General features: G+C 40.3%; 2 protein-coding genes across 4 annotated transcripts; one reads left to right on the top strand and one right to left on the bottom strand.

The window, feature by feature from the left end:
* Window positions 1-5,884: 5,884 nt before the first annotated feature.
* Window positions 5,885-20,411, bottom strand: LOC135480639 (glycogen synthase kinase-3 beta-like). Of its 2 annotated transcripts, none has more exons than XM_064760536.1 (9): window positions 20,015-20,411; window positions 17,032-17,228; window positions 15,859-15,942; window positions 14,548-14,658; window positions 14,108-14,238; window positions 13,712-13,818; window positions 12,656-12,855; window positions 9,873-10,059; window positions 5,885-9,073 (listed from the first exon to the last, which is right to left on the bottom strand). In XM_064760536.1, exons 1-9 carry the CDS (start codon window positions 20,097-20,099, stop codon window positions 8,907-8,909), a joined length of 1,269 nt encoding a protein of 422 aa, XP_064616606.1. In that variant the 5' UTR covers window positions 20,100-20,411; the 3' UTR covers window positions 5,885-8,906. The 2 variants fall into 2 exon arrangements, with proteins under 2 accessions (XP_064616606.1, XP_064616614.1); XM_064760544.1 differs by having other exon boundaries at window positions 12,662-12,855.
* A 150-nt stretch (window positions 20,412-20,561) lies between these two features.
* Window positions 20,562-35,661, top strand: LOC135482345 (uncharacterized). 2 transcript variants are annotated; one of them, XM_064762276.1, is made up of 9 exons: window positions 20,562-20,685; window positions 24,442-24,602; window positions 26,970-27,030; window positions 31,124-31,163; window positions 31,638-31,675; window positions 32,624-32,692; window positions 33,715-33,862; window positions 34,515-34,694; window positions 35,035-35,661. In XM_064762276.1, exons 2-9 carry the CDS (start codon window positions 24,478-24,480, stop codon window positions 35,526-35,528), a joined length of 1,155 nt encoding a protein of 384 aa, XP_064618346.1. In that variant the 5' UTR covers window positions 20,562-20,685; window positions 24,442-24,477; the 3' UTR covers window positions 35,529-35,661. The 2 variants fall into 2 exon arrangements, with proteins under 2 accessions (XP_064618346.1, XP_064618347.1); XM_064762277.1 differs by having other exon boundaries at window positions 20,565-20,650.
* The last annotated feature ends 15,896 nt before the right edge of the window (window positions 35,662-51,557 follow it).

The following is a 51,557-nucleotide window of genomic DNA, read 5'->3' as shown; positions in this document are numbered from 1 at the left end:
CATTGATATATGGACGACATATACGTTGATACGGATCTCCACAAATTTCCCTACAAAAGTTTGTCCTGTAATACAAAATAAATAATCAATCTAGCATTAATGCTGCTGCCATTAGTCATTAGGACATTCTTGAACGATTTTACTCTCGAACGATTTGACCGGTAAACTGACAGGAACCCTGATTTCACCGGTTACGTATGTAAGTTTCCAGCAATCACACTGTCGTAGCTGAGCTGGTTTTTCTCGGTGTTTAATGTACGATAACACAACATTTGGAATTATTCCAGAACAGTGACTAATATATAAATTGCTATTGACATTTAATTGTTGTGTAAGTTGCTACTATTTAACCATTTATATGAAGAGTTAGAATAAAACGGTGGACACCACCTGACGTACATTGACAAGGGGATGGATTTCAACGGTTACGTATGACAAACTGTACGTCTTCTATTGCTCTGGTTTTACTCGCTATGCTGAGGTCTTTTATATTGCATGCCTCCATAAACCTACGCCTTTCCCATCGGAATTCTTTTCATGTTTAGAGTTTGACAAATGAGACGCCAACATAACATTTTGAATTATTCTAGGCCATGCAGTGACTAATATCAGAGGCCAACGGACTTCTGCTAATATTTAATTGGTTTTTAACATCAAAGCATATTTAAAGCTAATTCTACTTAAGCCAGGGCGGTAGAGGTCGTATAAGCTGCCACTCTTAAGCATTACATGAGGTTAGAAATATAGACGCTAAAGCAGCTATGCCAGGGCTCAAACTGGCATTTTTCGGTTTAAAAGTATATTTACAGTCAGCGTCCAAAACTGCATGAGTTAGGGCTTTTGATTTGCCAAAATCTCTATGTAGAAATAAATGGTAGAAAGCGAAGTTTCGGATTACATGACAATTCCGCCTAATAACGTACATCTACAATCTTCGATCCAGGAAGACTGTATGTCCAAATTAAATATACCCAAGCTCCGTGCAACTGCAGTTTAAATTTTAGAGAAGATTTTTAAAGGGGTTTTCACATAAACCCAATACGGCGACCACACCAATAGACACAAGACACTCAAAAGCTTTCACGCTTCCATTATATGGCGTTCTGTATCATAGCAGTACACAAGTTCCACATATCTCTCAAGTTTTTTGCTGCAGGCGTGATACAACTTTACCTCATTAGTCTATAATAACGAATAGGCCAAAACTTCTACTTCCAAATTAGAATATTTTAAGACTTATCATGGAAAACTAATCGTCATAGCTAAATTTATTTAGCTTTAATAGTTTTCGATTTACAAGTCATTGTAGGCCTAATTACGTAACAAGAATCACTTTTTTCGGAAGTTACATCTGGTCAAAAGTATTTTAATTTTAAGAGCGTATAACGTATAGTATGCAAACAAAGCTATACGTTCGAAACATGCACACACCTGTCTTGACTTGCAAAGGGAAAGGAGGGGGTTTGCTCAGAACAGTTTCATTCGAAAGCGTACATTCTTCCAAGCCATTAATATGTTGCGTTATGCTCTATAGCCAGGACAATTATTGAAGGGTTGCAAGTCCGTTGTCTTTAAACAAAGCTCAATGGTTTTAAACCTACGAACATTACATATGTGTAGCCCTTTTCACTCAGCGATTTTCAGCTTTACAGTTGTAGCATTTTTCTATCATGTGACCCGCAAGTATGAAGGATATTACGCTTTTTCGCACTTTAACGTCTAGTATACACATCAGATAAATCTAGCAAAGAAAGGCGCTTGAAGTCAGATTGCTCGTCTTTACGTTATCCTTTTACCCGTGTTTAACTACATCGTCGGGATTTTTACAGTCTTCGTACTGACGGAAACTAAGTAAACCATTCTACGACGCAAACTGAAACTTGTGTTTTCGGGTACCTTTCCATACTTCTTGGGATCCTATTTCTGAAGGCTACCATTCAGTTCTAAAACACAGGCCTATAACCATCATACCCTATGTTTTCAGGAAATTATCCATTCTTATTGTTACTCATTTTCCGTAGGATACCTCCCAAATCGAAGGCACAGACCTACATGTATAAATATCAGTATTTGTGCTTTCAGGGAATCATATATACTTCTTGGGACCCTACTTCTGTATGATACCACCCGATTCTGTAATATAGACTTATAAAAATCTTTACCCATGTTTTCAGGCAATCATCCATTCTTCTTGGTATTCACTTTTCTGTAGGATACCGCCCAATTAAAAACACAGAGATCTATAAATATCCTTATTTATGTTTTCAGGTAACCATCCATCCTTCTCCCAACCCTATTTCTGTAGGATACCACTCCATTCTGTGACACTGACTTATGAGCGATGCTATCTGTACATCAGACAAATCATCTGTTGTTGTTGGAACTATCCTTCTGAAGTAATACTGGCATTACAGCTGTTTTAGGTAAAGCATTCGTCCTGCACCGGGACATCCTTACTGACAGATACAAGACAGAACGATGAAAGAGCTGGACTTCATTCTCTATGTACTCAGGTAGATGACACCTTCTGCGGTACTCACCAAAACCGGCTTCGTGGTGGAAGAGGATATCTTATTCGCTCTTCACGCTCGTCTTTCACCGGCGGCTATAGAGGAGACCATCTCATAAATATTTACACCCCCATCCCTGTTGGATGACAGGTGTGGCTTACAAAGACGGCGTGTTGCCTGATACGGGTATGTTTAATTGATCTATTGACATGGTGGAGATGTACGAGTAACGGTGTCAACACATTTGCCTGGGTATAGACCACGATCCAAGTAGAACACCGTATACACGGTAAGCTTCGGTCAAGCACTTTGATATGCCTGCATGGACGTATTTCATCTGAATGAATGAATGAATAAATGATTGGGGTTGACGCCGCATTGACTATCTGACTTTTGCATTGACTTGATTCGAGATTGTTTCACATTGTTGCTGACAGATGATACGGCCAAATTCACAGACATGAAGATAAAGATTCGATTCAACTAGTCCAGTTACTTGATAGTTCCATCATATTTATGACAGAGACACACTTATCTTCTCTAAAGAAAATAGAGACCTGACATGTGATAAGGCAAGGAATCTGCCCCAGAGCACCGAGTGTTGAAAATAACTATACCTTTCAGCTCAATTATTTCCCTACACTTTCCCTGCACATTGTACCATGACAAGTTAGTGACAGGCAACTGTATGTGGTCTTAAATCACGCCTGATTTCGACATAATTGCAGTATGTTACGTATAACTTAACAATCATCGCTTCTAAAGTCTTTGGACACTTCTTAGGCCTGAATACAAGTCGGCCCATACCCTTAACAGTCACGCATCAGTATGTTTCTTACATAATTGTTTTACATAGGAAGACATTCGTTAATCAAATCAAACTTTTTATTGATGACTGCTGATTGAATAACTCCGCACCACGACAGCAGTGATCAGGCTAAACCTAAAGATGTCAACCTCTGTAACACATCAGTGATCAGGCTAAACCTAAAGATGTCAACCTGCGCAACACAGCAGTGATCAGGCTAAACCTAAAGATGCCAACCTGTGTAACACAGCAGTGATCAGGCTAAACTTAAAGATGTCATCCTGCGCAACACAGTGATCAGGTTAAACCTAAAGATGTCAACCTCTGTAACACATCAGTGATCAGGCTAAACCTAAAGATGTCAACCTCTGTAACACAGCAGTGATCAGGCTAAACCTAAAGATGCCAACCTGTGTAACACAGCAGTGATCAGGCTAAACCTAAAGATGTCATCCTGCGCAACACAGTGATCAGGTTAAACCTAAAAATGTCAACCTCTGTAACACATCAGTGATCAGGCTAAACCTAAAGATGTCAACCTCTGTAACACAGCAGTGATCAGGCTAAACCTAAAGATGTCAACCTCTGTAACACAGCAGTGATCAGGCTAAACCTAAAGATGCCAACCTGCGTAACACAGCAGTGATGAGGATAACTGAGAGTTAAACTTGTCTATTGGTGGAAGTGATGTAAACGAGCGTAGAAAAAGGAACATGCGCTCTACGGAATATGGGGGCTTCCTATCAAAATGCACATGCCTTGCCAGAGACGTCGGTTTCGGAAGTATCAACAGTTACAAGACAGGTTTTGACATCTTTTAAACTCGAATCACTTGTGAATTCATTATCAACAGTCCATCAAAAGTAAGATGCCTCTAATATTGTTCACCAAGATATTTGCCCAATCGTTGTGAAATTTTGCGCACAATGTTTCAGTAATCAAGTCAACACACTGTAGCAGGGATTACCCTGTAGATACAGATGTGATACAATGAGCATGCGCACATGCATTATCAGCCGGATTTTGAACATTGTACAAATAGATTCAAGATGGCAATGGATTTTTTTTTATGGACGAAAATGCTCGTCCACATCGTGCCAGAGTTATAAATATCTTCTTTAAACATGAAGGCATTAAACATAATCAATGGCTCGCCAATTCCCCGACCTCAATCCCATTTAAAATTTGTGGAACCAGTTGAAACAAGTGGTGTATGGCTGTGTTACGACGGTGTCCGATCTTGATGACGTTAGGCATCTGCTTCAGAAGTGGTTAGTCATCCCTCAAAACCCGACCACGCGCTTCATTTACACGATGCAAGCTCGCTTTCCCAATGTGATACAAAAGAGTGGTAGTTATACCAGATTTTAACATTATCTGGTCGTACAGGTAGTCAAGATTATCTTCATTCTGTTTGTAAAATTGTCAAAATCCGACCAATAATGCGTTTGCGCGTGCTCATTGGAGCACATCTGTGTCTACAAGGTAATCCTTGCTACAGCTTTTTGACTTGACTATTGAGATATGTGCAAAATTTCACAACTGGGCAAATATCTTGGTAAATGTCAAGCATTGTTTTGTGGGGAAATTACTTTTGATGCACTGTATATATCAAACATCAGAATGGACTCCAGTCGTGAAGGTTACAGATAATTCTCTCTGTTGGTCAACATATGACCACGGGCCGGGCTATGCGTTATGTACCAAACGTATGAAAGTGAAATGTGGGAGATTGCGCTTATTCCAGTTTTAACTTCACCGTTATACCACAGTTAGATTATTTTAAAGAGCGTTAAAGGCATTTAAATGCTTGAATTCAATGGTGGGTTTTATGGGCCGTACTGATGGTGTGTATATATGGGAACTCCGACTCGTCGTCATTTTTTCCTTGTGCTTATTAAATAACAGAATGAAGAAATTTGTGAGAAAATTATTTCAGTAATCCTTTATTCGTAGGTAAAATGGAGCTACTCCAACATCCTGAGTTCCTGAACAGAACAGAATGATCAGCACAGGCCAGCTTAGAATTCAATTATTTGAATGCCTTTAACTCTCATCAGTGTTTTTATGTTTCAAATCTAGTCTATCTAGTAATGCCTACTTAGATCTGGAGCGCTCTTTTCCTTTTAAGGCCTCTAATAAGGCCGATTGCAATACTGTAGTTCACGGTGCCATCAAATTGCATCATGTTGAAGTAAGTGCAGGAAACCAGAGTGTCAGCAGTTAACCTTCGATTGTTCGCTGACAAACTATTCCGTGGGCCTACGTTGCCGATGTGGTCAACGTGCTAGCGCGGCGCAGTAATCCAGGTCTCTCACTAATGCGGTCGCTGTGAGTTCAAGTCCAGCTCATGCTGGCTTCCTCTCCGGCCGTATGTGGGAAGGTCTGCAGGCAGTAACCTGCGGATGGGTCTGGTCATTCGTTTAATAACTATAATACGGCTCGAAGGGCTAGTTTACAGACTGAAAAAAGCAAGACAGTCTGGTGGAAACCAGCCGCAGGTACGTGTAGGCGACAACCTCCAGAGACAGCTGCTGTAAAACACATGGAGAGTAGGATTCATGACTGGGTATATATATATCATACAAGCATACATATATCACTTGAAATTATACAGAGAGACGAACCAATTCTGTGAAGAAATACCCTTTAATTACAGTTCGGGATAAAATATCTCTGGACAAAAAATGACAACTTAAAATACAAATGCATCAACAAAATTAAGATGATTTTCAAATAAAAACTCTATCAGTAAGACGAAGACGCGCAGCCTTACTGTAACTGGATGAGTAGAGGGTATCCGGGTTACAGTTGTGATCATCGTTAGGTACATGTAGTGGAGGCTGAATAGGATACCCTGTCCGAACCTCCTGCTTACAGGTGTACCACCAGATGACCTTCAGCTGCACAACCACATCGAATCTTGCAAAAAGAAATGAAATACAGTTCCTTTCTCCTGAACAACTGCGTGCGATGGATCAACCCGTTGGATTAATTTTCTAACGTGTGTTTCCAAATCACAAAGATTTGAAGACAACTACTGAAGACATCGCTAAAAACGTGTTAAGGGAGGTAACTATGACTACCGTGAGATCACAGGCAGCGAGAACCTGAAATTCCTGCAGCAGCTGGACAGGAAAGACTAACACAGGTTCCAAGACAATTCGGTATACGACGCGAAATGAGGTAAAGATGATAAACTCTTACTTCTTGGTTCCATGCTATACAATAAACACTAATCACCTCTCTAACACAAGAGAACCGGTACATCTACAGTACTGACAAGGAAAATGGAATTTTGAGGGAGAGACTGAGGTTTCCAATGGAAAACGGCATACCCTTCCAGGTAATAAATATACATACACTATGACATATACTCTTTGTTTTGAGAGTCCAGCCAAGGGCCATACTGCCTCTGAAGAAATGTCTAAAGTATGCTTAATAAACAACTGAAAATACCATTATCTTTAATGTACCAAAACATATTTAAATGACTTCATTTATAAATTTAATAGGGGTGGGGGAGAGGGTGTGTCTTACAGAAGTCAATTTTGCACTGTTCTATATATCATGCAAATGATTATATTGGCCTATATACAGGATTGGGACAGCTTCAAAGAGCATACAACCAGACACCTTCATGTTTATTACAGCATTTGGGATGAACGGGTCTGGTCAGCTTATGATGCAAAGGTGAGACAAATAACTTAAGTCGGGGAACTGTCAAGAGCAGTTTACTTTTTATAAAAGGACGAAAAATCAACAGAACATTAACACGGATAAAATGTGGGGTTGGTAACACACCCATGCACACTGATTGTAGCTAGCATGACCTTTCAACCACAGACATACACACACACACATATATATATATAGATATACGACAGCACTGTACCTTTGAGTAATATGAAAAAGGGAGAAAACTCTGTAATACAGTCCTGGACCTGTCCAAATAATACAAGTCTGGAGAAGCTTATCCTGTGTAGAGCGGAGTGTTTATTACTGCTCCGTGGTTTGTACACCTGTGGGTGTTTCAAAAAACATCCCCAGTTACTGCTCCATGGCGAGTAGACCTGTGGGTGGTTTTGGAAAACATCCCCAGTTACTGATCTATGGTGTGCAAACCTGTGGCTGTTTAGGAAAACATCCCTACTTACTGCTCCATGGTGTGTGAAAAGAATGTTCCACCTGATTAGTGCTCTATGTTCCCGAGGCCCCCTCCAACTTTCCATTACTGATCATTATCCAATTATGATCTACACTCATTTAGCAACAGCTGATATTTGCAGATGATCTGCTACATAAGAGATCAGAGTCTTGAAGGGAAATCAAATCGCTGTCTTTGTTATCAAATTTGTTTAAATATTGCAATATAGATTCATCCTGCGCTGACATGACAGTGATATTCATTAACGTTGATGAATTCCCCAGAGCTGTAGCCGCGGGGCTCAGGGTGACACAAATGGCTCAGACAATCTACTGTGGTACTCTCATAATGAGGTATATTACCTAGTTTATGAAGGCTTTAGCATCTGGTTTATAACATGTCCCAAAATAAAAAAATCCTACTGGAACACCAATTGGCTTGAATGTCTAGAGGTGACAAAGTGCTGGGGGATGACACATTGTGCTAGGACAGAGACACAGGTAAGTACAAGTGATTAGAGGTGAGCACAGTCTGGCAGTTCTCCAACTTCTGGATCTCTACACATACAATGACCAGGAGAGGTTTATAAGTTATCCAAGCTAAGACTAAGACACAACTACAACAGGCACATAAAACAACTGTACATTTATAAAATATCTCATTTCTTTAACTACAACAAGTAATTTTCGCTCACAAACATGCCAGTTTATTGAAGGCCAGCTATCCCAGGAAAGTCTGCTGTGTAGGCTAGTGCGAGTCCGGGATGGGGCCTCTGGCACTGATGGGACAACCTAACCTTTTCTTCAGCCATGTCAATTGGTAGTCTATGTACATTGTGATATCAATCAATAATTATATATGAGACACAGTTATTTAAAATCTCACACACACATACTGGCTGACTTCTGAACCACTCGTCTTAACAAAACAGTAGTAGCCTTCTCTCTTCTTGAAGACGCTACTGTACAATAAAACTTCAGGCCTAAAACTGTCCAGTGTATTTGCCAGTGTGGAGTCTGACGGAGGTCAGCACAAATCTCCAGGTTGTATCACCACACTGGCACATACAAGAGCCCGAGCGCCATGCACATATACCACACACACTCCCCCGGTTAAGTCTACTCTGCTGGCGGGGGGTCAAGGCATGCATCAACAAGTCAAGTGAAATCCGTCCTTTAAGGGGAGTCAGCCAGGGAACATAGATTGTCCTGTAATGAGAGCCCATGATAGTCACCATATAGCCTGTGTCACACAGTTAAAATTTTAGGGGGTATATTGGGCGAGCTTTGTAGGAGTATGCTAATTCTGTTGTCTGTACAAGATATGGGAGTATTTGTGACATGGCTAGTCCCTCATACATTACACCTGAGTTATGTCCCCTTCTCTCAGACTCTACACCACAGCTAGAATGTTCATGACTCTATGTGTGTGGTGCTCGAGGTCAAGCGGTACTGCCCGCAGCTGTGGCCCCCTGGGGCGGGACCTCCGTGCTGGGTGCTGGGTTGTCTGGGGTTGACTGTTGACTGGTAGCTGCGGGATCTTCTGCCGTCTGGGGCCGGGCATGAGACGGAATTAGTACCGTGTTGAGAGAGGGCTGGATCAACAGCTCTGAAAAAATACACGCATTTGATGGAAATCTGAACTATGTGAAGACAAGTGCGGTCAGTATAAGATAATGGCTAAGCGAGTGTTTCTGACCCTTCATACATGCATGTCAACAGCATAAATAAGACCCAGACAATACATGTACATGCACTTACATGCAACTGCCAATAACAAATAACGTGAAGGGCTTGAGGCACAGACCGTGGTCTTTAGCAGTACTTAATTGTAGGGATTTTTGATTCAAATTTCTGCATATTTCTGGTACTGCCAGGACAGAACTTACCATGATGTGACCGTGAAAGATTGCCAAAACGTTACAACGCATTCCAAAGCGCAGTGCATGCATTTGTTCAGCGTACTTCAGAGCAAACATGCATACATGGATGTGTCTTGAACAGAGGCAAACCATGCCGTGAGGGATTTTAGCATGTGACTTCATTGTCCATGGGCAAATTGGCTGTGGCGAGACCAATGTCATGGTGAGCCAGAGAGGTTATTTTATCTCAGATGTTGAGAAGTCAAACGAAACCACACTTCTTCCATGGATAGCAACATCTGTGTTTATATAGTACTTGAGTAACGAAAGACAGAGAATACTATGTCACATTGTAGATGTCACTCGTTTGATAATGTTGTGAGAGTCTACACAGAGAAAATATTTCCTCTGACATCAGTACTTACATCAAGTACAAAAATGTATTGTCAATCACACTATTGAAGAGACAGTAAAAAGACACAACGACATAAAACTCATGTTGAAAGATCCAATAATGCTGTGACAAAAGGTCTGGGAAGGACTCACCTTGTGGGGTAAAGTTGAATAAAGGTGGCAATTCTCGTGCATTAGGTAGCCTGGTACTAGCCTCCCTTAGTTCATCAAAGAAGGGATGGGCACAGGCCTCCAGGGGTGATATGCGGGCGACTGGTGTGTACTCCAGGAGACGACTCACAAGCTGGATAGCCTCTGGAGGGGTGCGGGGCCGGAACACCTGTACAACAACAACAACCAGCCATCGTACAGGGGGAGGGACAGAGTTCACCGACAGGACAGTGTTATAATAATATGCTGACTGGTAAGTTTACAACAGTTTATACTGGAAATCCATGAATCCATTTGAATAGAGCTGGATTCTTGTGGCATTGTGTAATGCTGAGATTATACGAGCCTATTGTGTCCTCTTTAAGAGTGTGTCATGTTCAAATGTCTCCCCTCAATATAACATGTACTTAAAGGCAGAATACAAAACTAATGCCTCTAAGTGTATTTGTGTTGTTTGCTGATATTACATATAAAGCAGGTAAAAGAAATGGAGTAATCAATTAACAGCCTAAGTGCAGGTGGATGGTTATTTAGGAATCACGGGATACATCCCCAATGCAAAAAAGTTATTATGTCAGGCTTTCAGTAACTTTTACACTGATGTTGTTGATGTTCACTAATCTATTGTGATGTAAATAGTCATGGTTTATTTGTCCATCATAATGTGCATGCTGACAGACATACAGGCGTGACTGTCACTGCTGTGTGGATTAACTCAAACAGAATAGATGCAACATCAACAAACAATGCCAAATAAGTACACCAGTCTTGTGTCAAGGTTACATACATGTCAAAAAAACAGCCAATAACACGAGTAAGAACAAAGGTCTGTTTACTGTGAGATCATGTGTATATATCAGAATATGAAAACATAAATCATCTCATGCTCAAAATATAAGCAGATCAACCTTTCCATGCTGCCAACTTCCGAAAGAGAAACATCGAAGTGTAGCATGCACATATCCTAAGGCAAAAACATCAGAGAGACCATGTGTAAGATGACTGGGTCTTATAATTACACACAAATAAGCCTCTCTAACACCTCACTGTCAAATATCCAGCCCTCTTAATTAGGAAATTTACCTTAATTTACAATGCTGATCTAAATTCACAGCGGCAGCAACAACGGCACTTTACTTGCAATAAACTACTAATTGTGATTTAAGTTTAATAAAGTTTCAGTGGCTGTTTCCTAATGCCATATGGTCAAATTATGACGTTCCATATACTGTAAAGTACTTAATTTTCGTGTGCAACTAATTTTCGTGGATTTTGCGGTCAATAATTTACCATGAAAAATAATTCCAGCGAAAAAGATATCCAATATTGAATCACATACTACAGGTAGTAGTAATAAAGAAGTGAAATCTTTGCAGGGTCATGGGATTTGCGCTAAGAAAGCCCGACGGGCCAGCTAAATTTTTTAACAGCAGGGAAGGGAAATTATGGTTTAAAATATATACAAACTCTGGTGCTAAGGCTTGATGTGTATGAACAAAGTGGGAGTTTATTCGTCTTCAGTTTGATCAATCTTCGCTACGCCCATAAATTTGAAAGAAAAATAGCATCATGTGCTGGCTTCTAATGAATGTCGCTCTGACACATGCTATCCCATTGGCTGTGTCTCACAGTGGCGAAAGCAATGGATGCCTTTCAACTTCAGTTGTTTAGGTTTAAAGTTCGTAAATTTACTCAAATTTAATGTTGGATTTGGAATCAAGAAGGAATATTTGACATCAGTGTGAAAGAACTTGGTTATGAAAACAACAAAGCTTTTAAAGAGCATATAAAATCGGAAACCCATGCCCTGAAGCAGGTGACGAAAATTGGACCCTCGATAATTCAATTAGCATTCAGGTTATACGAGCCAGGAATTACTTTCAATTTACTTTCAAAAAAAAAAGAAAAAAAAAAAAATGCCGACTGACACACTCAACTTCAAAATACAAGGTTTGTTACCCGCAACAAACAACTTTATAATGATGGCCTGGGGTAGCTATAATACAGTGTATGATCAGATGCACATGTCATCCAGGATGGCAGAGTTCTTCACACATCAAATAAATACAAGCCGGCCTTAGACTGAATTTTCAGGCTAGGTATGTGTTGTGGTGTGCACATGGGGTGGAGGTCAACCGTAAGAACGGAGGCCCTTAAAAATGTATCAAAATATTTAACAATGAAGTGCCCTTCATTGGGTCCACCCATGCCCTTCTGAGGCCAGATTAGGCCCTGAATAGGTCAGATATTGAAGTATACGGTCACTAATTACTAGGTCTGCATATGCTAACAAAACCATGCAATAAACCAAATCATTTTCAACACATTTTATAATGCCTGGTCATTGCAGAGGTTCACCCTTCCACTTGAAAATTTTACTAATATCATTCCAACATCCTTGTTTTAACCATTTATACATTTGTCAATGCCATTTTCAAAACACCTGCCATCTTGTAAATGATGAACCACAAAAGCAAACCTATGCAATGACCATAGCACTATGGTTAGTATACTTGTACAACCCTCTTCCTCTACAACATTATGCAGCATACATGCCTTACATACATTTTTTAAGACAGAATCAGCACATTACACAAACTGACTCAAATAAAAGATTATCTAATACTTAGTGGCAGTTGTTCATTTAAACAGTGATTGTGCTTTCTCCTGTGTAATTTGACATGTAAAGGTCCATTGGCCTAGGCCTGTGTGCTGCAGTAGAGAAGGAGAGGTGCACGGATGGAACTATACCATGGAATACAGACACGTGCCTTAGTCCAGGGGTGCGCCTTTATCTGGGGGAATTTAAACTCAGTATAGTTGGGATTCATCTCTCGAATCTGCTCCCTTGACGGTGTGCCCAGGACTTTGATGATCTCCACTAGCTGGTCCACGCCACTATCACCCGGGAAAATTGGCTGACCGAGAAGTAGCTCTGCTAACACACAGCCTGCTGACCAGACATCTATGGAGAAGATGAACAGCATTACTAACCACTCTTACATGTACACGACCAGCCATACCAGGGTCAACTCAAGGGAGATAATTCTGTCCCTGTTGCGTTTTTCTAATGGTACATTCCAAGTGACAGGACTTACACCCTGACTAATAACCGATGGCAAAAGATACAAAGCCATGGTAATTGACCTACATTACATGTATGATTGTTCTGAGGGACAAATCTATACCAAAGATTAGTTTCGTACATAATATCATTCTAGTTTGAACACGTGTCTTAAATAAACATATATTTACAGAATCTTTATAATAAGCTGAGTTTGTACTTCAGGCAAAATCGACATTTCTTGGCATCACTTACAGAAGGGCATAGTGGGGCACTAAATGGTGTGAATCCCTCCGGCTAATAAACTTACATGTGCAAGAAAGTACCAAAGCCGAAAACACACCTTGTGGATTTTTTCGCTCATCGGGACAAAGTCAATTGCCCCCAAAATATGCTGTCGATATTCACAAGAAATGTTGCAGACACACTCGGCAGATTTTCCCGTTGATCATGGTCATTAAATTATGTCATGTGCCCAGTAAACCGTCTTGATTGCCGAAATTTGCTGGAGTGGACACACTATACTGACCAGGTGAAATCGCTAGTGTATTTCTTTGCTAGTATGTGACATGTCTGAGACAAGCGAATTTCGCGGCGGACAAGATTGCCTGTCAAATACGCCGTCACCAGTGCTGACACACTAGACACATTTTCAGAAAGCCACAAAATACTTCTGTACAAGCGAAAAAAAAATCGATCGGTCTAGTGTGTCCTTGGCTTAAGACACCTTTACACCTGAACAACAGAAGGAACTCACCTATTTGGGATGTATAATCTGTAGCACCAAATATCAACTCCGGAGCACGATAATAACGTGAACATATGTAAGACACATTAGGCTCCCCTTTCACTAAAGTTTTTGCACTGAAACAAAGCAAGTATTGGTCAATAAATGTACATCTGTGTTTCTGTGAAACTTGCAATCAATGAATTACCTACACGCAACTTAGGATCAAACTGTATCTGATTGATCCAGAGTAAAAATCACTAATAATGTCGCATAACAGAATATCAACACAATGAAAACAGCGCCAGAGAACGCAGCATAGCAGAGCAAAAAACAGAAGATGTATATCAAGTTTTGAGGAGTAGCTGTAAAGGCCAGAAGCTGTTCAACAATTACGTAAAAGAGAGAAAACTTTAAGTGACTTACCTGCCAAAGTCACATAATTTAAGGACTCCAGTTTCGGGATCAAGCAGGAGGTTTTGTGGTTTAATATCTCTATGGCATACGCCTTGTGAATGAATATAGGCTAGACTCCGGAATAACTGGTACATGTAAAGCTGAGAAAACAAAGTCAATATTAATATTATATAAATACTTTATTTATTTATTTGAATGGTTCTTAATGACATGCTCAAGAATTTGTAACATACTGCAGCAGTCAGAATTATGAGGAAAGCTTATTCCTTTCATGTGAAGTGTTAAGTGAGGTAGTCCCAAGATTAGCAATGTTTAGAGTCTTAGGGATGACTCAATTTGGTGTTGAACCTTGCATCTACCGTTCATGGGGCCTATCCACTACAGAAGGTACAACACACAATTCACATGATTACTTTCATTACAATCTGTTTGAAGACATAGAGACTTACCTTTATGTATAGTATGGGTATTGTTTGTTTAGACTTGCTATAATGCCGAGCTACTCTGTAAACTGTTTCTGGTACATATTCCAGTACAAGATTCAGGTAAACCTCATCTTTCTGCAAAAACGAAGGGTACAAAGTTACTTCTCAAACGCAAAAAGTCATGCATCTGATCACTTCCTAAATAATTGAAGGATGTGAGATTATTGTGAGCTCAGTCTCAGTCTGACGTTTTTTTTTTTTTCACAATCACATCAATGTGGCATGACAGTGTGACACTATCACAGGATCATAAACTGTGTTACCACAACAACGCCTCATGTCAGCTTTTGAGTTATGACAGACTGATGCATGTACACACATTCCAACATGTAACCAAATGTTTCTGCTCCTTAACTTCAATTTTTTGAACGAGTGAAGTTTCTACAAAATCTTAAATTATACAGAGTTACACTGCTCGAAAGTAGGGAAAGTACAGAACATTTATACATTACTAACAGGGTAAAAAATAGTTTTTAGAATGTGTGAAAAAGTGGTAAAAATTGGGTCGCTCTGCTCAGCACTACAAAAAAAAAACAACAAAAAATAAAAACTAACTTCAAGAGCTGAATACACAAGTAGGGATCCATGTCTATTGATAAGTGAATGTGTTTAGTAAAGATCAGCATACACAAGGGCGTAAGATGCGACCCAACTCAATTGGTCATATGACGTTGCTGATGGCCTTACAACTTGAAAACTGATTTATAGATTTATTTGACTGGTGTTTTACTGAAAAATATTTCACTTATGTGACGGCGGCCAGCATTATGTTGGGAGGAAACCGGACAGAGTCAAGGGCAAACCCACGACCATCTGCAGGTTGCTAGCAGATCTTTCCACGTAGAGCCAGAGAGGAAGCCAGCATGAGCTGGACTTGAACTCACAGAGATCACATAGGTGGGAGGCTCCTGGGTCATTGCGACGTGCTGGTGCAAGAATCCCCTTGGCTTTAAGATTGACTGTCATGCAACAAATGACTGGAGCACAAATCCAGTTCATTATTTTATTTTTTTGACTGGTGTTTTACGTCGTACTCAAGAACATTTCACTTATACGACTGCGGTGAGCATTATGGTGAGACGAAACTGGACAGAGCCTAGGGACAAATCCAGTTGAGTTTCGAAAACACAAGCACTTAGGGCCCAACGCACCAGTCTTGTCATGTTCGGTATTAAGCTCCTGCGTATATTGAGCTTAAATATAAATATGTTAAATGTATTAGCATGTTACTGTATAAAATTAAAGTAACTTTAATGTATAAAGAAAACAACTCACCTTTTCTCCTGCAGAATAAAAGAAATACTTTAGCTTTACAATATTCTGATGTTCTAACTTCCTCATGATTTGTAATTCCCGATTCTGAAAATAAACAGAGACCACCTGCCAATATCACTAAGCAAAATTTTGCATGAATCAAACCACCACAATACAAAACACATTAGTCTTAGCACCTTCTTTACAAGATAACTCCTGGAAACCCACTCACAACACATCACTGATCATAACTATCACTGGACTAAAGTTAACAATGTTGTGATGAATTGGTCATCCAAAATTCACCCACAAAATTCACCCTGCTGAGTTGGTTAAAGACTCTGATTGCTGGTGATAGTATAACTCCCATAACCATTGTGTAGGGTTAGGCGGTGGGTAATTTGTTACAAACTCAATTCTGTGATCATTTCAAGGTGTAGAAGGCAGAATAACATTTGCTCACTACATCCTACATTGTTTTCATGAACAGAACAGAGCACTCCACAGTTGACTTCAATCCTCCAATCATTATAATACATGCAATAATAAGAAAAAAAAAAGCCTCCAGATGATTACTGAAGATTCGAAATTAATGTCAAAAAGTGCTGATAATATTTCAGCACTTTTTGCCATCAATCTTGAATCTTCACTGAACTGGCATATACACAAGTGTGCGTGATCATGGAATGATGGAAATAACCATCATGTTTTCTCTTAGAATAGCTGGTTGTGAATGTAAACAGCTGGTCACAAGGGGATTCACAGTACCACTGGTAAGTCAATCTAACAGAGTAATTAGACCTGAAGACAACTGCACCACAAGCACCACTTTTGACTACAACTAATGGACAGCAGTATGATTTATACCATGTACTGCCTGTAATGTAGGTTATCACAAACATGACAAGTTTAAATCTACACTCATGGACAAAAAATATATCATTTTTAACAATTGCACAAGATGGTATGGCCAACAGCATAAGCAGATTACTTTTAGGTTATAGACCATTCCAAGGATACCCTTTACTGGGCACTTATACCGAGATGCACGACAATGATAGCCTGCTCACCGCCTACCTTCTCAGACTTTGCCATATTAGTTACATGTACCACATTACAGGTTACAGAAATGCAGTGCACTGGTTGCTACCCGAACATTGCTACAACCAAAGGCCCTGTCTCATGGGAACTTACCTTAAAACGTTTGTCTTGCAGGACCTTTTTGATTGCAACATGTTCCCCAGATTCTATAAGCTTGGCCTGGTAGACCACCCCGAAGGACCCATTCCCGATGACTTTTGTGTCTGTGTAGGAGACCTCCTGAGGCTGATCAGGTCCCTGGCCTGCATTGGCTACCACAGTGGTCACCTTACTGCCATCCTTCCCCTGATCTGAAAAACAGGAAATCAGGCCATGATTACACTAGGCCACCATGGAGAACAATTTACATGTATCTTGATGGACTTCACATGCTTTCTTGTACTCAAGTCTCAAAATGTACGTAACATGTATTAACTGGAAAATTTAACATGCATCAGGCCACTACACCATGTATGTTCATCTCTACCAACCAACCTAATTTCACAGTGACTGTGTACCTGTACTAGTGTCCGTACACTTGAAGAGACAGAGCAGACCTGTATATACATGTACATGTACATACTAACTTGAACCTAAGGCATGTAATTAACTGTTAACAAGCCAACCCACATAAACTGCTGTACAGTGAGCCAGGCTCTGAATGCAGAGCATCTGAAGCCTATTAATTATATCTACCTTGATGTAGATGTTTGAACTTTCATACTAGCGGCATACATGTAGGAAAAAACGGTAACCCACATGCAAGACCACACCTGGCAATTCTATACGTTTAGGCCCTTACGCAGAGATATCGCTCAATACCAGTATGAGCTAATACATTTTTGAACAACTGGTCCCAGAGCTTTAATCCAGAAGCACTCCAACCAGATTTCACTAGATTTATTATGTGTAAATGAGACTAGTTTATTAGCTAGATGTATAACTACTAGTACATGTTATTGTACATATGTATCTAACACACCGCAATGCTGCTCCACCATCCACCTAGTCCACCATCTGTTCTGGCCCGAATAGCTCTTTTCACTACATGTACACTGTAGGTGGATCTCTGTGGACACTACACACTCATCAACTACATTAACATAATTAAGTAATCTTCCATAATGGACACATTTACAATGCTACCAGAAGCATTATCTGTGCACATTTGCAGAGTCAGAGGTCATGTGTGTCAAACTGTGACCAAAAAAAAAAGGACAGTTAGTACATGTATGAGATTAATGTTTCGAAATGAAATACCCTGAAATTGAAATCAAAACTTCAACATTGCATCCCTCATCCAAAATACACTTTAATAGTTGTTTTATATATCATGCCAATACACCACAATTTTATTTTACTTTCGTCTATTTTATTGGTGACTTACGTTGTACTCGAGTACATTTCACTTATAATAGGACGGCGACCAGCATTACGGTGGGATAAAATCAGGCAGGGCCCGGGAGAAACCCATAATCATCCCAATTTGCTGGCAGACCTTCCCATGTATGGCCGGAGAGAACGCCAGCATGAGCTTGACTTGAACTTGCAGCAACCACATTGGTGAGCGGTTCGTGGGTCATTTCACCATGCTGGTGCACATATTATCCCACATGATCATAAATGATCCAGCATACAGTACTGTGAACGAGCATTTCTTAGTCACATTGTTTGGCTGGATGAGGATAGCCAACAGCACACCTTAAAAGTTAATGATAAGATAGTATTACATGGGTCGAGGAAACCCAGGATAAAACTGAGCATCTGATTGCCCACTCGAAGTCAGATATGTGTTGGTAGATGACTGAAAGTCTTAACTTATAAAAATGATATTTATAATTGCATGATTTTTTTGCTGTTGTCAATATGTTCCTTTAACAACCACTGAAACAAGTGCAGGTAACACATGTATATTTATTCCAAAAAACACTTAGAAGCACTTTTAATACTTGCAATTGTCTTTTCTTTTGCCACAGTATCATACCACGTATAACGCATAAGGCTGCACGCTCTGAAAGTTGTGCAGTATATCACAGCAGGGCATATATGCATGTACTCCCCTGAAAGGTACTTTAGCCCTTCTACAGGGGCAAGGTACATGTTGAGACGAATAGGGATCAGCAGCAGCACATCTTCCATTTATGCATGTCATGGGAAAATACTTTAAACTGACATTGTCTTAGAAAGGCTGAAGCATTGTGAGTTAACTAGAGTTAATGTGGCTTACTGTGATCAACTTTGTTAGCGTGCAACAAAGACAATATTTAGTCTGTGACCATGTATGTCAGGATGTTTGACATTTGCCATTTTCACTTACATCAACAAGTTTTATGTGCACACACAATGATGAAAACATTGTTCAAAAATCGGTTTTATTGTCTAACATACTAAAATTGTAGCCAAATGAAATAGGCGTATGCTAACAATACAACATCTAACATAGGCTATACCCAGCATTTAGGGAATGGGTCTCCGTCAAATGTTGTATTGTTAGAATACATCTTATTCATTTAGCTATTATCATTCCTTACCATTATGAGGTATAGTTCTTGGAACGTCATCCGCTGTTGTTCATTCCCTATAGCTTCCCATGTTATCCTTTACCTAATTGTCTGCTGGCTACTGCCACAGGCAAGTAAAATGCCTAGATAAGCGCAGTTTCAAATAAAAATCCTGTGCGACAAGTGTAGTGACACTGTAACAGTGTTTATTATCTTTCAATGACTGAACTGTACACTTAGCATTTGTAATATGAGAAACAAATTACACAACAAGATTTCTTTATTGGCACATGCAGTTTTATTCACTGTGAGGCTGCCCTGCTAATCTGTGATTGATAAGTGTCATTTTCCAAGCTCCTGTCAACATTCTTTCACTGCACATACATCTCTCACCATGCAGGTCCATTCCATCTTCACAGCAACGAAAATGTTTATAATGTATATTGTTTAAATTCTTAGCCATAGATACAGGTTGTGCTTAAATGTCATTAAATCATTTATCAATATGACATTGGTCGCCATATTGAGATACCACAGGTAACCAGGCCTGCATGTAACTACCCTTACAAATCCCTTGCTGCACACACGATACTTACTTATGGTTCTCATGCCTCCAAATGACGATGAATTCCCAGCTTTACTCCCTTCGGCGAACGACGTTGTCCTTGGCCTACCGCTCATGATTTTGTATCCAAATAAAAAAGTTATTTATCTGAAAGTCCTCGATTTCGCTTACATTTCATTGATCTATCTCTGGTCTCACACAAAAATTATTTATTCTGTCAAGACAGCAATAGCTTCGCCTATTTTTTCCCACCAAAAATTACCCATAGAACCTGAAACCGACGTAGTAGCTGTAGATGGATAAATCGGCTATCGTCTTAGGTTCAGCGGATCGTCAATCGGTGCCTTTGTGTGGTATTTTCAACGATATACAGGCCAAGATTTGCCCCTGTTTGATAAATTTTCGTTTCTAATGGCCGTTCGTGTCGTACAATGACTTCTCTTGGCTTTCGGGTATGATCGGGCGTGAAATTCAACCAATCAGCTTGTTAGAATCGCCATCCGAGTTCCGCCGGAGACCAGAACCCAGAGATTGATGACGTCACTTTTGAGTTGCTCGTCACGAGTTTTGTACACAGGAAAAGGAAGCCACGACATAGCGCGCTAAATCATCTCAACGCACCTAACCATGTGATGACCTCTGCAAGTGACTGAGCCTTGTAACAAAGGTGTGGAGGGCGGTTTTAGATCTCCTACGCTGCAGGTGACCTTTTTGGTGAAGATGCGTTGGCCCGTTGTCAGGCACAACTCACCTTTGCCACACAGTCACGTCTGAGTCAGTTGGTCTTTTCACTCCTCAGTGTGAACGGAGTAGTGGCAGGAGAATCTGAAATGGTGACTTTAACGTTAAACGCTAAGTTATATGTCTGCTGTCCTGCCTTATGGCAGACAGCATGTGGCTTGAACTAACTTTAGATTCGAACTGTCACTGAGGAGACAAAGTATTACGTGTTATCATGACCACGTAATGACATACTCAACTTGCAGTTGTGATAGGCCCCATATAGCCCAGAGCTAGCGTCTGCCATGATTGGATTTTTTTTTTGTTCATTTTCATGAGCTGCGAAAATTTAATCCCACCCAACATTCTGTTTACAGAGCATGCACTTCTTAAAGAGAATATGTTGGGTAGTATAAAATTTTCGCGACCATTCACCTTGCCCGAAGTTGGAAAAAAAAAACCCCAAACATGTTGATGTTGATTTGAGTTGTCCAATTCGAAAGTTTAAATGGCAGGATTACTGTTGAAAGATGGTTTTCCAGTGCTGGCTTTGACGTATTACATTTCGGCATTATAGGGAATCGGTGAAGAGCAAAAATAAAGTGGGGTACGAGCTGTATTTTGATTGAAATTGTCCGCGTGGAAGTCATGTGACCGAAGCTGAGCCTTATGTTAGAAATGTCCGGTTAACTTTGGGCTAGGCCCATGTATGATGTAAAAATAAATAAATAAATAGTTTGCGCTATAAATTAAGAGAGTGACAAAGAAAAGTGATGTTATATTAATAACATCAAAGTTAGATCATGACTAATAGATCTAAGATGACGGCTCATCGATCTAAATTACATGTAATCTCAGAGGCTGCTAATCAAGGCTATCTGTAACTACCAATAGCCTACTGTCCAGGTGTGTTTAGCCATGTAACAATGCATTCTGCAACTTAACACATTTTGAACGACTAAAAGTATTTGTTATAAGGTATCTTTCAATTTTTCAAAATGTATGGTTGAAAAGGTATTGAGCTATGAAGTGAAGTCCATATTTGTACTGTATTTGTCCAGGTTAGACAAACTACATATATCTTGATTCTTGATGTGTACAAAATATTTTAATATCATTGGTATATATAAAGAATATGAAAAACATTTCTCAGTTGAAAATAACTTAATTTGCATCCAGAATCACATTGCTGGTGCATAATGTAATTTTAAATATGGTCAGTATGCTGAGTGGAAAGTTAACTTTAGATTATTGAACAAACTTTACTTCGTCCTGCAAAAACCAGTGGTTACAGTTACTCAATGCTTACCAATATTTTGGCATATGTCCTGGCTAATAATTTGAGGATAATTGAGTTCGTTAGGGGCGAGGTATTTATGAAAGAGTTTCATTCACCAGCAGTCTTTATTATAATATATGACATGGTAATATAAGAAGTTAATCCTTTCATGTAGCAACTCGAATGATCAGAGGGTCCCATAATCACACTTGACACACTTCACTGAGCATGTCAACAATGGGAACTACTTTTAAAATGTTAATTGGGGATTAGGTTTATGCCCATTTTTTATGTTTCAGTAGACTTTGAAAAAGAAGTTTGTCTGGACAAAGTTTTACCCTAACAGTAACGATATGTGACAATAACATTGATTTTTCCCCCATTACCAGTCAATATGATAAACAACATAACGTTGATTTTTTCCCATTACGGATATATATGATTAACAAAATAACATTGATTTTTTCCCCATTACCAGTGATTTTTTCCCCATTACCAGTGAATATGATAAACAACGTAACATTGATTTTTCCCCATTACCAGTCAATATGATAAACAACATAACATTGATATTTCCTCATTACCAGTATAAATGATTAACAAAATAACATTAATTTTTACACCATTACCAGTATATATGATCAACAAAATAACATTGATTTTTCCCCCATTACCAGTGAATATGATAAACAACCTAACCTGCCTTGATATATCTACATGTACACGTCCATATGTGTGATGAACCTGTCCATTCATACATCATACCAGTAAATACAAACCACAAAATTAGTCTGTCCATACATATGTGTGATGAACCTGTCCATTCATACATCATACCAGTAAATACAAACCACAAAGTCCACCACACGTGTGATGAACCCATCCATTCATACATCGTACCAGTAAATACAAACCACAAAATTAGTCTATCCATACATATGTGTGATGAACCCATCCATTCATACATCTTACCAGTAAATACAAAGCACAAAGTCCACCATACATATGTGTGATGAACCAATCTATTCATACATCTTACCAGTAAATACAAACCATGAAATTAGAGCCCACCATACATATGTGTGATGAACCAATCCATTCATACATCTTACCAGTAAATAAAAACCATGAAATTAGAGCCCACCATACATATGTGTGATGAACCCATCCATTCATACATCTTGCCAGTAAATACAAAACACGAAGTCCACCATACATATGTGTGATGAACCCATCCATTCATACATCTTGCCAGTAAATACAAAGCACAAAGTCCACCATACATGTATGTAATAGTTGTGTTTGTCTTCACATTAACAGAAACATACTTTAGGTCAGTGTGGTTTTTCCTCTTTTTGTTTAATGACTGAAATAAAAATAAGCAGATAAAAAATAAGCCTGACAGATGAATTCATGACTTCCTGTGGGAAGTCTGTACAAGCCTGAATATTATAAGTATACGTGTGAAAATGTCTTGTATACTTTTGTTATTCAAAATGACGGGAGGGGGGTGGAAATGTCCTATAGGTCTGTGCTAATTAACCTGTGGGTTTTCGCTAAATGATGGGTAAAAATGTCCTGTAGGCCGTGGCTAAATGACTGGTAAAACCTCCTGTACGCTTTCAAGAGCCCCTGACATGGCTGACCAGTGACGTAGACAACTTTGTACATGTGCGTGGACTGATCCTTTACTTCCATATATGTGAAGTCTAGTCATTGTACATGTGTAAGGCCCCGACCAGACTATCCAACACCACTCAACTTCTGTTGACTCAAGACTATTTCATGGATACAGGAGTATGAAAAATACCCTTGTCTGTACAACACACTCTGTAAAGATCACAAATCACAAGGGACAAAAGAAAATCATTGTGTCTCATGCATTGGAGAGAAAGATGGAAATTTTCTCCAATTTATTGAAAGTTTGGTTAAAACAATACAGCTCAACACACGACAACAGTAGTGGGCAATGTAGACCTAACTGATTGGTAGTGTGGGAGGGACACTCAACTTTCCTCAATCCCGGCCTTGTACACAGACTTTGTAGGTTCCCCCGCTTTCACTGGTCATCAGTCCTTGATGACAGTATTAATAAAGCAGTGAAGGCATTTCACGTGGAAAAATTCATCAGAAAATGACCATAGGTTGGTGCTTTGCCTGGCCCCAGGATCGGCAAGCAATGCCTTATATCAAAAGTTCAACCATTAAATCTGGCATGCTCCTTTCCATTATTTTAGCTGAAATATGTTGTACAGTAACTTACCCAGAATTTACAGGGTCAAGCAATATTTGTATCGTGTTTTGCCAGACAAAGCAATTTTGGTATGATTTGAAATTTTGACCTACTACTGTCAGATCACTGCATGATCCCGGGGCCTGGCCACTCTACTTTCCTGATCTTGACTTCCAGGCAGATGCTCAAACCATTGACAATTTGTGATGTCTCTTCTTTTCTGTAGACGTTCCACATATTTCTGCTGTAAATTGTGGACAAGATGAGCAAGTCTGCTCCACAACGAAAGAGTCGACAAATCAAAAGTTCATTGCCCTACCAGTGTCCAAATGAGAGAGAAAGATGGACCATTGGGGAGAAGAAATCTCTGTTAGATGCCATAGAGAGGTATGTACATGTAAGCAGCTGAAACTTCTCACCTTCACACTTTGGCATCAACAGTCTGCAAATAAAAGGCCCTGAAAGTTAAAGTGAAAGTTAAGTGCACCTGACTAATATTTATGTCCATTGGAAGACTAAGTTTTTAGATTTGTTCAACACAGTAAAATTTTAATGATATTTTGTCTTGACACAGCTTCAGTGCATCTCCATTATCGACAGCACGTTGACTTCGCGTTTACTCTAGCTCTCCAAGTTATTTTCTGTGTTAGGGTGAAAGCAGTAGCCTATGGCAGATAAAACTTGTACACTTTGGCAATGAAGGTCCAGGTGATAGATAGCTTTCTCAGAAATTGGACATACTGGAAGGATATTTCTTCCACTGCTTGAACTATTGATACAGTAAGCCTGCTATATCATTTACAGTTTAAGTGGCCTGTAGACGTACGGCCATGGGCATACTGGTTCAGGTTGTAGCCTCCGGAGGGGTTTACTGGTGTTTTGGACCCCTGTTAAATAATTACAAAATTGCATTAGGATTGTTGTACAACTAGATTCATGATAAGTTCTGAAACAAATGGAAATAAATCTAAGCACCACTTACGCTGAATTTTATATTTCATTTGCTGACCTAGTTATCGTGGATGTTGGAGAAAACATGTTGACATGAACATGTTTCAATACTTTTAACGTATTTTATGAAAAAAAAGTATATTGTTTCTTACTTTATTGATTTTTTTAATTTTAAGCATTTTCCAGTGGGATACCATATTCTCACCCCCATTAACCTTCGGCATCCCTAATGAATTTTTCACTGTCTAACATATGTTGGGTAGAGACTGCTGACTAAATGCTAAAATGAACGACAAAACATGTATTTGTGGAGATGAATGTGGTTTTGGGCGAGACAGTATACTACTGTCTGACAGGATTTGTAATACGGTCTTGGAATATTACACGGCTTGTAAATGAACTGAGTTAATGTCTGTGGCGGTCCGTAAATGATACAGACCCGCCCTGCAACATTTTCTGAATTGGCCCTTCGTCTACACGTAATTAAATCGTTTTAAACAGTCTCAAAATGATGTCTTTGACAGTAGTTCTGTTGCAAAAGTTACTAAAGCTGGATTTTAGTAATTCTGACTTTACATTACTTTGTTAAAATCAGTTTCTCGTTGTGACTTCGTCCTGACAAGAACTTGGGAAATTGTCTTATATTCACGTAAAAAATAGTGATTTTCAAATTGATATTTTACTGCAATAGAATATACATATACATTTCATACAATCAAAGTTATGAGCACGGAATTGTCAAAATGAATTTTCACTCTCGTGTGCTTTAAAACCTTCACTGGGACAAATGGCTTTTGGACTAGACGACTCATAAAGCCCACAGTAGAATTCAAACATTTGAATGCATTTAAATCTCTGAAAAAATTGTAGCTGTTCATTCGCGCAGAGAAAATTACCCCAGCGAGCTGTATTACCCAAGTTGGCAGTCCTATACTGATAGACGATAAAACTCACAAGACTGGTCACAGAAACACTGAACTGCAACTGTTCACTGTGATGCCATAGTGAAGTCCTGTAATGTGGGCGTGAACTCGATCTGTCAAGCCAGCCTGTCATCAGTTTTCCTTGTTGATACTGTACTGTAGCAGACTCCAAAGAAGAGAGATAAGTTAAACACATGTGAAGATACATAGCTGCATCAAATTGAAACACGTATTATGCATGTTAATGAGGGCCAGTTTAATAGCGAAGGCTGGCCTCTAGGGTGCCATTGGTGGAACTGGATTAAAAATTGAAAAAGTAAGAGAAAAGAGTAGGTTTTATGCATCAGTCACAGTACAACTTTTAGTACCACCCAAGTCATTGTACCATTACTTCAACTTGAATGTATATGTGCCTTCAAAATGAACATGGCAATAGTGGCCTTGTCGAAGACGATTTACACACAGATGAGTTTACATATGCTCATTGGATTGGACTTTGCACAGTATAGTTCAGACTACCGGCACAAATGACGATAATAATATTTGTATAGTAGTACCATTATTCAAATTACACCGTAGATGCAAAGTCCAGATGACGAATGCAGCTGTTATTAGCACAGACCCATCGTTCATTTTATTTTTTATTATAGTTTTTGTTTCAGTGTCCAGACGGATCAACAGTAACTGGTCTGTAGCCTTTAGTGCGCATGGTGGGTTATGTGGGTGTCTTGAAGCATGAACGTACGACGGGTACGAAGTTCATGCCAACGCCACATCATTCTCACAAAGTTTTCAAAAACTAAGGCCTCCTTTCACTCAAATTGTGATGGAAAGGTCTCATTATTTATGGTTTTATTTTCTGACTTTGTATGGTTTGTAGGCATGGTTATGAGGACGTGGCTGTACTACAGACCTGTGTGCCCTCTCGGAGCTGTAAGGAGGTTGGTAACTCTTATCTACATGCACATGGTTATTCGGAGCTGACGACCATGTTCATATTCCTTCTAATATCGTGATATTAAATACTCGGACAAGTTATTTACCAGCTAAATACAGTAGACTCTTTGTAAACCGACCATACTCGGTACCGGTCAAAAAAGTTGGTTAAGACAAGATGTCTTTGCATTAAACATGGGTAAATAGCCTACAACAACAACATGAGCATTGTCTATACATATAAACGTTTACTTAAACTTGGTAAAGAGCATAGTGATGTATAGCAACAAACTATGGAAGGAAGCTCATCTGAACTTTAGTACATATGCATGATTACTTTACAAAAATGCTACTGTACATGGTAGATTGTTGCTTCTTCATGCGCTGGCGGACTGTCATCTCTTCTGTGATGGAGGTCATGATTTGGGTGTGATCCAACAATGGCCGGTCTTTTGCTGCAGAGAAATTCCTTAGCATTCGTAAATTTGCCAAGACTTCATACTAACCCGTCTCACCCCACATCGTTGTGTTGTCGGGATTCTCCTCAAAATCTCCCTGTCCCGTATCATCCATTGCATCCGTCAGCGAATGAGCCTCGCATTGTGGCCCAAAAGTAGCCTCAATGTCGGTTGTCTGGTCGATGTCTATGACGTCCTCAGTGGTGATGTCAGCTGGCAGCTCGAGCTATCTGATGAGCTGGGCTAGAGGAAGGTCATCATCATCGTCGTCATCGTCCTGTGCCAGGCAGTCAAAATGAATCCAGCTTTGGTGAAACACTTCATGATTTTTCCCGCTGTGGTCTCATTCCACACTAAGCCTATCCACTTCACGGCATATAGGATGTCAACCTCCTTACACAAGCTGCTGACAGAGTCACAACTGTCAATCTTGGCCAGAAGACTTTGTCATCGGGTGTTTTAAGGCAAGATGCCTTTAAGGCAAGATATCTGGTCGAGGTGCTGGAGCACTGACGTTGTGTTGGCCGGCAGGAATTTCAGTGTCACGTTGCTCAGCTCTGTCTTGTCTTGGGAAGTGGCATTATCAAGAAAAAGAAGAATCTTCCTCTTTTGTTTCCTGATTTCAGAGTTTAGCGATGTTAACCATTCCTTGAAAAGGCCCCCATGCCTTCTTATTGGCACGACAGGTCAAAGGGAACTTTGATAAGTCAGTGTTCTTAAAACACTGTGGCTTTAGAAATTTTCCAGTCACGAATGGCTTAAGTTTTTCCCAGTTACACTCCAGGCGAACATAATGGTTAATCGTTGCTTGCAGACTTTGGTCCCTTTCACTACGTCACCCGTACACAGGCAAGGGTTTTATCAGGCAGGGCACAGTAGAACAACCCGGACTCGCCGCAATTAAAGATGTCGGCTGGAGAAAAATAGGTAACAAGTAAGGGGATGCGCTTACGGTAGTCATCTACGTCTGTTTCATTTACTTCTCCACTCTCTCCACTCACTTCAAAGTTCTTCGCGGAAAAACAGCGTTTCCAGCTTTCCAACCATCCTGGCGAAGTCTTGAAATCATCAATCTTTGGATGCTGCTCAAACATTAAGGCTTTCTCCTGGATTAATGTACCGGATGTAGGAATGGATTTTGATCTGGCTTAATCAAACCGACGCCATACAGGGTCGTCAATTTGATCCAATTTACAAGTATTCTTATCACCTTTTCTTATCACCTTTTCCATTGGAATTGTTCTTGTATTCGTCCAAATAAAACTGTTTTCTTTTTAGGATGTGACTCACAGTTGAACGGCCAACTGAAAACTTTAGCCAACTGAGCTAATTCAGTTTGTGTGGGCTTAGGGAATGTTTCGTAAGCTTGAATATCAAGCTTTTGGAACTTTATCATTCAAGTTCATTTCCACACTGCGACGCTTCACTGGTCTGTTGGCCACGGTCAGATGTTGTCAGGACAATAGCAGGGGAAATTGTGACGGCAACTGATGTTTGAGGCATTTTTATTCAATCACTGAGCTACTCAGTGTCAGACTCATGTTTCACTCTCAGTAACTTAACTCTGATCTCCGTAGGCGGTATGGCACAGTATCAAGACAGGAAATCACCACCTGCTGAAATAGACAGAGTTCATGTAAGCAGATTATCTCTCTTCCCACTGATCTTCAGTCACGTGGCAAGCAGGCAAATTGAATCCAAACTCGGACTCGGTCGGAGGTCATGCGACACGCTGCGTCGGATTAGACAAGACAGATTAACACTCACTGGAAATATTTGCACTGCAAACCACTGTCAGAGTTCAGAATAGACAAGAGTCGGTTTATTGAAGGCAATTAACATTACTGTCAAATCAAGCAGAAAACGGACCACGAAATGTTGTCGGTTTTGACAAGATGCCGGTTAATTAGGGTGTCAGTGTTGAGAGAGTCCACTGTAATGCAAAAATACAGTGCAGGTTTGCCGTGATGCAAAAACATCAGATTTGAAATGATGAATGTAAAGTCTCTGCAAACAACAGCTAAATATCTATATGAAAGTGTTGATAATGTAAATAGTATGAACTAAAACTGAACATCACTGGCACCAAACAGCCCATCTGCTGAAAGTTGGCCATATTAATAATAAATTCAAATGGATGATCTACAATCACGGGACCATCTTGGTGGCCTAATGGTTAGAGCGTCTGCCTCGAAGTCGGGATCAAACCTTTGTGGGGTCATACCAAAGTCTTTAAAAAATGGAAGTTGTAGCTGACTCGCTTGGCACTCAGCATTGAGAGGTTAGAGTAAGGAAAGATGACAGATCGGCCTGTTGTCAGAATATTGCAACTGGGTGGGGTGTCATGTCTGATGTCTTCGGCATGATACTTCAGTGGCGGCAGTACTTTGGTGACATGGACTTACCCTGCCTCAAGAAGACACAGTATATGTACACACATCTAATGACTCCTCATTGTCATATGACTGAAAAATTGTAAAGTATGACGGTAGACCCCAAACATTCATTCTTCACAGTCTGTTACAGCCCAGTGGGTATTAGTGACAAATGTATATTTGTTTATTTAAATACATGTAGTTTGTTTTAAGGTTCATTTCGGGAATGCATTCATAACTCTACATGTCATGTGTGTGCATTTTCAAATGTCGCAGTTTAGCATTCTGTGTGCTAAGTGGGAAATACTTTGATGTCACAAGCTACAATATGGTCTTAAAATACCATGGCAGAATCAAGTGTTGCAAAACATCTAAGAAGAAATTAAGTCAAACTATTTCCTTGAACTTTGTGTTTAATAGTCTTTCATCTGGCATGGACATAGTGTTTTTTTTTTTTAAAAAGATGGAATTACATGTGATGAATTATTCCACAGATTATGTGAACATTCTCTAAGTCTATAGTTAATCATACATAAACTACTGTACTGAAAAGCATATATTTCAAAACAACTTTCATGGGGGAAATGTCAGAGAGGTCAGCATGATGAATTAGATTTACCAATTTATTTGAGTTTATTGTTGTCCTGTTACTATGCAACTCCAAGTCTCCTTACAACATAAACATACATACTTCAACATTTTCATATACTGGCAAAGTGTATTTACAGACATACTGTGAAGGCATTATTCTTTGTAGACTAATAAGCCCTGAAATTGGCCAATCCATCCTATGTAGTCTTCAAAATTAAACTATAAATGTAAATAAATTGCACTGAAACTTGCTCTTTCATCTGGGAAAAGGTTGAAGAATTTAAATGGGGTACATCTGAAAGTTACATACTTGATAGTGCCATATTGTACATACTTGATAGTGCCAAATTGTACATGTACATACTTGATAGTGCCATATTGTAGATACTTGATAGTGCCATATTGTACATTTGTGTATTATACATGCATGTATCTAAGTGTACAAGATACACTTGTAACCATATTTTGAATTTGTTTTAGGATGTACACTGTTAGAATTATGAAGTTTAAGACAATTCATCAAACGTAAAAATGAAAAAAAAATATACTGCTGTCCTGAAAAACTGGCTGCGTGAGAGCATGTTGTGTGTTAAGCTATATTGTTATCATATATGTTGAATCCTGTTTGTGTCAACGTAAAATGGATTCTGTTTATTTCTGCTTTTTGATATCAGATTGAGTGGATTATCAGATCGCTCCTGCAAAGTCTGAAAAGTAAGTACTTCCCTGACTTACCAGGATTTCTGCACTCTCCAAGTAATGTATTTGAACATTTATGCTGTCAATATCATGTGAAAAAAAAACAGATTTTACTATCAGCATAGGTTTGTGCTGTTTTACAAAGTTTGCTATTAAGGAAAGGTATACCAGTGTGTACAACTGAACGGGAATTCTCCATTTATTAATATCATTTTTACAGAAATGAGTACTTACTGCTTTTTGTATGTCACATGAGAATGCTTTTTGCTGGTTTGCACATGTACGTAGACATAACATTGGCACTGTTAGAGAAGTAAGTGGACTTCAGTTAGTATTAAATATGGCATTAAATACCTGAATATGTGTGTAACAGAAGAACAGTTTTGGCCTATCTTTTTATTTATCAGTTTTCATTTGATGGAGGCACTCATGTTTTCTGAGTATCTGGTGTTTGAAATGTTTAACTGATGTAGTTTCTGTGCATTACAGCGGTAGATGAGAAGAGGAAGAGCATATCACCCTTTGATGTAAGTAGCATAGCTACAGTTTTGATGTAAGTACCACCTCCTTTAACATGACTACTCTGCAGATTAAGGGGCATGGTGTGCAAGCCTGGAAATAATGTATGACATGACTGTCAACCCCAAAGTCTACCCAAATTACTAAAATTGTTCTGTTGTTATTGATGTGGCACTTCGTCCCCTTCCCACGCAGCTGGTCCAAGCTGTCAAAATACTATTGGGTGTAGGATTTTGTCCAGGTCCTGCAGCCTTGTTCCAGACTTGGTTATGCTCGTTGGGAGTGAGGTGATCTAAAGTGAAGTAGCATGTAAAAGATCATTATTGTTGTCCAAGGCGATTTCTGTAGTAAAGTTGTTTCTTTAGTTTGCATATACAGTACCTCATCCTGCTCATATCAGAACACTGGGATGACAGAGAGAGTTAAGAGTTCATATCATAAGACAGAAGTACTTGGACTAAATGTCTGTCATGTCACACTTTAGAGTTCCACAATCTTGGCACATGTACCTGTGTGACCTATTACTGATTATCGTGATCAACATGAGTACTGTGAGGGTGTTGGGCACCATGTCTGGGTCGTCAGCATTTCTTCATAGGGAATAAATGAACGATCACAGCTTAATGACATTACAGTAAGGCATCACTGTAGATATGCTGGCACGTTGACTGGCAAAATACACATTGTTGACATGACTGAATTAGGGGAGGGAGCTCTGGCCTAGTGATCAAAAGTACTTGTCTTTCATTTGTTGTGACACAGTAGGTGCAGATTGCAAACCAGCATTGGGCAGAGAATGTGCAGTCTGTTACACATGCATGTATCAGTACAGGTTTGTATACATATATATGTAACGGTAGTTTATTATCAGGGGAATTTAGTCCCAAAACTTATACAGTAACATGTATGTTAAATTGTGTAAAGATTCTACAGGTGACTTTGTCTTGTGTTGACAGAAGTGGGTGAACTTAGTATCAGATTTGGTCGCTGATGAGGAAAAAGACTTCTCGTCTTTGCTGGCTGACGTGAGTATATCAGAAATGTGGATAGTACTTTGATGGAAGGATGTTATGTCATGATCTGTATATAACTAATGTGCATGCCTGGATCTGCATCATGCTTGCATAGCCAACTGCCCACATGAAAGTTTGTTTGGGTTTATAATCTTGCTGACAATGGAGTGGGGTTGGCTGGGGGGGGGGGTAGTGTTGGAGGTGGTGGTTTCCTTCCCATAAAACCTGACTGACATTTGTAAGTGTGAGTTTTCTCCAATCTAGTTTGTAACACCAGTCAAATAACTCTAGATACAGTAATGGTATACTGTATAACATCAGCTAATAACGACTATATTGTGTTACAAGGACTTATTGAAGAACCTGTTTGGCAACAAGGCTGTTTTAATGCACACAAAGTTGTACAGATATCTTCTTTTTGTCTGCTTTTGTCTGTGCACTGTCTGGTCCCCTTGGGCAATATCTGGTTTTTCCCTTACACTATTTGGTTTTCTACTAGCACTGGTTTTCTCTTGGCATTGTCTAGTTCCTTGTTGGCACTATCTGCTTTTCTCTGTGGATTGTCTGGTTTTTGTAGGCCATAGTCTGGTTTTGTCTGGGCACAGTCTTGTTTTCTCCTTTCACTCTCTGGATTCCTTCATTTGCTGTCTGATATTTCTCTAGCACTGTCTGGTTTTCTTCTTGCACTGTCTGCTTTTCTGCTGACACTGTCTGCTTTCCTCTTAGATACTGCCCGGTTCTCTCTGTGCATATGAACACCATACCATGTAATTGAAAGATTCTTGAGAATGGGGTAAAACTAATGGATAAATCTGTACTAAGATATACTTTTGCATGTTTATGACATGCATCCCTTCAATAGCCAATTCCTATCTCACACACGTGTACATGTATGTTGGATTTCCATTGATTATGATGTCCACATGTAATCCAAGTTTTGGACAAGGTCTGTCAGTGCTGTTGATCCTGGTGTACATAATAGTGAGATTATCTGTACAGAGAACTAGCAAGGGTGCTTGTTCTGTGTGTTGCAGGTAATGGCTGTGGTGTCCCACCATGAGTCTGTCAAGACAGGCCGTGAGAAGAAGGGAGACAACTCTAAGCAGCCAAACTACAGTAGAATCTATCAATACATTGAGTCAATTTTGCTGAATAAGAATGCCACAGATTTATCTCCCTTAGGTGAGAGAACCTTGTTTGTTTGATGGACTAATCAAGAACAGGTGAAGTGTGTATACAGAATATATGACGCTGAAAACTCAGGCTACACGTAAGATGTATCAGATTTTTTAACCTAACAATATAATTGATAAGGGAAGAAATTATAAGGCATGGAAAAATTCTTGATGAAACATTTATATGAACCACTGGATTATATAAGTGTCATTGTAAGTAGCTTGTCTGTTTTGTATGGAAATATGAACTGGTAAGTAATTTCATCTCATATACTAGCTTTCAGGTGACAAAATATGTTACTGTAAAGGTCATTTAAAACAGTAGTTCTCTGGGCTCATTCGTGGAGGGAGTCATACCTAAGAGCTGAACGTAGATTATCTTAGTCTGCCTTACTTGAGGATCAGCCTAAGAGTAATAGGCCAAGCACTAGTCGATCCGGTGTGAGTATGAAGTGACTGGGTCGGGTGTCGTACCTGATGTCTTCAGCATGGTGTTCCAGTCAGGCAGCACTATGAAGATGTCGGCATTGGGTCCGGGCTACTAGGAGACACTGTCGTGATGTGACTGATATAATGTTGGAAGGGATATTAAACCTTAATCAAACAAACACATCAAATTTGTGGATATGGTCAGAGAGTGATCATTTTTTGTTGTACAGACGCAGCAGTGGTGTTGGACCTGTTACATGGCCTGACCAATCAAATCCAGCAGTTGCATGGCCCTGAGGTGAACGGAGTTAAAGCCTTACTGCTGTGGAAGTACCAGCTGTTAACTGCACCAGTTATCCCTGGACAGGCAAAGAAGCAACAAGAAAGAACCAAAATGGCCTTAGAAAATGGTGAGATTGAGAATTTACACAAAATACATATCAATAATGTGAGTAGCCAAAATGGTCCAGTGGCGAAATTTGTAACATTCAAGCTAAATATAGCATAAAAGTGTGATTTTTCTGATTTGCAAAAGTGATAGAATTTAAAAAATAAACTGAACCATGGTAAACTTTCTACATGGAACTATAGGCTTGTGACATGTCTTGGGAAAGAAACATTTGTCAATGGTTCATTAAAAGTGAGGATACTTGTATTTGCACATTTAGATTTTGAGGTCACCTTGCTCTTTCCATAGTTTAAATTGCTTGCTGATTGATACTCATGTGTTGTTGGTGTTTTTGTTGACAGCCTGGACAGGTAACACTGGTGGTGACACAGCTGATGAGACAAGGTCCCCTGAACCCAGACCAGGCCCCTCTCACTTCCCTGTTTCTGGCTCCTCTATCTCAGCTGGCACACAGACTGAGGAATCCCCAAACAATAAAATGTGTCAAACTAGTGACTCAGAGAATGAAGAATTTGTAACTCAAGTTCAGCACTCAACACGGTCTCCTAGGAAACGCAAATGTGGCGCCAATGATTCCAAGAAACCTTATAGTCAGGTGCCCCCGGCTGTGATGCTTACTGCGACAGCTGACTCTGGCAATGCAGAGTTACATCCCCTGACTGAGGCAGAGGTGAATAACCCACCAGATGAAGAGGAGGTTGAGACCCCGAAGAAAGTTGATCGCCGGAGGCGAACTGAACCAAGAACAGTGTTCAAGAAGCCAGTTCTGTTCACTTTGAACCCACTCTGTGTGCCTGTTAGCATGCTGAACCTGAGGCCTAACACTGGGTCATGATACTGGTTAACAGTGCTGTACATGATGAACGGAGGCCTAACACTGGCTCATGACCCAGATTACCTGTGTTGTACATGCTGAACCTGAGGCCTAACACTGGCTCATGACCCAGACTACCTGTGCTGTACATGCTGAACCGGAGACCTAACACTGGCTCATGACCCAGACTACCTGTGTTGTACATTCTGAACTGGAAGCCTAACACTGGGTCATGACTCAGACTACCTGTGTTGTACATGCTGAACCTGAGGCCTAACACTGGCTCATGACCCAGACTACCTGTGTTGTACATGCTGAACCAGGGGCCTAACACTGGGCCATGACCCAGACTACCTGTGTTGTACATGCTGAACCGGAGGCCTAACACTGGGCCATGACCCAGACTACCTGTGTTGTACATGCTGAACCGGAGGCCTAACACTGGGCCATGACCCAGACTACCTGTGTTGTACATGCTGAACCTGAGGCCTAACACTGGCTCATGACCCAGACTACCTGTGTTGTACATTCTGAACTGGAAGCCTAACACTGGGTCATGACTCAGACTACCTGTGTTGTACATGCTGAACCTGAGGCCTAACACTGGCTCATGACCCAGACTACCTGTGTTGTACATGCTGAACCTGAGGCCTAACACTGGGCCATGACCCAGACTACCTGTGTTGTACATGCTGAACCGGAGGCCTAACACTGGGCCATGACCCAGACTACCTGTGTTGTACATGCTGAACCTGAGGCCTAACACTGGCTCATGACCCAGACTACCTGTGCTGTACATGCTGAACCGGAGACCTAACACTGGCTCATGACCCAGACTACCTGTGTTGTACATGCTGAACCGGAGGCCTAACACTGGGCCATGACCCAGACTACCTGTGTTGTACATGCTGAACCTGAGGCCTAACACTGGGCCATGACCCAGACTACCTGTGTTGTACATGCTGAACCTGAGGCCTAACACTGGGTCATGACACAGGCTACCTGTGCTGTACATGTGAACCTGACGCCTAACACTGGCTCATGACCCAGACTACCTGTGCTGTACATGCTGAACCTGAGGCCTAACACTGGCTCATGACCCAGACTACCTGTGCTGTACATGCTGAACCTGAGGCCTAACACTGGCTCATGACCCAGACCACCTGTGCTGTACATGCTGATCCTGGGGCCTAACACTGGGTCATGATCCAGACTGCCTGTGTTGTACATGCTGAACCTGAGGCCTAACACTGGCTCTTGGCACAGACTACCTGTGCTGTACATGCTGAACCTGAGGCCTAACACTGGCTCATGACCCAGACTACCTGTGTTGTACATGCTGAACCAGGGGCCTAACACTGGCTCATGACACAGGCTACCTGTGCTGTACATGTGAACCTGAGGCCTAACACTGGCTCATGATCCAGACTACCTGTGTTGTACATGCTGAACCGGAGGCCTAACACTGGCTCATGACCCAGACTACCTGTGTTGTACATGCTGAACCTGAGGCCTAACACTGGGTCATGACACAGGCTACCTGTGCTGTACATGTGAACCTGAGGCCTAACACTGGCTCATGACCCAGACTACCTGTGCTGTATATGTTGAACCTGGGGCCTAACACTGGGTCATGACACAGGCTACCTGTGCTGTACATGCTGAACCTGGGGCCTAACACTGGCTCATGACCCGGACTACCTGTGTTGTACATGCTGAACCGGAGGCCTAACACTGGGTCATGACACAGGCTACCTGTGCTGTACATGAGGCCTAACACCAGCTGTTGATACAGGCTGCATCTGCTGTACATGATGCTTAACAGTGGCTTTTTATTCTGGCTACATCTGCTTTTCCTGAGGCCTAACACTGGCTCTTGGCACAGACTACATCTGCTGTACATGAGGCGTAACAGTGGCTAGTGACACAGACTACCTGCTCTGTAGACGAGGCCTAACACTGGCTCTTGGCACACACTACATCTGCTGTACATGCTGAACCTGAGGCCTAACACGGGCTATTGACACACTCTACCTGTACTGTAGACGGGGCCTAACACTGGCTGTTGGCACAGACTACCAGTGCTGTGCATGAGACCTAACACTGGCTCTTGACACAGGGCTACCTGTGTTGTATTAAAGGGAAGTGTCATTTGTGCAAAAAGAATTGTAACAATATGTTTGATAGGAAAGAAGTACATGTACTACATTAGCTCAACTTTTTCTTGTAATGTAATCCAATGTAATTAAGACCCTACTAGAAAAAAAACCCCATTGCCTCAGGCCCGTAATTTCCGCAAAAGGCTGGTTGTAATACACATACAAGGCCATTTGGCTAGTATGGCCTCTACATGGCTGCAATATTCCTGTGTGCATCTGAGCCATGAACGTTTATTCCTTAGTTTGTCCATTGTCCTCTTCCCATCTTCTGCTGTTTGGTATTGGTGCACTTTACATCACGTGTCCATGACATGGCGCAGTAGACTTGTGCTTAGCTGTTGGCCTAACACGTAAGCCACCGTACTGGTTTAGCCTAAGTAAAGTATTCTAAGTTGCGTGGAACAGTGATAACACGCATAAATGTAGGCTTACTCTTGCTATATTTGCTTTATTGCTCATGCATGGAACATTTTTTAACCATCGACCACCCAGATGTGTTTGTTTACAGAGTGTTCATGATGGCTGAGGTAAATAAGATGATTAGTGAGAATTGGCATCGGGTAAAACAGTTCAGCAACATCATGTTCTCGTCAGTGAACGACCAGGTGTGAGCAAGACACGAAAGCGTAAGATGGGTTAATCAAAACACTGACGACGGTGCGATAATTGGTGTGTGGTTCAGTCATTGCTAGTGAAATACTGCTATCCTTCAGGGTTGTGTTATATCTGGTGATGAATTTGCGTAGATTAGCCTTACGCCTTAAAACATGGCTTGGACTAAATTGTATAAAAAGCAAAGCGCTTAAGGTGAAACCTATACCATATCGGATAAATTTCTGGGGGGAATTACAAATACACAGAGTTCAGTAGTATATTTAACAACGAAACTTGTTAAGCCTGTGCTTCCGTGACGCATCAGAGGGCTGGGACACCTCTCTAATTTGGAACAGATTGTTCATATTGTATTGATGTATCCTGTTTTTCATTAGTATAAATTAACCTCCTGACTAAAGGCCGCCGCGGTATCAGCTGGAGCCGGAATCGAACACTTCACCTCACTTTTAGCCTACGCATTAACTGAATGAACGATCGAGTGTCTACATGTTTTAACTGAGCGTGTGGATAATTCTAGGTTTAACATACGACATCTATCCAGATACGGTTCGAAACGAAATTTTACGTACAGCTAGCTCATGAAACCTCGGACTTAGGCCTACTGTTGTTTTCCTGTAGCAACGCGTCACAAATGCTTTTTTGTTTTTTATGAAGCCATCAATCTTTCAAAGCCGTTTCATCACATGAGCCTTATAAAAGTTTTGTGTGCTATAGCTGGTCTCGATTCCTCACGATGTAGCTGGCACGGTTAAAAAAGACAGGACATGTGAAACAAATTAGAGAGACAAAAATACGCCCTATGGAATGTGAAAATTGCCCGAGAGAGGAATGAAAACTGACAGGAACTGGAAAGTGGGTTCTGTTTTAGATGGGAAGATATCAATAGTGTATGAGGTAGCTGGGACTGTTGGCTTCTGTATAGGTTGGCATGTGCATGGTGATGATGTAAGACGGCTATACCGCACCTGGGCTCATCGCTGGCGCTTCAATCGGCGTTTGGATCTTCTCTTCTCTCCCAATATTTGTTCTTCCAGTACAGTTGTGTTAAACACTGCATATCGGCTGAAAGAGCGTTGTGCCAAAATCTGTACACCCGAACAGGCTCGGAAAAGATGATCATATGTCGGGGAATGGTGGCACTCCCTTGACATTTGTTCAGCGATGTACATCCCGCTGGCTTACTCTTCAGATTTAAGACCAGGTTGGATATGAGAGTTTGAGGCGCCAAAATAACAAGTTAGTCTGACACATTCTTTCTAACATGATAGCTTACTTAGCAACATTATGAGATAAACCGAGTTTTCAGATGCGTCATTACTTGGCAACGTTTAATGACATTCACAGAATCTGTTTTTACCACTTCAGAATAAATATGTTTTCAAGATTGTATAATATAAACAAAACTATTTCTGCCACTGATGACTAAGCCTTCAAACAAACCCTGTTAGTGTTGAAATACGCGAACCTGTGTGCATCCTGGCGACAAAACAGACAATTGTAGGCCACCCGTCAACAAAAATAAGCCTTCCTCTTCCACAAGTTGCCAAAGGTAAGTCTCGTGTTTGATCTCCGCTTAATAGAGGCAGTTATCCCATTTGCCTATAATGGAAGCACATTTGGGTTTTTAACTTAGGCCTACACATCAAGTGTGAACTGATAGAAACAAGACTGATTCTTCAAAACATATATTTATAAACGATATTGGTTACATGTATATAACAGAATTTATTTTTAGAAATGATTTACGATGTAAATTTACACAATGTACATTTTGTATACCCTAGGCGTACTTAGAAACAATATCTTCCCGTCGTATGGCCTGGATATATGCCTGAATGACGTTGACTTAAGCCGCAAAGCAATTTCTGACATAAGCCAAAATTTCAAATTACGACTTTAAAGCTTATTTTCAGCTATAGACATGAGAATTTTTGGCAACCTCATCAGATAAATATGTCAAAATTTCAACTTCCAGTACCAAAAACTAAGCATTGTAACGAAGTTTTAAATTTTGATTTAAGTCAGAAATGCCTTTGTTTAATGGGCCCCTAATCTCATCCATCACGTCACAAATCTGAGAACATGGACATTATTGGTTATAAGTGTCGTAATGTGTTCGAAAGAGAGGTGGAGGGGGGATGTGAGTTCCATGGCCAAGTTGTTAGAGTGCTGATGCAGCACAATGACCTGGGAAAGTCTGCCAGATACCTGCTGATGGTCTAGGCTTAATTAATACTCTCTAAAGACGAAAATGCTTTGGAACTGTACCGACTCCATGGCCCCACGCATGTGCAAGAGATCACACGCATTTTAGTGTAAGCCGTCACCATGCATTACACACGTATATAGTCCTGTGTCAAAACCCGTTGTAAGGAAAACTTCAAAGTTGGTTTTCTCTTTCAAGATCTGTTTTCTACAGCAGATTAGTTGAGATTTTCTTCCCCATCTTCTCTTCCAGGTGGCAGTTGACTTTGATGTCTGAATTTTTTATACTAATCCGAAATAATTGTACGAGGTCTCATGGTACAAAAGCTAAGTCAGTTCGTGATAAAGCTCCTCGGACATACTCTTAGATTTATGGCAGTGTCTTGTAGCTAATCAATGCTGCTCAGTGTCTTGGGGGAAACCATTCTCAGCGTAAACTAACCCATACCTTTGTAGCATCCTTCACAGGTTTTTATGGGAATTTTCCCGGCCATAACTGTTGGCAGGGAGGGTGGCTAGAAGGGGACATTTTGCAAAGCCGGATGTGTTGCAGAGATGGTCAAAGGCAATTAATAATGTCAGCTTATGACGTCAAAGGGTATATCCCAAGTGTCCACATTGATAGCAAATACTGTAAATTATACGATATTTTACCTTAAATTTTATGGTGATGAGCCGTTCTGTCAATATACAGTTGGCTGCCGTACGAAGTCTGTAACTTACGGTCGTCTGACGTTAACGGTTTAAGTCGTTCTGAAAAAGGGAGATGTCCATATAGCCGCAGACCTAGACAGGAAGGCGCGTTTGATTACCTAATTAATTACTTACCTGATATAAATACAGGTACACGGCTGGAGAACCTGTATCCCCACAACCCGTATAATGCACAGTTCCAATTTATTTTAATTATTTTCTTATTTATTTTTTTGAGCGTTGTTTTACGTCATACTCAAGAATATTCCATTTAGCATTCATTTTATGCTCTGTTTTGAGACAAACAGTGTATGTACATGAGATATCAGACGCCTTTCAGTGCGTTTCACGTGCAAGTCTCTTGGGTATGGTCAAGTAAGAAAAGTTGAGTATCCAGACAACAAGGGAAGAGCTGGGTTTTAGCAAGATAGTTCTTGTTCCGGTGTTTACGGATTAATCTGTCGCCGTTCCTTTCTCCGACATAAATCTGTTAAATAGAGCCTTCAGGAACCGGATGTAGGCTAAGACAATAGTAATATTTATGTGCGTCTGCTTTCCAGCTTGTTTTTTTTTCTGTAATATGATTGCTTACCCTTTAACTATCCCTGCGACCCGTGCCCCTCTCACAAAACTTCACGTCATAAATGACATGGTGGGCTTACATCATAATTCCGAAACATTATAACCGGAAGTTCACCGTGTACACGTATGTGCTTAAGTTTCAGACACACCGAGGCAACACTGAAAATAGTCGTCGGTCAACCGAACATTTTACATAGGTTCATCTTTTTCCTATATAATGAGTCCTCTACAACTGTGAGCATCATCATATTATCAAGTTCGAATCTTCCATCTTGTATTCCACCACCGTTAAGACAATTTTGACCAAGATGACCGGCAAGACACCATCAGTAAAGCGATACCCTGTTCCAGCACATGAAGCTATGGCTGTAGTCGTTACAAACAGCACAATAATGGAAACAAGTGACGGCTGACAAGCTTGACCCAGTATGTTTTCTGAGCATACTGTCTAAAGAATAAGGATATGATATTTGAGATTAAGAGTAGAAAGGTGGCTGGTTAACTATACGATACCTTTGATGTGGCCACCTCTGGAGCATCTCTTCAACATTCACATTATTATCAGCGTGAAAAAAGCTTACACCATTTTTCGGTCTCTTAAACTTAATTTTTGCTAAGATTAACCTGCATTTATATTTTGCTGTCATTTTTGTCATACCATGTTTGTTCCAGTTATTGCGAAAGAGTGCACAGGGGATTACACATATAGAAACATGGTTAAAACTAGATAAAACAATTGCTTCGATAAGCTGTCCCACGCATAAAGTGTACTGTGTTGTACCTAGATACGGTGGAACGTAAAGGATACATGAAACGCTTTAGTTTTATTCATTAACACAGAGTATATAATGTGGCCCAACGTTTAAAAGTACAAGACAGCTTCTCAGCGTTCTTCTTGCAGCGTAACAGTGAATTTAGACTACAGTTTTCCTAGGGTCCCATGCAGCGATCATTCCGGAAATTAAGTAGCCAGGTATCATGAAGTGCACTTAGTTAAGTAAGCCCTTAACTACCATGACAACGTACGTTTTAGAGATATAAAATCCACTTAGCGAAGGGATACTTAACACTATGTACGCTTCACGAAACCGGCCTCTACTTTGGGCCGTCACCGGTGACAGCTGTCCCATGTTCCCAGTATGTTCATCGATGACGTCATTTCCGATCATTGACGGAACATAGGCCTATGCATAAAACAGGGCGGCTATTAAGAAACATAAATTATGCCCCAAAGATGAATTTTCTTCTCTCATTTTCTTTGACGTATCTTTCTTCATTTCTTGCCATACTATTGGGTTTATAACGCCTTTTCACATATCCTTTGAGCATCTCCGGTATGTATATCATATCATTTTAACTAAAGGCTGAGAAGTAAATGACTGTGATTTCTCTTTTGGGGTTTTACCCTCACAAACCACAACTTTGTTCATGTTTGCATCGGAACTGAAACATTTTAAGATGAAACATACTGTGAACTTTAGAAAACGAACATGTTTAGAAATCACGTTCCTCATTAGCTCATCTTCCTGCCAGCAAGGTTGATTCTGCGCTATAATAGACTTCGTGATGGCGGTGATACTGGCCATCGCTAGCTTAATTAAATGAAGAGGTGTTATACCTGTGTGTTATTTATTTTCTATGAGAAAAGTTTGAACTCTCGGGAAAGTGATCGATTGGTCTGTATTCTCTGTAGCCCTTTTGAATACGTTAAAAGGAGAGAAACTTATTTTACTTATTTTTTAGATTAAAAATTCAAATATTTTGATTGCATGTTGTGTGCTATAGGGACCAAATAGGCCTACTAGGCTCGCGGACGAGCTACACAAAAGGTTCCACACCGCAGACGAACACATTTTGTTCTGTCGCGCTTCTGTACTACCTAGCACACTCCGTTAGGCCGCGTGTACCACCCCTTCTGCTGGTTCACATCACTGCCACTAATAGACAAACTTAACCTTTGGTGCCTCTATGACCCATGTAGACTTGTTTAGGCTTAACCTGGCCTTAGTGCACTTGCGCGAAGCTATAATCAGCATTCATCAATAAAATTGTTTCAGATGTCAGATAACGATGCTGTGTTTACTTTAGATGAAGAGAATGTTTATGTGTATAAATAAAAACACGAATGTGGGAAGGCCTTCCAGCAACCTGCGGATGGTCGTGGGTTTCCCCCGGGCTCTGCCCGGTTTCCACCCACTATAATGCTGGCCGCCATCGTATAAGTGAAATATTCTTGAGTACGGCGTAAAACACCAATCAAATAAATAAATATGAATAAAAACGAAGGTTTTGGCAGATTGTTCGTGTTTCATGACATGACTTCCTGCCTAATCACCGTGATTCCAGTGACCTCTGCGTTGTTCAGGGTTTCTGAGCAAAATTTGCTTATGACGGCATGATGTAAATCGAACGCAAGAGTGCGACGTATGCGCTGTAGGGAGTATGGCTAGCAAGGTGCTTTTTATGAACAAGCATACACTTGTTTTTCGAGTTTCCCGTCGAAAGATATGTCGTCAGTGACGTCACAGAACTTATTCTACACATTTACGATTAGTTCTGAATCATTTCTTCCGAAATGTTCACCTGTGATGTGTGGCTGTGCGTAGAAAAGCAAAGATGATGTTAAATACAGGTAATAATGAGAAGTCGCTATGATTCATATTGATAACATAAATTATCATTATGGTCCATAAAGCCCATTATACAAACAAAACAATTGCATTTAACTTGGTAAAATATTTAAAAGCCAGTGAAGATATTTTCAGATACAATTACTAATCTTTTTTTTTCTTTCAAAAACAAATCCAAAAATAAAATGTAAATATAGTTCATGGGACTGCGACAGTGATCTTTTAAAGAAAGTTTAGTTTATCCGTTCAAACTGTCTATTCTCCGTCAGACAGCCTCCATATTCCAGCCATTTCCTGGTTCATTAAGCCCGGCTCTGTCAGCGGGGTAATTGCCCCGATCGGTCTGGAGGGGAAAGCTCTCGGGGAAGAGCTGCGCATGATAGACAATTACTGCACGTTCATCGGCATGGGTGTTGTCCTAACTCTTGGACAGGTTATTGTCTGAAGTGGTCTGTAAAGCGGGTATCGTTGGTTATCCACATACTGGACCCTGACAGGCCGTATAATACAGCAGGATTAGGTAACCTGCCTCAACACACCGTTAATCCGAACGTTTGATTGAGCGCGGCTTCGATTTCCTGGTTAGTTAATGATTGGTTCAGTTTACTTCTCCATATTCCTGATTGCTCCTGTCAACCTCGCTCTCTTTACTTCTCCAGAGAAGAGAGAAGAGCCTTGTATGGAAGCCAGCAGATACAGACTGGTTTGGAGTGCTGACCAGTTTGTCACTCTCAACAAGTGAGTTCAGTTACCTCGAGAAGCCATTATACATCAGTAATATGGGGGGAGGGAGATTACGGTCAGTATATCGGGCATGTGGTTAGTTTTCCAATAATATATCATCCCTCAGTTGGAGAAATGTCTGTTTCATCTTGAAGGCATCTCCCTATATTGGGATGACTTAGCTATATTAGCCCACATGTAACTTACATGATGCTTTGAGGACAGTTTGTATTGAACACGCGAGCTTCTTGATAGCTGCATGTCAATGTGGGACTCCAAAACGTGTAACACATACATTTATCTACATTATAATTCAGACCATTTAAGGAAAAGCTGGGCATAATGGATCAGAACTAATTCCGAAAAATACATTTTGACGACCTTAAAATCATTTGGATTGTAACAAAGCCATCATGTTGTTAAGTCTAAATACGGGTGTTGTAAAAAACATTTCTTCATAATTTTTTGCCTGTCGCTACGTTAACTGTGCACAAAGTGATATGACTCAACAGCTCGGAGTATACCTGTATATGTATAGTGTCTGTCATGGATTGATGTAAGTAACAGGTTCAGTCGCAGCAAGTTATTACATAGCAAAAAGAGATACATGTAACCATCATTATTATAGTTTCTTCTTAACTGACTCTTCTCTGACGATTTTTCCCTTTTGGAATTAAACAAAGCAATTTACCGTTCCAACATTATCTTCGCTAAGCCTACGTGTACCAACTAACCGTTTGCTTGTTTCTGTCTATTTAAAGAAAAATCGAAAAACATTATTTCGTTCATACCATGCAGGACGGTATCTCGTGGTTTGAAGCCAGAATTTGTATATACATACATGGTAATGTTTTCTCCTTCACGGAGCTGTAAAAAGTATCGTCAGGGAATAATACACTTAGCGATAAGTGACAGAAAAAGGATTATACCGCATACGTTGCAAGTAGCCAATTTTCAAACGTTGCCATAACCTTTTTGTTGACCATTGTAGTCATGCGCAGTTCGACCCAGTTTTTCTCGCACAAGACCATCTTCTTCAGTACATATCATCACTGTTTCCTATATCTCTAACTCTTCGCTTCTTTTCGCGAAGTTCAAACTTGTTTGTTCTCAGCCGCACTCATCAATAAATAATTATTGGATTTAGTCCATTTGGGTTTTCCCGCGGTTATAGTTTTTGCGTTTGACAAACTTCTAACAAGAAGGCTGGCCAGGAATCTTCAGGACTTCATCTTGTTTTTGTCGTCGGTTTTTGCCAATTCGCAAACCCGTTCGTGTTTACGGGTCAACGTTTTCGCTTGGCAGATGTAACAAGACTATTGATTTGTTGATTAGGAAATCACAAGACACGTTATGCTCCAGCTAGGGTATGAAAGCCCTTGGTGTTACTGAGAAATCTCGATAGTTTGGCATAATGGGATAGAAGATGTTTTTATCAGGTGTTTTTTCTTCATTGATAATGCAGAACGTCTCCATTTCCATTTAAAATTGAAAACATGTTGTGTGATGTCGTTGATTGATTTGTGTCCGGTGAAACCTAAACAGCTCCCCATGGATCAACTCAGTGTGAAGTTAAACCATGCAGGCCACACGTCAGTGGCCAGGTTAGTTTAGCTGACTCCACGATGGCTCACTTTTCGTATTTATTGATTAGTTAAATCAGCTAGATCTTGTTTAACGCTTGGAAATGAAGGGTGTGATGAATTAGTGGTATATATGCATGTGTTAAAGTTGGCTTTATGTGGTTAATTGTGCGTTCTGATACCGCGTGCAGGGGTTGCTAAGTAATTTATTGAGACCAAATTTTGATTTTGACCAAAATCCCATGATTACAATTAATGCTCTGATGAGATGGTGCCGGGAACATACAAATAAACCACTTCGGTGCATGAACTAACGGTTATATCTTCCGCCTCAAGGTTGGATCCTTGGGTTCAAAAAAGGGTCGGGTTATACCAACGATTTTAAAACTGGCACTTGTCACTGCTTCGCTTGGCACTCAGCATTAAGAGGAAAGAGCAAGAAAACCTTGTTAGCCCGGTGCCAGTACAATTTGACTGGGTCGGGTGTCATGTCTGGTGTCCTCGTCATGATACTTCATTGGCAGTAGAACTTTTGCGATATACTTTTGCTCTGCCAGAATAAGACACAGTATACGAACACACAACTAATGACCCCTCATTGTCTCATGATTGAAAAGTTGTTAATCACGACGTAAAACCGTAAGCATACAAATAAACCGTAAACACCATAACAGCATATCACTGTTTCATGTTAATGGCACAGGCGTCATATTTGTTCATGTATCTTCTTGACAGAATTAAGCAGTTTTGTTTCCATTCAGGTACACGAAATTTTGCTCGCATTTTGAAGTTGGAAACAAGTCGAATACCCAGTGATATGTACCATAAATTTCTCAATTCATCAATCATCCTTGGATGAAATTTGGAGAAAGAATCAGTTGTTCACTGTAACAGTTAAACAAATGTTCTTCCATCGGCTGTTACAGCGTGCAGCTTAGCTATAAAGCTGTTCATCTCACAGAAGTGCTAAAGCGTTTGTTTATTCCAAGCCAAACTCTAATTCCTCTTGATTAATAATATTATAACCCACGATATCGATTAGTTAACAAGATTATGCCTCTGTACCAATAAGTATAAAGTTTCAGATATTACATTCTGACTATACACATCCGGCCTAATATCAATTGTTTTAACCTTTATGTTATTGTAAACTTCCAGGTTGTTACACTTCGCTTTGCACTTCTATCTCAATGTCACTTAACGTCACCTTGAGGGTTGATGGAAAGCGTTTCGTTTTCCCCCAAAGCTCTCCATTTATACCCTTTTTAGGCAGTTCCCTAAATGGAATCTAGCGTCAGAGTATGATGTATTGATTTCCTGATGAATTCCTTAGTGTAAGTTCCAGTGTTGAGGCTTCATCTCGTGTCGGAGATCACGTCTCGGTACCTAAGGTCGCCAATTCAGTTTTTTGCTTCTCTTATGAAGGCTTTTTTTGGTCAAACTCTAAACGCCTTTCACGCTTTTCACCAGGACTGTAGTTAAGATCAAAATCATTTCTTCCTCTTATTATGAATCCTCTTGTAACCAGACTGTATTGCCTGGAGTTACACTTCATGTCAACTTGTGGATGCCTCTGTGTAAACAGGCGGGCAGTATTTATGTACAGGATGGGAAATGCCGCATGCACAAGCGAGTGTCACATGATGCCATTAATTAGGCACCCTGTATTGTAGTATACAGGTCTTAGTTATTTCTCTATCTATCATACCCGTCGTCTCTTATCTCCAGAGGGAGTTCTGTGTAAACTATGAAAGCCTCTCCGGTACAATTGGTATTGGATTTATTCATGAAGGTATTGAACATTCTTATGAAAATTCCTTTTCCGATCTTATTGCACAATGAATGCAAATTTTAATCGATACCTCACGGGAATCATCGAAATTTTCTTTCTTTTTTTTTTTTTGCTTGGAAGTTTAATCTTTAACTGAGAAATACCCACCATTTCACCCGTAAACTGAAGTCATTAATTATCTTGTAACAGCCGATGGAAATTTTACTGAAGAACTGTCCGTGAACGCGTTAATTCGGCTGAAATGGCCGATAGCACTTGTTCACTCGTGTACGCCCCACCTCCCGTAAAAAAACCCACCCACTCCTTCGTGTATCTCCCTCCCCGTTAACCCCAGTGTATCCCCCCTACACACGTGGAACCGTGATGTAAATCTTTGCATAATTAGGCCTCTAGTGGTCCCTGATCAAATCATCACTGACCGCCTGATCCACCTAAGCAGAGCGCACCACACGTATTGTTAATAGTTAAGGTTAATTCGTATCCACGCCTCTGGCTTCTATCTAACGCCTGATGATTTCACTTAGGGGACTTGTATTAGGGTTGACCTATCTTAGCCCTTGTAAGCGAGAGAATTGTGTCTGATATCGCCGAATATAAACTGATTATAAATGGATAACACAGCACATGGTTACTAGCACTTTGTGGTGAGGCCAAACACGTAATTGAGGATATTAAACAAAAGGCACAAATCTCAGGTGAAGCCAATCCTTATAACTGTTACAACTCTTACGTAGACTATACATTTTCACATTCCTGCAAATACTCAGTGCTTACTAGTTACCATAGGTACTAGTTTTACCAGTGAAACGAATAACGCATGCGGTAAATTATTTACCTGTATCCAACGTGTGGTACACCAGGTGGAAACCGTGACCCTCAGGTGATATGTTTGGTAAGGACTTAACAAACAATCAACAGGTACATTGGCCAGCTGTAAACTGCAAACCGAAAGCGAAAACTTTGGCGAACAGTTGTATTGTGAACAGTTGTATTGTGAACAGCATGTAAAACATATATATATAACGATCAATACCAAAGGTTGGATACACTAAGCCGTGAACCCACAATTTGTCCATTGGTACATTGTTTAATTTTCGAAGCAGTTGTCTGACTACCTTGAAGTTGTCCTGATTGTTTTTGGTATTTTCTTTGTTCCGATGACAGTGAGAGTGTAGTCAAATGTACATGTAATTCACGGAAATACTAATAAAGTTTTAAAACATGAAAATGTTGATTCGCGCAATAGCTAACATCAGTAAGCTTGGTCGAACCACGCCGTCTAAGGTTGTGATAGATACCGCTGCGGTACATATAGTAATATATGATCAATAGTAATAAATAGATAAATCAGTATTTTATGAAGTTGTATTATTTTGGTCGTTTTTACCAAATTACACTTATTTGAGACAAACAGCGAGAAAAAACGACGACCGCGTTAGTGCTTAGCAAGGGAGAGAAGGCTAACTTATAGACCAGTCTGATGCCTGGGGAAAACTGAGGAAAACTGGGGGAAAATGGGGAAAACTGAGGAAAACTGGCGAAAACTGACGAAAACTGTAACAAGATTGAGACAAACACCTTTTGCCCCCGATCCGTTATTAATCTGTTTATCAGCGGTATTTTGGACTCGCTCGTGAAGCGTGCCGTGTGCAGAGGTGAGTCAAACACTCCACTTCCGCTTCACCGACTGGTTAATCCGCCTTGATACCGGCGTAATTAAGGATATTTTCAAGATGCAAGATGATAAAAAAAAAAAAAAAAAAAAAAATTTGCATGAGCAAAACCTTTCTTTTTTACTTCAGTCGTTGGAATCCTTATGTGCCAGTGTTAAAGTAAGCTCTGAATGCCCGTTCAGTATTCACGGTGATAAACCTAATTTGTAGATGGAGCCTTGGCTGTCGGTATGAGTTTGGCCTCCGGGTATGAACTGGTGATCTCAGGAGGTCGGCATTCGGTCAGATCCCAGAGACTCAGCCGCAGCGAATAATGACTTCAGTAAAGGGATTACCATCAGTTTGATCAATCCAACAGCTTCCTCAGCGAATCTCGTCCGCACAAAGAATCATAATGCTACACACGACCGATGCCGTAGGTTTTTTTTCTTCAGATAGGCTGACATAAGAGGCCAGGTGTTGTGAAACAGATATCTTCTTTCCACAGAGCAATGTACTTCCGCTCTGAGACTGAATACACCAGCTCTGCAGCCTCATGTTACCAAGGCTTGTTCCTGATTAAAGTCGTTACATTGTTGTGATAGAATTCTCACGCTCGCTGAAAGTGATTTTTATTTTAATGACTTCGGAGTCTCCAGTCGTGCTAAACACCACAGCTTGAGTAATAGCTACTGTTGGAGGAATTTGAAGGCTATGGTACAAAAGTATACCTGTTTCTCTTGGGTCGCGTGACACGTACATGCCAACAGCTTGCTGGCTTTTTTTATTCTCGCGGACTTTTCAGAGCTAAGTCGTTATTATCATGAGCAACAGTCTTCGGATTGAATCGACTTTCCCTTGCAACTGTAACGTTTTTCATTGCCCGTTACCAGTAATGTTTTATTAATCCAAAGATTCTCAAAGTTTTTATTGAATTCACAAAAATGTCACAGGCATTAACAAACCAACGAGGCCAAACCAGTTTAAGTTTTCTGTTACTAGAGTTTCCGACACATTATTTGTCTTTGGTGATTTTATTTGTAGCCAGAGTTTTTGTCAGTCTGCAAACCTGTCCTTGTTTAGCGGTAAACAGTTTGACTCAACACATGTGTAAGAACTGTATTGATTTTTGGTGAATCCAAACACACCTTCTACCGAAGGAAGCTGTCGATGTACTGGAAAATCTCGGATGAAAGATATAATTGAATAGAAACATCTCTGATCCAATTTTTTCTGAAATAACTTGACGAAACCTCTTCATTTCCATTTGAAATTGAAAACATTCATGAAGTGGTTAATAGATCCGAGGGCAGGGAAGCAGGGAAAACTTTAAACTGACTTATGGAACTGGAGACTGACCAGAGCGCCATAACAATGGCAAGTGTTCGCCAGATGTATGGTTTCGTGGCAAATCTC

This window comes from Liolophura sinensis, chromosome 1 (assembly GCF_032854445.1).
Source record: "Liolophura sinensis isolate JHLJ2023 chromosome 1, CUHK_Ljap_v2, whole genome shotgun sequence".
Lineage (NCBI taxonomy): Eukaryota > Metazoa > Mollusca > Polyplacophora > Chitonida > Chitonidae > Liolophura > Liolophura sinensis.
This window is presented reverse-complemented; position numbering and strand designations above follow the sequence as displayed.

Excerpts from the sequence above, each read along its gene's own strand:
- LOC135482345 (XM_064762276.1), top strand. The coding sequence starts at position 24,478 with ATGAGCAAGTCTGCTCCACAACGAAAGAGTCGACAAATCAAAAGTTCA. Across the intron at positions 32,693-33,714 it reads TCTCGTCTTTGCTGGCTGAC|GTAATGGCTGTGGTGTCCCA; the intron begins GTGAGTATATCA and ends TGTGTGTTGCAG. Across the intron at positions 34,695-35,034 it reads CAAAATGGCCTTAGAAAATG|CCTGGACAGGTAACACTGGT; the intron begins GTGAGATTGAGA and ends TTTTGTTGACAG.
- LOC135480639 (XM_064760536.1), bottom strand. The coding sequence starts at position 20,099 with ATGAGCGGTAGGCCAAGGACAACGTCGTTCGCCGAAGGGAGTAAAGCT. Across the intron at positions 13,819-14,107 it reads AAATTATGTGACTTTGGCAG|TGCAAAAACTTTAGTGAAAG; the intron begins GTAAGTCACTTA and ends GCTTTGTTTCAG. Across the intron at positions 9,074-9,872 it reads ATTCAACTTTACCCCACAAG|AGCTGTTGATCCAGCCCTCT; the intron begins GTGAGTCCTTCC and ends GTATTTTTTCAG.